The sequence below is a fragment of the Phocoena phocoena genome, chromosome 2 (genome assembly GCF_963924675.1).
Source record: "Phocoena phocoena chromosome 2, mPhoPho1.1, whole genome shotgun sequence".
NCBI classification, from domain to species: Eukaryota; Metazoa; Chordata; class Mammalia; order Artiodactyla; family Phocoenidae; genus Phocoena; species Phocoena phocoena.
In genome coordinates, this window is record NC_089220.1 from 138,171,954 (window position 1) to 138,244,042 (window position 72,089).

Sequence of the window (72,089 nt, forward strand, 5' to 3'; positions counted from 1 at the left end):
TGAGAATGAAAAAGACACAGGCTGGCAATCCTGCACTCCAGCTATATTTACCATAGCCAACATTTGGAAGCAATGAAAATGTCCATCGGAAGGGGAATGCACAAACAAGAAGTGGTCCATGTACACAATGGCATATGGCTCCAATAAGAACTATAAATTCAAATTAGAAAACCAAAATAGGTAAAGAGACATCAGCATTTGGGGGATTATCCGGGCACATTTCACTCTAATTTATAACTGAGGAACACGACTGGCAGGAAGGTCTCTTTCCCTAGTTACCAGAGTGGGGAAAGCAGAAATGCTGCCACCCTCTGGCCGTTACCTGTAACAGCAGCCTTAAAACCTGTGCTAAGTGCCATTTCATGTGCACAAGTACTGGAGGGCTGTAAATGAACCTGCCCTCAAAATGTCTTGAGGGAGGTAATGGCCAAAATATTACAAAATGTGGCACATACTTCAGGAAAACAATATGAAGAGGTAAGCTGCACTCACAGTTTGAAGAAAAAACGGACATGCCTGAAAGCTCAGTTTCAAGGGATTATAAGACCCATGCAAATCCAACCACAAAGAGGTATCAGCTCACACCAGTCAGAATAAACAATCAGAAAAAACCTACAAACAATAAATGCTGAAGGGATTGTGGAGAAGTGCATACCCTCAACTTTAAGTGAGACATAACCTGGTAAGAGCCACGAATGAGAACAGAATGGACGTGCCTCTACAAGGTGAACATTGAGCTATCATATGATCCAGCAGGCCTACTCCTGGGCCTATAACCTAAGAAGACAGTATTGGAAAGACACAGGCAGGCAAATCTGCATTGCAACAGTATTACAATAGCCAAGCCATGAAAGCAACCAAGAAGTCCATCAACAGATGAGTGGACAAAGAAGAACTGGTAAATGTACACACGGAATATTAGCCAAGGAAGAAAATGACACAATTCCATTTGCAGCACCATAGATGAGTCTAGAGGTAATCACACAACTTGTAGTAAGTCAGAAAGAGAAAGACTCATGTCCTAGGATATCACTTATAGGTGTTACCTAAAAATTGATACCCATGAAATTAGTTCCAAGAGAAGGACACGCATGGATTCCGAAAACAAAAATATGTTTAACCACATGGAAAGGCGTAAGGAACATATGAATTAGGGTATGGGGGTTAACAGACATGTACTAATACTTATGAAATATATAATCACAAAATACCTATGGAATCCCAAGACAGGTCTACTCAAAACTCTGTAATAACCGACACGGGAAAGGATCCAAAGATGAATAGATCGATGCATAGGTATAATGAACCAGATTCTGTACACCTAGAACACACACAATATTTTTATCAAATTTGCTCTGATAATAAATAAAAATTAAATTTAAAAAACAAACAAGAAGTAAGGAGGTTTAAGCTCTTGGGGGTTTGCCCTGGCACATTTCAGTGTAATTTGCAGCCTGCTGACATGATTACCAGGAAGGCTCTGTTGCCCAAAAACCCAGATTTGGAAATATAGAAGTGCTGCCGCCTTGTGGCCGTTTCCCGCAAAAGCGGCTTTAAACCCACGGCTAACGGTCACTCAACATACACAAGGACTCAGGGCAGTAAAGGACACGTGACCTCAAAAAATGTCCTGAGCTGGGAATGGCCAAAAACAATTAAAAACAGGCAAATGTTTCAGGGAGATAGTATGCAGAGGTAAGTTTCACTCACTCTTTTTCCAAAAAGAAAAATGGATACCAGCTCAACATCAGGAATTATTAGACTCATGCAACTCTAATCTACATAAAGGATTCAACTCACACTAGTCAACTACCATCAGCAAAAAGTCAACAAACAATAAATGCCAAAGGGGTTTTAGAGAACTCTGTACCCTCTAACTGCTGGTGAGATGTAAAGTGGTAAGAGCCAGTAATGAGAACAGAAAGGAGCTGCATTTAAAAGTAAAAATTGAGCCACCATTCCATCCAGCAGGGCCTCCGCTGAGCCTCACACCTGAGAAGGCCAGAGCCGAGAAGACACAGGCTGCAAGAGCTGCACTGCAGCCATTTTCACAATAGCCATGGCACAGAAGCAACCAAAATGTCCATCAACAAATGAATGGATAAAGAAGCGGTCCATGTACACAACGGCATACTAACGAAGGAAAACAACGAAACACTGCCCTTTGAGGCACCATAGATGAGCCTAGATATAATCACAGGACATGAGGTAGTCGGAAAGCAAAAGACACATATCCTATGATATCACTTATAGGCGTTATCTAACAGCTGACAGAAATGAACGTATTTCCACAGGGAAAGACACTCAGAGACTTCAAAAACAAACCACGCTTATCTAAAAGGAAAGGTGGGGGGAATGGATAAATTAAGATTAGGTTTACCATAGGTATACAAATACATATTAAATATATATATCAAAAAGACCGACCATATAGCAACGGAGGTCTACGGAACACTCTGTAATAATTTACATTGGAAGAGGATCTGTATTTGAATATATATATATATATATATATATATATATATACACACATATGTATTACAAATGAATCAGATTGTGTACACCTAAGACAAAAAATATTCTAATCGTTACCCCGATTAAAAAAATTAAAATATCAAACAAGAAGTAATGTGACATAATCTTATGAAGGGTTTTCCTGGCACATTCCATTCTAATTTACAGCCTGGGAACACGAGTTCCAGAAAGGCTCTGCTGCCCTAGTAATCAGGTGTGGGAATGGAGAAATGCTGCCGCCTTGTGGCCATTTCCCACAACAGCAGATTTAAACCTAGGGCGAATGGTCACTATATATTCACACTCATTGCAGGCCTGTAAATGACACCTGCCCTCAAAAAAAATCCTGGGGTCCAAAATCGACCCAAAAATTCAAAAGAGGGCAACCTTCCAAGAAGACAATTTCAAGAGGTTTCTTGTACTCACAGTTGTTTTTCTGTTTCTGTTTAACAGATATAAAAAAGGCGTGGAAAAATGCTGAACATTAGGAATTATGAAAGACATGCAAATCCAAATTACAAAAACCTATCAGCTCACACCAGTCAGAATGGCCATGAGCAACATTTATGTAAAAAATAAATGCTGTAGGGGTTGTGGAGAAATGCATACCCTTGGTTCAAAGTGGGACATGGTAAGAGCCAGTAATGAAAACACAAACAAGGTGCCTTGAAAAGGTAAATATTCAGCTACCATTCAATCAGGCATACCCACTGCAGGGCCTATCGCCTCAGAGGATGAGAATGAAAAAGACACAGGCCGGCAATCCTGCACTCCAGCTATATTTACCATAGCCAACATTTGGAAGCAACGAAAATGTCCATCAACAGGGGAATGCACAACCAAGAAGTGGTCCATGTACACAATGGCATATGGCTCCAATAAGAACTATAAATTCAAATTAGAAAACCAAAATAGGTAAGGAGACATCAGCATTTAGGGGAATATCCGGGCACATTTCACTCTAATTTATAACTGAGGAACACGACTGGCAGGAAGGTCTCTTTCCCTAGTTACCAGAGTGGGGAAAACAGAAATGCTGCCACCCTCTGGCCTTTACCTGCAACAGCAGCCTTAAAACCTGTGCTAAGTGCCACTTCATATGCACAAGTACTGGAGGGCTGTAAATGAACCTGCCCTCAAAATGTCTTGAGGGAGGTAATGGCCAAAATATTACAAAATGTGGCACATACTTCAGGAAAACAATATGAAGAGGTAAGCTGCACTCACAGTTTGAAGAAAAAACGGACATGCCTGAAAGCTCAGTTTCAAGGGATTATAAGACCCATGCAAATCCAACCACAAAGAGGTATCAGCTCACACCAGTCAGAATAAACAATCAGAAAAAACCTACAAACAATAAATGCTGAAGGGATTGTGGAGAAGTGCATACCCTCAACTTTAAGTGAGACGTAACCTGGTAAGAGCCACGAATGAGAACAGAATGGACGTGCCTCTACAAGGTGAACATTGAGCTACCATATGATCCAGCAGGCCTACTCCTGGGCCTATAACCTAAGAAGACAGAATTGGAAAGACACAGGCAGGCAAATCTGCATTGCAACAGTATTACAATAGCCAAGCCATGAAAGCAACCAAGAAGTCCATCAACAGATGAGTGGACAAAGAAGAACTGGTAAATGTACACACGGAATATTAGCCAAGGAAGAAAATGACACAATTCCATTTGCAGCACCATAGATGAGTCTAGAGGTAATCACACAACTTGTAGTAAGTCAGAAAGAGAAAGACTCATGTCCTAGGATATCACTTATAGGTGTTACCTAAAAATTGATACCCGTGAAATTAGTTCCAAGAGAAGGACACGCACGGATTCCGAAAACAAAAATATGTTTAACCACATGGAAAGGCGTAAGGAACATATGAATTAGGGTATGGGGGTTAACAGACATGTACTAATACTTATGAAATATATAATCACAAAATACCTATGGAATCCCAAGACAGGTCTACTCAAAACTCTGTAATAACCGACACGGGAAAGGATCCAAAGATGAATAGATCGATGCATAGATATAATGAACCAGATTCTGTACACCTAGAACACACACAATATTTTTATCAAATTTGCTCTGATAATAAATAAAAATTAAATTTAAAAAACAAACAAGAAGTAAGGAGGTTTAAGCTCTTGGGGGTTTGCCCTGGCACATTTCAGTGTAATTTGCAGCCTGCTGACATGATTACCAGGAAGGCTCTGTTGCCCAAAAACCCAGATTTGGAAATATAGAAGTGCTGCCGCCTTGTGGCCGTTTCCCGCAAAAGCGGCTTTAAACCCACGGCTAACGGTCACTCAACATACACAAGGACTCAGGGCAGTAAAGGACACGTGACCTCAAAAAATGTCCTGAGCTGGGAATGGCCAAAAACAATTAAAAACAGGCAAATGTTTCAGGGAGATAGTATGCAGAGGTAAGTTTCACTCACTCTTTTTCCAAAAAGAAAAATGGATACCAGCTCAACATCAGGAATTATTAGACTCATGCAACTCTAATCTACATAAAGGATTCAACTCACACTAGTCAACTACCATCAGCAAAAAGTCAACAAACAATAAATGCCAAAGGGGTTTTAGAGAACTCTGTACCCTCTAACTGCTGGTGAGATGTAAAGTGGTAAGAGCCAGTAATGAGAACAGAAAGGAGCTGCATTTAAAAGTAAAAATTGAGCCACCATTCCATCCAGCAGGGCCTCCGCTGAGCCTCACACCTGAGAAGGCCAGAGCCGAGAAGAGACAGGCTGCAAGAGCTGCACTGCAGCCATTTTCACAATAGCCATGGCACAGAAGCAACCAAAATGTCCATCAACAAATGAATGGATAAAGAAGCGGTCCATGTACACAACGGCATACTAACGAAGGAAAACAACGAAACACTGCCCTTTGAGGCACCATAGATGAGCCTAGATATAATCACAGGACATGAGGTAGTCGGAAAGCAAAAGACACATATCCTATGATATCACTTATAGGCGTTATCTAACAGCTGACAGAAATGAACGTATTTCCGCAGGGAAAGACACTCAGAGACTTCAAAAACAAACCACGCTTATCTAAAAGGAATGGTGGGGGGAATGGATAAATTAAGATTAGGTTTACCATAGGTATACAAATACATATTAAATATATATATCAAAAAGACCGACCATATAGCAACGGAGGTCTACGGAACACTCTGTAATAATTTACATTGGAAGAGGATCTGTATTTGAATATATATATATATATATATATATACACACATATGTAGTACAAATGAATCAGATTGTGTACACCTAAGACAAAAAATATTCTAATCGTTACCCCGATTAAAAAAATTAAAATATCAAACAAGAAGTAATGTGACATAATATTATGAAGGGTTTTCCTGGCACATTCCATTCTAATTTACAACCTGGGAACACGAGTTCCAGAAAGGCTCTGCTGCCCTAGTAATCAGGTGTGGGAATGGAGAAATGCTGCCGCCTTGTGGCCATTTCCCACAACAGCTGATTTAAACCTAGGGCGAATGGTCACTATATATTCACACTCATTGCAGGCCTGTAAATGACACCTGCCCTCAAAAAAAATCCTGGGGTCCAAAATCGACCCAAAAATTCAAAAGAGGGCAATCTTCCAAGAAGACAATTTCAAGAGGTTTCTTGTACTCACAGTTGTTTTTCTGTTTCTGTTTAACAGATATAAAAAAGGCGTGGAAAAATGCTGAACATTAGGAATTATGAAAGACATGCAAATCCAAATTACAAAAACCTATCAGCTCACACCAGTCAGAATGGCCATGAGCAACATTTATGTAAAAAATAAATGCTGTAGGGGTTGTGGAGAAATGCATACCCTTGGTTCAAAGTGGGACATGGTAAGAGCCAGTAATGAAAACACAAACAAGGTGCCTTGAAAAGGTAAATATTCAGCTACCATTCAATCAGGCATACCCACTGCAGGGCCTATCGCCTCAGAGGATGAGAATGAAAAAGACACAGGCTGGCAATCCTGCACTCCAGCTATATTTACCATAGCCAACATTTGGAAGCAACGAAAATGTCCATCAACAGGGGAATGCACAACCAAGAAGTGGTCCATGTACACAATGGCATATGGCTCCAATAAAAACTATAAATTCAAATTAAAAAACCAAAATAGGTAAGGAGACATCAGCATTTAGGGGAATATCCGGGCACATTTCACTCTAATTTATAACTGAGGAACACGACTGGCAGGAAGGTCTCTTTCCCTAGTTACCAGAGTGGGGAAAGCAGAAATGCTGCCACCCTCTGGCCGTTACCTGCAACAGCAGCCTTAAAACCTGTGCTAAGTGCCACTTCATATGCACAAGTACTGGAGGGCTGTAAATGAACCTGCCCTCAAAATGTCTTGAGGGAGGTAATGGCCAAAATATTACAAAATGTGGCACATACTTCAGGAAAACAATATGAAGAGGTAAGCTGCACTCACAGTTTGAAGAAAAAACGGACATGCCTGAAAGCTCAGTTTCAAGGGATTATAAGACCCATGCAAATCCAACCACAAAGAGGTATCAGCTCACACCAGTCAGAATAAACAATCAGAAAAAACCTACAAACAATAAATGCTGAAGGGATTGTGGAGAAGTGCATACCCTCAACTTTAAGTGAGACGTAACCTGGTAAGAGCCACGAATGAGAACAGAATGGACGTGCCTCTACAAGGTGAACATTGAGCTACCATATGATCCAGCAGGCCTACTCCTGGGCCTATAACCTAAGAAGACAGAATTGGAAAGACACAGGCAGGCAAATCTGCATTGCAACAGTATTACAATAGCCAAGCCATGAAAGCAACCAAGAAGTCCATCAACAGATGAGTGGACAAAGAAGAACTGGTAAATGTACACACGGAATATTAGCCAAGGAAGAAAATGACACAATTCCATTTGCAGCACCATAGATGAGTCTAGAGGTAATCACACAACTTGTAGTAAGTCAGAAAGAGAAAGACTCATGTCCTAGGATATCACTTATAGGTGTTACCTAAAAATTGATACCCGTGAAATTAGTTCCAAGAGAAGGACACGCACGGATTCCGAAAACAAAAATATGTTTAACCACATGGAAAGGCGTAAGGAACATATGAATTAGGGTATGGGGGTTAACAGACATGTACTAATACTTATGAAATATATAATCACAAAATACCTATGGAATCCCAAGAGAGGTCTACTCAAAACTCTGTAATAACCGACACGGGAAAGGATCCAAAGATGAATAGATCGATGCACAGGTATAATGAACCAGATTCTGTACACCTAGAACACACACAATATTTTTATCAAATTTGCTCTGATAATAAATAAAAATTAAATTTAAAAAACAAACAAGAAGTAAGGAGGTTTAAGCTCTTGGGGGTTTGCCCTGGCACATTTCAGTGTAATTTGCAGCCTGCTGACATGATTACCAGGAAGGCTCTGTTGCCCAAAAACCCAGATTTGGAAATATAGAAGTGCTGCCGCCTTGTGGCCGTTTCCCGCAAAAGCGGCTTTAAACCCACGGCTAACGGTCACTCAACATACACAAGGACTCAGGGCAGTAAAGGACACGTGACCTCAAAAAATGTCCTGAGCTGGGAATGGCCAAAAACAATTAAAAACAGGCAAATGTTTCAGGGAGATAGTATGCAGAGGTAAGTTTCACTCACTCTTTTTCCAAAAAGAAAAATGGATACCAGCTCAACATCAGGAATTATTAGACTCATGCAACTCTAATCTACATAAAGGATTCAACTCACACTAGTCAACTACCATCAGCAAAAAGTCAACAAACAATAAATGCCAAAGGGGTTTTAGAGAACTCTGTACCCTCTAACTGCTGGTGAGATGTAAAGTGGTAAGAGCCAGTAATGAGAACAGAAAGGAGCTGCATTTAAAAGTAAAAATTGAGCCACCATTCCATCCAGCAGGGCCTCCGCTGAGCCTCACACCTGAGAAGGCCAGAGCCGAGAAGACACAGGCTGCAAGAGCTGCACTGCAGCCATTTTCACAATAGTCATGGCACGGAAGCAACCAAAATGTCCATCAACAAATGAATGGATAAAGAAGCGGTCCATGTACACAACGGCATACTAACGAAGGAAAACAACGAAACACTGCCCTTTGAGGCACCATAGATGAGCCTAGATATAATCACAGGACATGAGGTAGTCGGAAAGCAAAAGACACATATCCTATGATATCACTTATAGGCGTTATCTAACAGCTGACAGAAATGAACGTATTTCCACAGGGAAAGACACTCAGAGACTTCAAAAACAAACCACGCTTATCTAAAAGGAAAGGTGGGGGGAATGGATAAATTAAGATTAGGTTTACCATAGGTATACAAATACATATTAAATATATATATCAAAAAGACCGACCATATAGCAACGGAGGTCTACGGAACACTCTGTAATAATTTACATTGGAAGAGGATCTGTATTTGAATATATATATATATATATATATATATATATATATACACACATATGTATTACAAATGAATCAGATTGTGTACACCTAAGACAAAAAATATTCTAATCGTTACCCCGATTAAAAAAATTAAAATATCAAACAAGAAGTAATGTGACATAATCTTATGAAGGGTTTTCCTGGCACATTCCATTCTAATTTACAGCCTGGGAACACGAGTTCCAGAAAGGCTCTGCTGCCCTAGTAATCAGGTGTGGGAATGGAGAAATGCTGCCGCCTTGTGGCCATTTCCCACAACAGCAGATTTAAACCTAGGGCGAATGGTCACTATATATTCACACTCATTGCAGGCCTGTAAATGACACCTGCCCTCAAAAAAAATCCTGGGGTCCAAAATCGACCCAAAAATTCAAAAGAGGGCAACCTTCCAAGAAGACAATTTCAAAAGGTTTCTTGTACTCACAGTTGTTTTTCTGTTTCTGTTTAACAGATATAAAAAAGGCGTGGAAAAATGCTGAACATTAGGAATTATGAAAGACATGCAAATCCAAATTACAAAAACCTATCAGCTCACACCAGTCAGAATGGCCATGAGCAACATTTATGTAAAAAATAAATGCTGTAGGGGTTGTGGAGAAATGCATACCCTTGGTTCAAAGTGGGACATGGTAAGAGCCAGTAATGAAAACACAAACAAGGTGCCTTGAAAAGGTAAATATTCAGCTACCATTCAATCAGGCATACCCACTGCAGGGCCTATCGCCTCAGAGGATGAGAATGAAAAAGACACAGGCTGGCAATCCTGCACTCCAGCTATATTTACCATAGCCAACATTTGGAAGCAACGAAAATGTCCATCAACAGGGGAATGCACAACCAAGAAGTGGTCCATGTACACAATGGCATATGGCTCCAATAAAAACTATAAATTCAAATTAAAAAACCAAAATAGGTAAGGAGACATCAGCATTTAGGGGAATATCCGGGCACATTTCACTCTAATTTATAACTGAGGAACACGACTGGCAGGAAGGTCTCTTTCCCTAGTTACCAGAGTGGGGAAAGCAGAAATGCTGCCACCCTCTGGCCGTTACCTGCAACAGCAGCCTTAAAACCTGTGCTAAGTGCCACTTCATATGCACAAGTACTGGAGGGCTGTAAATGAACCTGCCCTCAAAATGTCTTGAGGGAGGTAATGGCCAAAATATTACAAAATGTGGCACATACTTCAGGAAAACAATATGAAGAGGTAAGCTGCACTCACAGTTTGAAGAAAAAACGGACATGCCTGAAAGCTCAGTTTCAAGGGATTATAAGACCCATGCAAATCCAACCACAAAGAGGTATCAGCTCACACCAGTCAGAATAAACAATCAGAAAAAACCTACAAACAATAAATGCTGAAGGGATTGTGGAGAAGTGCATACCCTCAACTTTAAGTGAGACGTAACCTGGTAAGAGCCACGAATGAGAACAGAATGGACGTGCCTCTACAAGGTGAACATTGAGCTACCATATGATCCAGCAGGCCTACTCCTGGGCCTATAACCTAAGAAGACAGAATTGGAAAGACACAGGCAGGCAAATCTGCATTGCAACAGTATTACAATAGCCAAGCCATGAAAGCAACCAAGAAGTCCATCAACAGATGAGTGGACAAAGAAGAACTGGTAAATGTACACACGGAATATTAGCCAAGGAAGAAAATGACACAATTCCATTTGCAGCACCATAGATGAGTCTAGAGGTAATCACACAACTTGTAGTAAGTCAGAAAGAGAAAGACTCATGTCCTAGGATATCACTTATAGGTGTTACCTAAAAATTGATACCCGTGAAATTAGTTCCAAGAGAAGGACACGCACGGATTCCGAAAACAAAAATATGTTTAACCACATGGAAAGGCGTAAGGAACATATGAATTAGGGTATGGGGGTTAACAGACATGTACTAATACTTATGAAATATATAATCACAAAATACCTATGGAATCCCAAGAGAGGTCTACTCAAAACTCTGTAATAACCGACACGGGAAAGGATCCAAAGATGAATAGATCGATGCATAGATATAATGAACCAGATTCTGTACACCTAGAACACACACAATATTTTTATCAAATTTGCTCTGATAATAAATAAAAATTAAATTTAAAAAACAAACAAGAAGTAAGGAGGTTTAAGCTCTTGGGGGTTTGCCCTGGCACATTTCAGTGTAATTTGCAGCCTGCTGACATGATTACCAGGAAGGCTCTGTTGCCCAAAAACCCAGATTTGGAAATATAGAAGTGCTGCCGCCTTGTGGCCGTTTCCCGCAAAAGCGGCTTTAAACCCACGGCTAACGGTCACTCAACATACACAAGGACTCAGGGCAGTAAAGGACACGTGACCTCAAAAAATGTCCTGAGCTGGGAATGGCCAAAAACAATTAAAAACAGGCAAATGTTTCAGGGAGATAGTATGCAGAGGTAAGTTTCACTCACTCTTTTTCCAAAAAGAAAAATGGATACCAGCTCAACATCAGGAATTATTAGACTCATGCAACTCTAATCTACATAAAGGATTCAACTCACACTAGTCAACTACCATCAGCAAAAAGTCAACAAACAATAAATGCCAAAGGGGTTTTAGAGAACTCTGTACCCTCTAACTGCTGGTGAGATGTAAAGTGGTAAGAGCCAGTAATGAGAACAGAAAGGAGCTGCATTTAAAAGTAAAAATTGAGCCACCATTCCATCCAGCAGGGCCTCCGCTGAGCCTCACACCTGAGAAGGCCAGAGCCGAGAAGACACAGGCTGCAAGAGCTGCACTGCAGCCATTTTCACAATAGCCATGGCACAGAAGCAACCAAAATGTCCATCAACAAATGAATGGATAAAGAAGCGGTCCATGTACACAACGGCATACTAACGAAGGAAAACAACGAAACACTGCCCTTTGAGGCACCATAGATGAGCCTAGATATAATCACAGGACATGAGGTAGTCGGAAAGCAAAAGACACATATCCTATGATATCACTTATAGGCGTTATCTAACAGCTGACAGAAATGAACGTATTTCCGCAGGGAAAGACACTCAGAGACTTCAAAAACAAACCACGCTTATCTAAAAGGAATGGTGGGGGGAATGGATAAATTAAGATTAGGTTTACCATAGGTATACAAATACATATTAAATATATATATCAAAAAGACCGACCATATAGCAACGGAGGTCTACGGAACACTCTGTAATAATTTACATTGGAAGAGGATCTGTATTTGAATATATATATATATATATATATATACACACATATGTAGTACAAATGAATCAGATTGTGTACACCTAAGACAAAAAATATTCTAATCGTTACCCCGATTAAAAAAATTAAAATATCAAACAAGAAGTAATGTGACATAATATTATGAAGGGTTTTCCTGGCACATTCCATTCTAATTTACAACCTGGGAACACGAGTTCCAGAAAGGCTCTGCTGCCCTAGTAATCAGGTGTGGGAATGGAGAAATGCTGCCGCCTTGTGGCCATTTCCCACAACAGCTGATTTAAACCTAGGGCGAATGGTCACTATATATTCACACTCATTGCAGGCCTGTAAATGACACCTGCCCTCAAAAAAAATCCTGGGGTCCAAAATCGACCCAAAAATTCAAAAGAGGGCAATCTTCCAAGAAGACAATTTCAAGAGGTTTCTTGTACTCACAGTTGTTTTTCTGTTTCTGTTTGACAGATATAAAAAAGGCGTGGAAAAATGCTGAACATTAGGAATTATGAAAGACATGCAAATCCAAATTACAAAAACCTATCAGCTCACACCAGTCAGAATGGCCATGAGCAACATTTATGTAAAAAATAAATGCTGTAGGGGTTGTGGAGAAATGCATACCCTTGGTTCAAAGTGGGACATGGTAAGAGCCAGTAATGAAAACACAAACAAGGTGCCTTGAAAAGGTAAATATTCAGCTACCATTCAATCAGGCATACCCACTGCAGGGCCTATCGCCTCAGAGGATGAGAATGAAAAAGACACAGGCTGGCAATCCTGCACTCCAGCTATATTTACCATAGCCAACATTTGGAAGCAACGAAAATGTCCATCAACAGGGGAATGCACAACCAAGAAGTGGTCCATGTACACAATGGCATATGGCTCCAATAAAAACTATAAATTCAAATTAAAAATCCAAAATAGGTAAGGAGACATCAGCATTTAGGGGAATTTCCGGGCACATTTCACTCTAATTTATAACTGAGGAACACGACTGGCAGGAAGGTCTCTTTCCCTAGTTACCAGAGTGGGGAAAGCAGAAATGCTGCCACCCTCTGGCCGTTACCTGCAACAGCAGCCTTAAAACCTGTGCTAAGTGCCACTTCATATGCACAAGTACTGGAGGGCTGTAAATGAACCTGCCCTCAAAATGTCTTGAGGGAGGTAATGGCCAAAATATTACAAAATGTGGCACATACTTCAGGAAAACAATATGAAGAGGTAAGCTGCACTCACAGTTTGAAGAAAAAACGGACATGCCTGAAAGCTCAGTTTCAAGGGATTATAAGACCCATGCAAATCCAACCACAAAGAGGTATCAGCTCACACCAGTCAGAATAAACAATCAGAAAAAACCTACAAACAATAAATGCTGAAGGGATTGTGGAGAAGTGCATACCCTCAACTTTAAGTGAGACGTAACCTGGTAAGAGCCAGGAATGAGAACAGAATGGACGTGCCTCTACAAGGTGAACATTGAGCTACCATATGATCCAGCAGGCCTACTCCTGGGCCTATAACCTAAGAAGACAGAATTGGAAAGACACAGGCAGGCAAATCTGCATTGCAACAGTATTACAATAGCCAAGCCATGAAAGCAACCAAGAAGTCCATCAACAGATGAGTGGACAAAGAAGAACTGGTAAATGTACACACGGAATATTAGCCAAGGAAGAAAATGACACAATTCCATTTGCAGCACCATAGATGAGTCTAGAGGTAATCACACAACTTGTAGTAAGTCAGAAAGAGAAAGACTCATGTCCTAGGATATCACTTATAGGTGTTACCTAAAAATTGATACCCGTGAAATTAGTTCCAAGAGAAGGACACGCACGGAATCCGAAAACAAAAATATGTTTAACCACATGGAAAGGCGTAAGGAACATATGAATTAGGGTATGGGGGTTAACAGACATGTACTAATACTTATGAAATATATAATCACAAAATACCTATGGAATCCCAAGAGAGGTCTACTCAAAACTCTGTAATAACCGACACGGGAAAGGATCCAAAGATGAATAGATCGATGCACAGATATAATGAACCAGATTCTGTACACCTAGAACACACACAATATTTTTATCAAATTTGCTCTGATAATAAATAAAAATTAAATTTAAAAAACAAACAAGAAGTAAGGAGGTTTAAGCTCTTGGGGGTTTGCCCTGGCACATTTCAGTGTAATTTGCAGCCTGCTGACATGATTACCAGGAAGGCTCTGTTGCCCAAAAACCCAGATTTGGAAATATAGAAGTGCTGCCGCCTTGTGGCCGTTTCCCGCAAAAGCGGCTTTAAACCCACGGCTAACGGTCACTCAACATACACAAGGACTCAGGGCAGTAAAGGACACGTGACCTCAAAAAATGTCCTGAGCTGGGAATGGCCAAAAACAATTAAAAACAGGCAAATGTTTCAGGGAGATAGTATGCAGAGGTAAGTTTCACTCACTCTTTTTCCAAAAAGAAAAATGGATACCAGCTCAACATCAGGAATTATTAGACTCATGCAACTCTAATCTACATAAAGGATTCAACTCACACTAGTCAACTACCATCAGCAAAAAGTCAACAAACAATAAATGCCAAAGGGGTTTTAGAGAACTCTGTACCCTCTAACTGCTGGTGAGATGTAAAGTGGTAAGAGCCAGTAATGAGAACAGAAAGGAGCTGCATTTAAAAGTAAAAATTGAGCCACCATTCCATCCAGCAGGGCCTCCGCTGAGCCTCACACCTGAGAAGGCCAGAGCCGAGAAGACACAGGCTGCAAGAGCTGCACTGCAGCCATTTTCACAATAGCCATGGCACAGAAGCAACCAAAATGTCCATCAACAAATGAATGGATAAAGAAGCGGTCCATGTACACAACGGCATACTAACGAAGGAAAACAACGAAACACTGCCCTTTGAGGCACCATAGATGAGCCTAGATATAATCACAGGACATGAGGTAGTCGGAAAGCAAAAGACACATATCCTATGATATCACTTATAGGCGTTATCTAACAGCTGACAGAAATGAACGTATTTCCGCAGGGAAAGACACTCAGAGACTTCAAAAACAAACCACGCTTATCTAAAAGGAATGGTGGGGGGAATGGATAAATTAAGATTAGGTTTACCATAGGTATACAAATACATATTAAATATATATATCAAAAAGACCGACCATATAGCAACGGAGGTCTACGGAACACTCTGTAATAATTTACATTGGAAGAGGATCTGTATTTGAATATATATATATATATACACACACATATGTAGTACAAATGAATCAGATTGTGTACACCTAAGACAAAAAATATTCTAATCGTTACCCCGATTAAAAAAATTAAAATATCAAACAAGAAGTAATGTGACATAATCTTATGAAGGGTTTTCCTGGCACATTCCATTCTAATTTACAACCTGGGAACACGAGTTCCAGAAAGGCTCTGCTGCCCTAGTAATCAGGTGTGGGAATGGAGAAATGCTGCCGCCTTGTGGCCATTTCCCACAACAGCTGATTTAAACCTAGGGCGAATGGTCACTATATATTCACACTCATTGCAGGCCTGTAAATGACACCTGCCCTCAAAAAAAATCCTGGGGTCCAAAATCGACCCAAAAATTCAAAAGAGGGCAACCTTCCAAGAAGACAATTTCAAGAGGTTTCTTGTACTCACAGTTGTTTTTCTGTTTCTGTTTAACAGATATAAAAAAGGCGTGGAAAAATGCTGAACATTAGGAATTATGAAAGACATGCAAATCCAAATTACAAAAACCTATCAGCTCACACCAGTCAGAATGGCCATGAGCAACATTTATGTAAAAAATAAATGCTGTAGGGGTTGTGGAGAAATGCATACCCTTGGTTCAAAGTGGGACATGGTAAGAGCCAGTAATGAAAACACAAACAAGGTGCCTTGAAAAGGTAAATATTCAGCTACCATTCAATCAGGCATACCCATTGCAGGGCCTATCGCCTCAGAGGATGAGAATGAAAAAGACACAGGCCGGCAATCCTGCACTCCAGCTATATTTACCATAGCCAACATTTGGAAGCAACGAAAATGTCCATCAACAGGGGAATGCACAACCAAGAAGTGGTCCATGTACACAATGGCATATGGCTCCAATAAAAACTATAAATTCAAATTAAAAATCCAAAATAGGTAAGGAGACATCAGCATTTAGGGGAATTTCCGGGCACATTTCACTCTAATTTATAACTGAGGAACACGACTGGCAGGAAGGTCTCTTTCCCTAGTTACCAGAGTGGGGAAAGCAGAAATGCTGCCACCCTCTGGCCGTTACCTGCAACAGCAGCCTTAAAACCTGTGCTAAGTGCCACTTCATGTGCACAAGTACTGGAGGGCTGTAAATGAACCTGCCCTCAAAATGTCTTGAGGGAGGTAATGGCCAAAATATTACAAAATGTGGCACATACTTCAGGAAAACAATATGAAGAGGTAAGCTGCACTCACAGTTTGAAGAAAAAACGGACATGCCTGAAAGCTCAGTTTCAAGGGATTATAAGACCCATGCAAATCCAACCACAAAGAGGTATCAGCTCACACCAGTCAGAATAAACAATCAGAAAAAACCTACAAACAATAAATGCTGAAGGGATTGTGGAGAAGTGCATACCCTCAACTTTAAGTGAGACGTAACCTGGTAAGAGCCAGGAATGAGAACAGAATGGACGTGCCTCTACAAGGTGAACATTGAGCTACCATATGATCCAGCAGGCCTACTCCTGGGCCTATAACCTAAGAAGACAGAATTGGAAAGACACAGGCAGGCAAATCTGCATTGCAACAGTATTACAATAGCCAAGCCATGAAAGCAACCAAGAAGTCCATCAACAGATGAGTGGACAAAGAAGAACTGGTAAATGTACACACGGAATATTAGCCAAGGAAGAAAATGACACAATTCCATTTGCAGCACCATAGATGAGTCTAGAGGTAATCACACAACTTGTAGTAAGTCAGAAAGAGAAAGACTCATGTCCTAGGATATCACTTATAGGTGTTACCTAAAAATTGATACCCGTGAAATTAGTTCCAAGAGAAGGACACGCACGGATTCCGAAAACAAAAATATGTTTAACCACATGGAAAGGCGTAAGGAACATATGAATTAGGGTATGGGGGTTAACAGACATGTACTAATACTTATGAAATATATAATCACAAAATACCTATGGAATCCCAAGAGAGGTCTACTCAAAACTCTGTAATAACCGACACGGGAAAGGATCCAAAGATGAATAGATCGATGCATAGGTATAATGAACCAGATTCTGTACACCTAGAACACACACAATATTTTTATCAAATTTGCTCTGATAATAAATAAAAATTAAATTTAAAAAACAAACAAGAAGTAAGGAGGTTTAAGCTCTTGGGGGTTTGCCCTGGCACATTTCAGTGTAATTTGCAGCCTGCTGACATGATTACCAGGAAGGCTCTGTTGCCCAAAAACCCAGATTTGGAAATATAGAAGTGCTGCCGCCTTGTGGCCGTTTCCCGCAAAAGCGGCTTTAAACCCACGGCTAACGGTCACTCAACATACACAAGGACTCAGGGCAGTAAAGGACACGTGACCTCAAAAAATGTCCTGAGCTGGGAATGGCCAAAAACAATTAAAAACAGGCAAATGTTTCAGGGAGATAGTATGCAGAGGTAAGTTTCACTCACTCTTTTTCCAAAAAGAAAAATGGATACCAGCTCAACATCAGGAATTATTAGACTCATGCAACTCTAATCTACATAAAGGATTCAACTCACACTAGTCAACTACCATCAGCAAAAAGTCAACAAACAATAAATGCCAAAGGGGTTTTAGAGAACTCTGTACCCTCTAACTGCTGGTGAGATGTAAAGTGGTAAGAGCCAGTAATGAGAACAGAAAGGAGCTGCATTTAAAAGTAAAAATTGAGCCACCATTCCATCCAGCAGGGCCTCCGCTGAGCCTCACACCTGAGAAGGCCAGAGCCGAGAAGAGACAGGCTGCAAGAGCTGCACTGCAGCCATTTTCACAATAGCCATGGCACGGAAGCAACCAAAATGTCCATCAACAAATGAATGGATAAAGAAGCGGTCCATGTACACAACGGCATACTAACGAAGGAGAACAATGAAACACTGCCCTTTGAGGCACCATAGATGAGCCTAGATATAATCACAGGACATGAGGTAGTCGGAAAGCAAAAGACACATATCCTATGATATCACTTATAGGCGTTATCTAACAGCTGACAGAAATGAACGTATTTCCGCAGGGAAAGACACTCAGAGACTTCAAAAACAAACCACGCTTATCTAAAAGGAAAGGTGGGGGGAATGGATAAATTAAGATTAGGTTTACCATAGGTATACAAATACATATTAAATATATATATCAAAAAGACCGACCATATAGCAACGGAGGTCTACGGAACACTCTGTAATAATTTACATTGGAAGAGGATCTGTATTTGAATATATATATATATATATATATATATATACACACATATGTATTACAAATGAATCAGATTGTGTACACCTAAGACAAAAAATATTCTAATCGTTACCCCGATTAAAAAAATTAAAATATCAAACAAGAAGTAATGTGACATAATCTTATGAAGGGTTTTCCTGGCACATTCCATTCTAATTTACAGCCTGGGAACACGAGTTCCAGAAAGGCTCTGCTGCCCTAGTAATCAGGTGTGGGAATGGAGAAATGCTGCCGCCTTGTGGCCATTTCCCACAACAGCTGATTTAAACCTAGGGCGAATGGTCACTATATATTCACACTCATTGCAGGCCTGTAAATGACACCTGCCCTCAAAAAAAATCCTGGGGTCCAAAATCGACCCAAAAATTCAAAAGAGGGCAACCTTCCAAGAAGACAATTTCAAGAGGTTTCTTGTACTCACAGTTGTTTTTCTGTTTCTGTTTAACAGATATAAAAAAGGCGTGGAAAAATGCTGAACATTAGGAATTATGAAAGACATGCAAATCCAAATTACAAAAACCTATCAGCTCACACCAGTCAGAATGGCCATGAGCAACATTTATGTAAAAAATAAATGCTGTAGGGGTTGTGGAGAAATGCATACCCTTGGTTCAAAGTGGGACATGGTAAGAGCCAGTAATGAAAACACAAACAAGGTGCCTTGAAAAGGTAAATATTCAGCTACCATTCAATCAGGCATACCCACTGCAGGGCCTATCGCCTCAGAGGATGAGAATGAAAAAGACACAGGCTGGCAATCCTGCACTCCAGCTATATTTACCATAGCCAACATTTGGAAGCAACGAAAATGTCCATCAACAGGGGAATGCACAAACAAGAAGTGGTCCATGTACACAATGGCATATGGCTCCAATAAAAACTATAAATTCAAATTAAAAAACCAAAATAGGTAAGGAGACATCAGCATTTAGGGGAATATCCGGGCACATTTCACTCTAATTTATAACTGAGGAACACGACTGGCAGGAAGGTCTCTTTCCCTATTTACCAGAGTGGGGAAAGCAGAAATGCTGCCACCCTCTGGCCGTTACCTGCAACAGCAGCCTTAAAACCTGTGCTAAGTGCCACTTCATATGCACAAGTACTGGAGGGCTGTAAATGAACCTGCCCTCAAAATGTCTTGAGGGAGGTAATGGCCAAAATATTACAAAATGTGGCACATACTTCAGGAAAACAATATGAAGAGGTAAGCTGCACTCACAGTTTGAAGAAAAAACGGACATGCCTGAAAGCTCAGTTTCAAGGGATTATAAGACCCATGCAAATCCAACCACAAAGAGGTATCAGCTCACACCAGTCAGAATAAACAATCAGAAAAAACCTACAAACAATAAATGCTGAAGGGATTGTGGAGAAGTGCATACCCTCAACTTTAAGTGAGACGTAACCTGGTAAGAGCCACGAATGAGAACAGAATGGACGTGCCTCTACAAGGTGAACATTGAGCTACCATATGATCCAGCAGGCCTACTCCTGGGCCTATAACCTAAGAAGACAGAATTGGAAAGACACAGGCAGGCAAATCTGCATTGCAACAGTATTACAATAGCCAAGCCATGAAAGCAACCAAGAAGTCCATCAACAGATGAGTGGACAAAGAAGAACTGGTAAATGTACACACGGAATATTAGCCAAGGAAGAAAATGACACAATTCCATTTGCAGCACCATAGATGAGTCTAGAGGTAATCACACAACTTGTAGTAAGTCAGAAAGAGAAAGACTCATGTCCTAGGATATCACTTATAGGTGTTACCTAAAAATTGATACCCGTGAAATTAGTTCCAAGAGAAGGACACGCACGGATTCCGAAAACAAAAATATGTTTAACCACATGGAAAGGCGTAAGGAACATATGAATTAGGGTATGGGGGTTAACAGACATGTACTAATACTTATGAAATATATAATCACAAAATACCTATGGAATCCCAAGAGAGGTCTACTCAAAACTCTGTAATAACCGACACGGGAAAGGATCCAAAGATGAATAGATCGATGCATAGATATAATGAACCAGATTCTGTACACCTAGAACACACACAATATTTTTATCAAATTTGCTCTGATAATAAATAAAAATTAAATTTAAAAAACAAACAAGAAGTAAGGAGGTTTAAGCTCTTGGGGGTTTGCCCTGGCACATTTCAGTGTAATTTGCAGCCTGCTGACATGATTACCAGGAAGGCTCTGTTGCCCAAAAACCCAGATTTGGAAATATAGAAGTGCTGCCGCCTTGTGGCCGTTTCCCGCAAAAGCGGCTTTAAACCCACGGCTAACGGTCACTCAACATACACAAGGACTCAGGGCAGTAAAGGACACGTGACCTCAAAAAATGTCCTGAGCTGGGAATGGCCAAAAACAATTAAAAACAGGCAAATGTTTCAGGGAGATAGTATGCAGAGGTAAGTTTCACTCACTCTTTTTCCAAAAAGAAAAATGGATACCAGCTCAACATCAGGAATTATTAGACTCATGCAACTCTAATCTACATAAAGGATTCAACTCACACTAGTCAACTACCATCAGCAAAAAGTCAACAAACAATAAATGCCAACGGGGTTTTAGAGAACTCTGTACCCTCTAACTGCTGGTGAGATGTAAAGTGGTAAGAGCCAGTAATGAGAACAGAAAGGAGCTGCATTTAAAAGTAAAAATTGAGCCACCATTCCATCCAGCAGGGCCTCCGCTGAGCCTCACACCTGAGAAGGCCAGAGCCGAGAAGAGACAGGCTGCAAGAGCTGCACTGCAGCCATTTTCACAATAGCCATGGCACAGAAGCAACCAAAATGTCCATCAACAAATGAATGGATAAAGAAGCGGTCCATGTACACAACGGCATACTAACGAAGGAAAACAACGAAACACTGCCCTTTGAGGCACCATAGATGAGCCTAGATATAATCACAGGACATGAGGTAGTCGGAAAGCAAAAGACACATATCCTATGATATCACTTATAGGCGTTATCTAACAGCTGACAGAAATGAACGTATTTCCGCAGGGAAAGACACTCAGAGACTTCAAAAACAAACCACGCTTATCTAAAAGGAATGGTGGGGGGAATGGATAAATTAAGATTAGGTTTACCATAGGTATACAAATACATATTAAATATATATATCAAAAAGACCGACCATATAGCAACGGAGGTCTACGGAACACTCTGTAATAATTTACATTGGAAGAGGATCTGTATTTGAATATATATATATATATATATATATACACACATATGTAGTACAAATGAATCAGATTGTGTACACCTAAGACAAAAAATATTCTAATCGTTACCCCGATTAAAAAAATTAAAATATCAAACAAGAAGTAATGTGACATAATCTTATGAAGGGTTTTCCTGGCACATTCCATTCTAATTTACAACCTGGGAACACGAGTTCCAGAAAGGCTCTGCTGCCCTAGTAATCAGGTGTGGGAATGGAGAAATGCTGCCGCCTTGTGGCCATTTCCCACAACAGCTGATTTAAACCTAGGGCGAATGGTCACTATATATTCACACTCATTGCAGGCCTGTAAATGACACCTGCCCTCAAAAAAAATCCTGGGGTCCAAAATCGACCCAAAAATTCAAAAGAGGGCAATCTTCCAAGAAGACAATTTCAAGAGGTTTCTTGTACTCACAGTTGTTTTTCTGTTTCTGTTTAACAGATATAAAAAAGGCGTGGAAAAATGCTGAACATTAGGAATTATGAAAGACATGCAAATCCAAATTACAAAAACCTATCAGCTCACACCAGTCAGAATGGCCATGAGCAACATTTATGTAAAAAATAAATGCTGTAGGGGTTGTGGAGAAATGCATACCCTTGGTTCAAAGTGGGACATGGTAAGAGCCAGTAATGAAAACACAAACAAGGTGCCTTGAAAAGGTAAATATTCAGCTACCATTCAATCAGGCATACCCACTGCAGGGCCTATCGCCTCAGAGGATGAGAATGAAAAGGACACAGGCTGGCAATCCTGCACTCCAGCTATATTTACCATAGCCAACATTTGGAAGCAACGAAAATGTCCATCAACAGGGGAATGCACAAACAAGAAGTGGTCCATGTACACAATGGCATATGGCTCCAATAAAAACTATAAATTCAAATTAAAAAACCAAAATAGGTAAGGAGACATCAGCATTTAGGGGAATATCCGGGCACATTTCACTCTAATTTATAACTGAGGAACACGACTGGCAGGAAGGTCTCTTTCCCTAGTTACCAGAGTGGGGAAAGCAGAAATGCTGCCACCCTCTGGCCGTTACCTGCAACAGCAGCCTTAAAACCTGTGCTAAGTGCCACTTCATATGCACAAGTACTGGAGGGCTGTAAATGAACCTGCCCTCAAAATGTCTTGAGGGAGGTAATGGCCAAAATATTACAAAATGTGGCACATACTTCAGGAAAACAATATGAAGAGGTAAGCTGCACTCACAGTTTGAAGAAAAAACGGACATGCCTGAAAGCTCAGTTTCAAGGGATTATAAGACCCATGCAAATCCAACCACAAAGAGGTATCAGCTCACACCAGTCAGAATAAACAATCAGAAAAAACCTACAAACAATAAATGCTGAAGGGATTGTGGAGAAGTGCATACCCTCAACTTTAAGTGAGACGTAACCTGGTAAGAGCCACGAATGAGAACAGAATGGACGTGCCTCTACAAGGTGAACATTGAGCTACCATATGATCCAGCAGGCCTACTCCTGGGCCTATAACCTAAGAAGACAGAATTGGAAAGACACAGGCAGGCAAATCTGCATTGCAACAGTATTACAATAGCCAAGCCATGAAAGCAACCAAGAAGTCCATCAACAGATGAGTGGACAAAGAAGAACTGGTAAATGTACACACGGAATATTAGCCAAGGAAGAAAATGACACAATTCCATTTGCAGCACCATAGATGAGTCTAGAGGTAATCACACAACTTGTAGTAAGTCAGAAAGAGAAAGACTCATGTCCTAGGATATCACTTATAGGTGTTACCTAAAAATTGATACCCGTGAAATTAGTTCCAAGAGAAGGACACGCACGGATTCCGAAAACAAAAATATGTTTAACCACATGGAAAGGCGTAAGGAACATATGAATTAGGGTATGGGGGTTAACAGACATGTACTAATACTTATGAAATATATAATCACAAAATACCTATGGAATCCCAAGAGAGGTCTACTCAAAACTCTGTAATAACCGACACGGGAAAGGATCCAAAGATGAATAGATCGATGCACAGATATAATGAACCAGATTCTGTACACCTAGAACACACACAATATTTTTATCAAATTTGCTCTGATAATAAATAAAAATTAAATTTAAAAAACAAACAAGAAGTAAGGAGGTTTAAGCTCTTGGGGGTTTGCCCTGGCACATTTCAGTGTAATTTGCAGCCTGCTGACATGATTACCAGGAAGGCTCTGTTGCCCAAAAACCCAGATTTGGAAATATAGAAGTGCTGCCGCCTTGTGGCCGTTTCCCGCAAAAGCGGCTTTAAACCCACGGCTAACGGTCACTCAACATACACAAGGACTCAGGGCAGTAAAGGACACGTGACCTCAAAAAATGTCCTGAGCTGGGAATGGCCAAAAACAATTAAAAACAGGCAAATGTTTCAGGGAGATAGTATGCAGAGGTAAGTTTCACTCACTCTTTTTCCAAAAAGAAAAATGGATACCAGCTCAACATCAGGAATTATTAGACTCATGCAACTCTAATCTACATAAAGGATTCAACTCACACTAGTCAACTACCATCAGCAAAAAGTCAACAAACAATAAATGCCAAAGGGGTTTTAGAGAACTCTGTACCCTCTAACTGCTGGTGAGATGTAAAGTGGTAAGAGCCAGTAATGAGAACAGAAAGGAGCTGCATTTAAAAGTAAAAATTGAGCCACCATTCCATCCAGCAGGGCCTCCGCTGAGCCTCACACCTGAGAAGGCCAGAGCCGAGAAGACACAGGCTGCAAGAGCTGCACTGCAGCCATTTTCACAATAGCCATGGCACAGAAGCAACCAAAATGTCCATCAACAAATGAATGGATAAAGAAGCGGTCCATGTACACAACGGCATACTAACGAAGGAAAACAACGAAACACTGCCCTTTGAGGCACCATAGATGAGCCTAGATATAATCACAGGACATGAGGTAGTCGGAAAGCAAAAGACACATATCCTATGATATCACTTATAGGCGTTATCTAACAGCTGACAGAAATGAACGTATTTCCGCAGGGAAAGACACTCAGAGACTTCAAAAACAAACCACGCTTATCTAAAAGGAATGGTGGGGGGAATGGATAAATTAAGATTAGGTTTACCATAGGTATACAAATACATATTAAATATATATATCAAAAAGACCGACCATATAGCAACGGAGGTCTACGGAACACTCTGTAATAATTTACATTGGAAGAGGATCTGTATTTGAATATATATATATATATACACACACATATGTAGTACAAATGAATCAGATTGTGTACACCTAAGACAAAAAATATTCTAATCGTTACCCCGATTAAAAAAATTAAAATATCAAACAAGAAGTAATGTGACATAATCTTATGAAGGGTTTTCCTGGCACATTCCATTCTAATTTACAGCCTGGGAACACGAGTTCCAGAAAGGCTCTGCTGCCCTAGTAATCAGGTGTGGGAATGGAGAAATGCTGCCGCCTTGTGGCCATTTCCCACAACAGCAGATTTAAACCTAGGGTGAATGGTCACTATATATTCACACTCATTGCAGGCCTGTAAATGACACCTGCCCTCAAAAAAAATCCTGGGGTCCAAAATCGACCAAAAAATTCAAAAGAGGGCAACCTTCCAAGAAGACAATTTCAAAAGGTTTCTTGTACTCACAGTTGTTTTTCTGTTTCTGTTTAACAGATATAAAAAAGGCGTGGAAAAATGCTGAACATTAGGAATTATGAAAGACATGCAAATCCAAATTACAAAAACCTATCAGCTCACACCAGTCAGAATGGCCATGAGCAACATTTATGTAAAAAATAAATGCTGTAGGGGTTGTGGAGAAATGCATACCCTTGGTTCAAAGTGGGACATGGTAAGAGCCAGTAATGAAAACACAAACAAGGTGCCTTGAAAAGGTAAATATTCAGCTACCATTCAATCAGGCATACCCACTGCAGGGCCTATCGCCTCAGAGGATGAGAATGAAAAAGACACAGGCTGGCAATCCTGCACTCCAGCTATATTTACCATAGCCAACATTTGGAAGCAACGAAAATGTCCATCAACAGGGGAATGCACAAACAAGAAGTGGTCCATGTACACAATGGCATATGGCTCCAATAAAAACTATAAATTCAAATTAAAAAACCAAAATAGGTAAGGAGACATCAGCATTTAGGGGAATATCCGGGCACATTTCACTCTAATTTATAACTGAGGAACACGACTGGCAGGAAGGTCTCTTTCCCTATTTACCAGAGTGGGGAAAGCAGAAATGCTGCCACCCTCTGGCCGTTACCTGCAACAGCAGCCTTAAAACCTGTGCTAAGTGCCACTTCATATGCACAAGTACTGGAGGGCTGTAAATGAACCTGCCCTCAAAATGTCTTGAGGGAGGTAATGGCCAAAATATTACAAAATGTGGCACATACTTCAGGAAAACAATATGAAGAGGTAAGCTGCACTCACAGTTTGAAGAAAAAACGGACATGCCTGAAAGCTCAGTTTCAAGGGATTATAAGACCCATGCAAATCCAACCACAAAGAGGTATCAGCTCACACCAGTCAGAATAAACAATCAGAAAAAACCTACAAACAATAAATGCTGAAGGGATTGTGGAGAAGTGCATACCCTCAACTTTAAGTGAGACGTAACCTGGTAAGAGCCACGAATGAGAACAGAATGGACGTGCCTCTACAAGGTGAACATTGAGCTACCATATGATCCAGCAGGCCTACTCCTGGGCCTATAACCTAAGAAGACAGAATTGGAAAGACACAGGCAGGCAAATCTGCATTGCAACAGTATTACAATAGCCAAGCCATGAAAGCAACCAAGAAGTCCATCAACAGATGAGTGGACAAAGAAGAACTGGTAAATGTACACACGGAATATTAGCCAAGGAAGAAAATGACACAATTCCATTTGCAGCACCATAGATGAGTCTAGAGGTAATCACACAACTTGTAGTAAGTCAGAAAGAGAAAGACTCATGTCCTAGGATATCACTTATAGGTGTTACCTAAAAATTGATACCCGTGAAATTAGTTCCAAGAGAAGGACACGCACGGATTCCGAAAACAAAAATATGTTTAACCACATGGAAAGGCGTAAGGAACATATGAATTAGGGTATGGGGGTTAACAGACATGTACTAATACTTATGAAATATATAATCACAAAATACCTATGGAATCCCAAGAGAGGTCTACTCAAAACTCTGTAATAACCGACACGGGAAAGGATCCAAAGATGAATAGATCGATGCATAGATATAATGAACCAGATTCTGTACACCTAGAACACACACAATATTTTTATCAAATTTGCTCTGATAATAAATAAAAATTAAATTTAAAAAACAAACAAGAAGTAAGGAGGTTTAAGCTCTTGGGGGTTTGCCCTGGCACATTTCAGTGTAATTTGCAGCCTGCTGACATGATTACCAGGAAGGCTCTGTTGCCCAAAAACCCAGATTTGGAAATATAGAAGTGCTGCCGCCTTGTGGCCGTTTCCCGCAAAAGCGGCTTTAAACCCACGGCTAACGGTCACTCAACATACACAAGGACTCAGGGCAGTAAAGGACACGTGACCTCAAAAAATGTCCTGAGCTGGGAATGGCCAAAAACAATTAAAAACAGGCAAATGTTTCAGGGAGATAGTATGCAGAGGTAAGTTTCACTCACTCTTTTTCCAAAAAGAAAAATGGATACCAGCTCAACATCAGGAATTATTAGACTCATGCAACTCTAATCTACATAAAGGATTCAACTCACACTAGTCAACTACCATCAGCAAAAAGTCAACAAACAATAAATGCCAACGGGGTTTTAGAGAACTCTGTACCCTCTAACTGCTGGTGAGATGTAAAGTGGTAAGAGCCAGTAATGAGAACAGAAAGGAGCTGCATTTAAAAGTAAAAATTGAGCCACCATTCCATCCAGCAGGGCCTCCGCTGAGCCTCACACCTGAGAAGGCCAGAGCCGAGAAGAGACAGGCTGCAAGAGCTGCACTGCAGCCATTTTCACAATAGCCATGGCACAGAAGCAACCAAAATGTCCATCAACAAATGAATGGATAAAGAAGCGGTCCATGTACACAACGGCATACTAACGAAGGAAAACAACGAAACACTGCCCTTTGAGGCACCATAGATGAGCCTAGATATAATCACAGGACATGAGGTAGTCGGAAAGCAAAAGACACATATCCTATGATATCACTTATAGGCGTTATCTAACAGCTGACAGAAATGAACGTATTTCCGCAGGGAAAGACACTCAGAGACTTCAAAAACAAACCACGCTTATCTAAAAGGAATGGTGGGGGGAATGGATAAATTAAGATTAGGTTTACCATAGGTATACAAATACATATTAAATATATATATCAAAAAGACCGACCATATAGCAACGGAGGTCTACGGAACACTCTGTAATAATTTACATTGGAAGAGGATCTGTATTTGAATATATATATATATATATATATATATATATACACACATATGTAGTACAAATGAATCAGATTGTGTACACCTAAGACAAAAAATATTCTAATCGTTACCCCGATTAAAAAAATTAAAATATCAAACAAGAAGTAATGTGACATAATCTTATGAAGGGTTTTCCTGGCACATTCCATTCTAATTTACAACCTGGGAACACGAGTTCCAGAAAGGCTCTGCTGCCCTAGTAATCAGGTGTGGGAATGGAGAAATGCTGCCGCCTTGTGGCCATTTCCCACAACAGCTGATTTAAACCTAGGGCGAATGGTCACTATATATTCACACTCATTGCAGGCCTGTAAATGACACCTGCCCTCAAAAAAAATCCTGGGGTCCAAAATCGACCCAAAAATTCAAAAGAGGGCAATCTTCCAAGAAGACAATTTCAAGAGGTTTCTTGTACTCACAGTTGTTTTTCTGTTTCTGTTTAACAGATATAAAAAAGGCGTGGAAAAATGCTGAACATTAGGAATTATGAAAGACATGCAAATCCAAATTACAAAAACCTATCAGCTCACACCAGTCAGAATGGCCATGAGCAACATTTATGTAAAAAATAAATGCTGTAGGGGTTGTGGAGAAATGCATACCCTTGGTTCAAAGTGGGACATGGTAAGAGCCAGTAATGAAAACACAAACAAGGTGCCTTGAAAAGGTAAATATTCAGCTACCATTCAATCAGGCATACCCACTGCAGGGCCTATCGCCTCAGAGGATGAGAATGAAAAGGACACAGGCTGGCAATCCTGCACTCCAGCTATATTTACCATAGCCAACATTTGGAAGCAACGAAAATGTCCATCAACAGGGGAATGCACAAACAAGAAGTGGTCCATGTACACAATGGCATATGGCTCCAATAAAAACTATAAATTCAAATTAAAAAACCAAAATAGGTAAGGAGACATCAGCATTTAGGGGAATATCCGGGCACATTTCACTCTAATTTATAACTGAGGAACACGACTGGCAGGAAGGTCTCTTTCCCTAGTTACCAGAGTGGGGAAAGCAGAAATGCTGCCACCCTCTGGCCGTTACCTGCAACAGCAGCCTTAAAACCTGTGCTAAGTGCCACTTCATATGCACAAGTACTGGAGGGCTGTAAATGAACCTGCCCTCAAAATGTCTTGAGGGAGGTAATGGCCAAAATATTACAAAATGTGGCACATACTTCAGGAAAACAATATGAAGAGGTAAGCTGCACTCACAGTTTGAAGAAAAAACGGACATGCCTGAAAGCTCAGTTTCAAGGGATTATAAGACCCATGCAAATCCAACCACAAAGAGGTATCAGCTCACACCAGTCAGAATAAACAATCAGAAAAAACCTACAAACAATAAATGCTGAAGGGATTGTGGAGAAGTGCATACCCTCAACTTTAAGTGAGACGTAACCTGGTAAGAGCCACGAATGAGAACAGAATGGACGTGCCTCTACAAGGTGAACATTGAGCTACCATATGATCCAGCAGGCCTACTCCTGGGCCTATAACCTAAGAAGACAGAATTGGAAAGACACAGGCAGGCAAATCTGCATTGCAACAGTATTACAATAGCCAAGCCATGAAAGCAACCAAGAAGTCCATCAACAGATGAGTGGACAAAGAAGAACTGGTAAATGTACACACGGAATATTAGCCAAGGAAGAAAATGACACAATTCCATTTGCAGCACCATAGATGAGTCTAGAGGTAATCACACAACTTGTAGTAAGTCAGAAAGAGAAAGACTCATGTCCTAGGATATCACTTATAGGTGTTACCTAAAAATTGATACCCGTGAAATTAGTTCCAAGAGAAGGACACGCACGGATTCCGAAAACAAAAATATGTTTAACCACATGGAAAGGCGTAAGGAACATATGAATTAGGGTATGGGGGTTAACAGACATGTACTAATACTTATGATATATATAATCACAAAATACCTATGGAATCCCAAGAGAGGTCTACTCAAAACTCTGTAATAACCGACACGGGAAAGGATCCAAAGATGAATAGATCGATGCACAGATATAATGAACCAGATTCTGTACACCTAGAACACACACAATATTTTTATCAAATTTGCTCTGATAATAAATAAAAATTAAATTTAAAAAACAAACAAGAAGTAAGGAGGTTTAAGCTCTTGGGGGTTTGCCCTGGCACATTTCAGTGTAATTTGCAGCCTGCTGACATGATTACCAGGAAGGCTCTGTTGCCCAAAAACCCAGATTTGGAAATATAGAAGTGCTGCCGCCTTGTGGCCGTTTCCCGCAAAAGCGGCTTTAAACCCACGGCTAACGGTCACTCAACATACACAAGGACTCAGGGCAGTAAAGGACACGTGACCTCAAAAAATGTCCTGAGCTGGGAATGGCCAAAAACAATTAAAAACAGGCAAATGTTTCAGGGAGATAGTATGCAGAGGTAAGTTTCACTCACTCTTTTTCCAAAAAGAAAAATGGATACCAGCTCAACATCAGGAATTATTAGACTCATGCAACTCTAATCTACATAAAGGATTCAACTCACACTAGTCAACTACCATCAGCAAAAAGTCAACAAACAATAAATGCCAACGGGGTTTTAGAGAACTCTGTACCCTCTAACTGCTGGTGAGATGTAAAGTGGTAAGAGCCAGTAATGAGAACAGAAAGGAGCTGCATTTAAAAGTAAAAATTGAGCCACCATTCCATCCAGCAGGGCCTCCGCTGAGCCTCACACCTGAGAAGGCCAGAGCCGAGAAGAGACAGGCTGCAAGAGCTGCACTGCAGCCATTTTCACAATAGCCATGGCACAGAAGCAACCAAAATGTCCATCAACAAATGAATGGATAAAGAAGCGGTCCATGTACACAACGGCATACTAACGAAGGAAAACAACGAAACACTGCCCTTTGAGGCACCATAGATGAGCCTAGATATAATCACAGGACATGAGGTAGTCGGAAAGCAAAAGACACATATCCTATGATATCACTTATAGGCGTTATCTAACAGCTGACAGAAATGAACGTATTTCCGCAGGGAAAGACACTCAGAGACTTCAAAAACAAACCACGCTTATCTAAAAGGAAAGGTGGGGGGAATGGATAAATTAAGATTAGGTTTACCATAGGTATACAAATACATATTAAATATATATATCAAAAAGACCGACCATATAGCAACGGAGGTCTACGGAACACTCTGTAATAATTTACATTGGAAGAGGATCTGTATTTGAATATATATATATATATATATATATATATATATACACACATATGTAGTACAAATGAATCAGATTGTGTACACCTAAGACAAAAAATATTCTAATCGTTACCCCGATTAAAAAAATTAAAATATCAAACAAGAAGTAATGTGACATAATCTTATGAAGGGTTTTCCTGGCACATTCCATTCTAATTTACAACCTGGGAACACGAGTTCCAGAAAGGCTCTGCTGCCCTAGTAATCAGGTGTGGGAATGGAGAAATGCTGCCGCCTTGTGGCCATTTCCCACAACAGCTGATTTAAACCTAGGGCGAATGGTCACTATATATTCACACTCATTGCAGGCCTGTAAATGACACCTGCCCTCAAAAAAAATCCTGGGGTCCAAAATCGACCCAAAAATTCAAAAGAGGGCAATCTTCCAAGAAGACAATTTCAAGAGGTTTCTTGTACTCACAGTTGTTTTTCTGTTTCTGTTTAACAGATATAAAAAAGGCGTGGAAAAATGCTGAACATTAGGAATTATGAAAGACATGCAAATCCAAATTACAAAAACCTATCAGCTCACACCAGTCAGAATGGCCATGAGCAACATTTATGTAAAAAATAAATGCTGTAGGGGTTGTGGAGAAATGCATACCCTTGGTTCAAAGTGGGACATGGTAAGAGCCAGTAATGAAAACACAAACAAGGTGCCTTGAAAAGGTAAATATTCAGCTACCATTCAATCAGGCATACCCACTGCAGGGCCTATCGCCTCAGAGGATGAGAATGAAAAGGACACAGGCTGGCAATTCTGCACTCCAGCTATATTTACCATAGCCAACATTTGGAAGCAACGAAAATGTCCATCAACAGGGGAATGCACAAACAAGAAGTGGTCCATGTACACAATGGCATATGGCTCCAATAAAAACTATAAATTCAAATTAGAAAACCGAAATAGGTAAGGAGACATCAGCATTTAGGGGAATATCCGGGCACATTTCACTCTAATTTATAACTGAGGAACACGACTGGCAGGAAGGTCTCTTTCCCTAGTTACCAGAGTGGGGAAAGCAGAAATGCTGCCACCCTCTGGCCGTTACCTGCAACAGCAGCCTTAAAACCTGTGCTAAGTGCCACTTCATATGCACAAGTACTGGAGGGCTGTAAATGAACCTGCCCTCAAAATGTCTTGAGGGAGGTAATGGCCAAAATATTACAAAATGTGGCACATACTTCAGGAAAACAATATGAAGAGGTAAGCTGCTCTCACAGTTTGAAGAAAAAACGGACATGCCTGAAAGCTCAGTTTCAAGGGATTATAAGACCCATGCAAATCCAACCACAAAGAGGTATCAGCTCACACCAGTCAGAATAAACAATCAGAAAAAACCTACAAACAATAAATGCTGAAGGGATTGTGGAGAAGTGCATACCCTCAACTTTAAGTGAGACGTAACCTGGTAAGAGCCACGAATGAGAACAGAATGGACGTGCCTCTACAAGGTGAACATTGAGCTACCATATGATCCAGCAGGCCTACTCCTGGGCCTATAACCTAAGAAGACAGAATTGGAAAGACACAGGCAGGCAAATCTGCATTGCAACAGTATTACAATAGCCAAGCCATGAAAGCAACCAAGAAGTCCATCAACAGATGAGTGGACAAAGAAGAACTGGTAAATGTACACACGGAATATTAGCCAAGGAAGAAAATGACACAATTCCATTTGCAGCACCATAGATGAGTCTAGAGGTAATCACACAACTTGTAGTAAGTCAGAAAGAGAAAGACTCATGTCCTAGGATATCACTTATAGGTGTTACCTAAAAATTGATACCCGTGAAATTAGTTCCAAGAGAAGGACACGCACGGATTCCGAAAACAAAAATATGTTTAACCACATGGAAAGGCGTAAGGAACATATGAATTAGGGTATGGGGGTTAACAGACATGTACTAATACTTATGAAATATATAATCACAAAATACCTATGGAATCCCAAGAGAGGTCTACTCAAAACTCTGTAATAACCGACACGGGAAAGGATCCAAAGATGAATAGATCGATGCATAGATATAATGAACCAGATTCTGTACACCTAGAACACACACAATATTTTTATCAAATTTGCTCTGATAATAAATAAAAATTAAATTTAAAAAACAAACAAGAAGTAAGGAGGTTTAAGCTCTTGGGGGTTTGCCCTGGCACATTTCAGTGTAATTTGCAGCCTGCTGACATGATTACCAGGAAGGCTCTGTTGCCCAAAAACCCAGATTTGGAAATATAGAAGTGCTGCCGCCTTGTGGCCGTTTCCCGCAAAAGCGGCTTTAAACCCACGGCTAACGGTCACTCAACATACACAAGGACTCAGGGCAGTAAAGGACACGTGACCTCAAAAAATGTCCTGAGCTGGGAATGGCCAAAAACAATTAAAAACAGGCAAATGTTTCAGGGAGATAGTATGCAGAGGTAAGTTTCACTCACTCTTTTTCCAAAAAGAAAAATGGATACCAGCTCAACATCAGGAATTATTAGACTCATGCAACTCTAATCTACATAAAGGATTCAACTCACACTAGTCAACTACCATCAGCAAAAAGTCAACAAACAATAAATGCCAACGGGGTTTTAGAGAACTCTGTACCCTCTAACTGCTGGTGAGATGTAAAGTGGTAAGAGCCAGTAATGAGAACAGAAAGGAGCTGCATTTAAAAGTAAAAATTGAGCCACCATTCCATCCAGCAGGGCCTCCGCTGAGCCTCACACCTGAGAAGGCCAGAGCCGAGAAGAGACAGGCTGCAAGAGCTGCACTGCAGCCATTTTCACAATAGCCATGGCACAGAAGCAACCAAAATGTCCATCAACAAATGAATGGATAAAGAAGCGGTCCATGTACACAACGGCATACTAACGAAGGAAAACAACGAAACACTGCCCTTTGAGGCACCATAGATGAGCCTAGATATAATCACAGGACATGAGGTAGTCGGAAAGCAAAAGACACATATCCTATGATATCACTTATAGGCGTTATCTAACAGCTGACAGAAATGAACGTATTTCCGCAGCGAAAGACACTCAGAGACTTCAAAAACAAACCACGCTTATCTAAAAGGAAAGGTGGGGGGAATGGATAAATTAAGATTAGGTTTACCATAGGTATACAAATACATATTAAATATATATATCAAAAAGACCGACCATATAGCAACGGAGGTCTACGGAACACTCTGTAATAATTTACATTGGAAGAGGATCTGTATTTGAATATATATATATATATATATATATATATATACACACATATGTAGTACAAATGAATCAGATTGTGTACACCTAAGACAAAAAATATTCTAATCGTTACCCCGATTAAAAAAATTAAAATATCAAACAAGAAGTAATGTGACATAATCTTATGAAGGGTTTTCCTGGCACATTCCATTCTAATTTACAACCTGGGAACACGAGTTCCAGAAAGGCTCTGCTGCCCTAGTAATCAGGTGTGGGAATGGAGAAATGCTGCCGCCTTGTGGCCATTTCCCACAACAGCTGATTTAAACCTAGGGCGAATGGTCACTATATATTCACACTCATTGCAGGCCTGTAAATGACACCTGCCCTCAAAAAAAATCCTGGGGTCCAAAATCGACCCAAAAATTCAAAAGAGGGCAACCTTCCAAGAAGACAATTTCAAGAGGTTTCTTGTACTCACAGTTGTTTTCCTGTTTCTGTTTAACAGATATAAAAAAGGCGTGGAAAAATGCTGAACATTAGGAATTATGAAAGACATGCAAATCCAAATTACAAAAACCTATCAGCTCACACCAGTCAGAATGGCCATGAGCAACATTTATGTAAAAAATAAATGCTGTAGGGGTTGTGGAGAAATGCATACCCTTGGTTCAAAGTGGGACATGGTAAGAGCCAGTAATGAAAACACAAACAAGGTGCCTTGAAAAGGTAAATATTCAGCTACCATTCAATCAGGCATACCCACTGCAGGGCCTATCGCCTCAGAGGATGAGAATGAAAAAGACACAGGCTGGCAATCCTGCACTCCAGCTATATTTACCATAGCCAACATTTGGAAGCAACGAAAATGTCCATCAACAGGGGAATGCACAACCAAGAAGTGGTCCATGTACACAATGGCATATGGCTCCAATAAAAACTATAAATTCAAATTAAAAAACCAAAATAGGTAAGGAGACATCAGCATTTAGGGGAATATCCGGGCACATTTCACTCTAATTTATAACTGAGGAACACGACTGGCAGGAAGGTCTCTTTCCCTAGTTACCAGAGTGGGGAAAGCAGAAATGCTGCCACCCTCTGGCCGTTACCTGCAACAGCAGCCTTAAAACCTGTGCTAAGTGCCACTTCATATGCACAAGTACTGGAGGGCTGTAAATGAACCTGCCCTCAAAATGTCTTGAGGGAGGTAATGGCCAAAATATTACAAAATGTGGCACATACTTCAGGAAAACAATATGAAGAGGTAAGCTGCACTCACAGTTTGAAGAAAAAACGGACATGCCTGAAAGCTCAGTTTCAAGGGATTATAAGACCCATGCAAATCCAACCACAAAGAGGTATCAGCTCACACCAGTCAGAATAAACAATCAGAAAAAACCTACAAACAATAAATGCTGAAGGGATTGTGGAGAAGTGCATACCCTCAACTTTAAGTGAGACGTAACCTGGTAAGAGCCACGAATGAGAACAGAATGGACGTGCCTCTACAAGGTGAACATTGAGCTACCATATGATCCAGCAGGCCTACTCCTGGGCCTATAACCTAAGAAGACAGAATTGGAAAGACACAGGCAGGCAAATCTGCATTGCAACAGTATTACAATAGCCAAGCCATGAAAGCAACCAAGAAGTCCATCAACAGATGAGTGGACAAAGAAGAACTGGTAAATGTACACACGGACTATTAGCCAAGGAAGAAAATGACACAATTCCATTTGCAGCACCATAGATGAGTCTAGAGGTAATCACACAACTTGTAGTAAGTCAGAAAGAGAAAGACTCATGTCCTAGGATATCACTTATAGGTGTTACCTAAAAATTGATACCCATGAAATTAGTTCCAAGAGAAGGACACGCACGGATTCCGAAAACAAAAATATGTTTAACCACATGGAAAGGCGTAAGGAACATATGAATTAGGGTATGGGGGTTAACAGACATGTACTAATAAGTATGAAATATATAATCACAAAATACCTATGGAATCCCAAGAGAGGTCTACTCAAAACTCTGTAATAACCGACACGGGAAAGGATCCAAAGATGAATAGATCGATGCACAGATATAATGAACCAGATTCTGTACACCTAGAACACACACAATATTTTTATCAAATTTGCTCTGATAATAAATAAAAATTAAATTTAAAAAACAAACAAGAAGTAAGGAGGTTTAAGCTCTTGGGGGTTTGCCCTGGCACATTTCAGTGTAATTTGCAGCCTGCTGACATGATTACCAGGAAGGCTCTGTTGCCCAAAAACCCAGATTTGGAAATATAGAAATGCTGCCGCCTTGTGGCCGTTTCCCGCAAAAGCGGCTTTAAACCCACGGCTAACGGTCACTCAACATACACAAGGACTCAGGGCAGTAAAGGACACGTGACCTCAAAAAATGTCCTGAGCTGGGAATGGCCAAAAACAATTAAAAACAGGCAAATGTTTCAGGGAGATAGTATGCAGAGGTAAGTTTCACTCACTCTTTTTCCAAAAAGAAAAATGGATACCAGCTCAACATCAGGAATTATTAGACTCATGCAACTCTAATCTACATAAAGGATTCAACTCACACTAGTCAACTACCATCAGCAAAAAGTCAACAAACAATAAATGCCAAAGGGGTTTTAGAGAACTCTGTACCCTCTAACTGCTGGTGAGATGTAAAGTGGTAAGAGCCAGTAATGAGAACAGAAAGGAGCTGCATTTAAAAGTAAAAATTGAGCCACCATTCCATCCAGCAGGGCCTCCGCTGAGCCTCACACCTGAGAAGGCCAGAGCCGAGAAGAGACAGGCTGCAAGAGCTGCACTGCAGCCATTTTCACAATAGCCATGGCACGGAAGCAACCAAAATGTCCATCAACAAATGAATGGATAAAGAAGCGGTCCATGTACACAACGGCATACTAACGAAGGAAAACAACGAAACACTGCCCTTTGAGGCACCATAGATGAGCCTAGATATAATCACAGGACATGAGGTAGTCGGAAAGCAAAAGACACATATCCTATGATATCACTTATAGGCGTTATCTAACAGCTGACAGAAATGAACGTATTTCCACAGGGAAAGACACTCAGAGACTTCAAAAACAAACCACGCTTATCTAAAAGGAAAGGTGGGGGGAATGGATAAATTAAGATAAGGTTTACCATAGGTATACAAATACATATTAACTATATATATCAAAAAGACCGACCATATAGCAACGGAGGTCTACGGAACACTCTGTAATAATTTACATTGGAAGAGGATCTGTATTTGGATATATAAATATATATATATATACACACATATGTAGTACAAATGAATCAGATTGTGTACACCTAAGACAAAAAATATTCTAATCGTTACCCCGATTAAAAAAATTAAAATATCAAACAAGAAGTAATGTGACATAATCTTATGAAGGGTTTTCCTGGCACATTCCATTCTAATTTACAACCTGGGAACACGAGTTCCAGAAAGGCTCTGCTGCCCTAGTAATCAGGTGTGGGAATGGAGAAATGCTGCCGCCTTGTGGCCATTTCCCACAACAGCTGATTTAAACCTAGGGCGAATGGTCACTATATATTCACACTCATTGCAGGCCTGTAAATGACACCTGCCCTCAAAAAAAATCCTGGGGTCCAAAATCGACCCAAAAATTCAAAAGAGGGCAACCTTCCAAGAAGACAATTTCAAGAGGTTTCTTGTACTCACAGTTGTTTTTCTGTTTCTGTTTAACAGATATAAAAAAGGCGTGGAAAAATGCTGAACATTAGGAATTATGAAAGACATGCAAATCCAAATTACAAAAACCTATCAGCTCACACCAGTCAGAATGGCCATGAGCAACATTTATGTAAAAAATAAATGCTGTAGGGGTTGTGGAGAAATGCATACCCTTGGTTCAAAGTGGGACATGGTAAGAGCCAGTAATGAAAACACAAACAAGGTGCCTTGAAAAGGTAAATATTCAGCTACCATTCAATCAGGCATACCCACTGCAGGGCCTATCGCCTCAGAGGATGAGAATGAAAAAGACACAGGCTGGCAATCCTGCACTCCAGCTATATTTACCATAGCCAACATTTGGAAGCAACGAAAATGTCCATCAACAGGGGAATGCACAACCAAGAAGTGGTCCATGTACACAATGGCATATGGCTCCAATAAAAACTATAAATTCAAATTAAAAAACCAAAATAGGTAAGGAGACATCAGCATTTAGGGGAATATCCGGGCACATTTCACTCTAATTTATAACTGAGGAACACGACTGGCAGGAAGGTCTCTTTCCCTAGTTACCAGAGTGGGGAAAGCAGAAATGCTGCCACCCTCTGGCCGTTACCTGCAACAGCAGCCTTAAAACCTGTGCTAAGTGCCACTTCATATGCACAAGTACTGGAGGGCTGTAAATGAACCTGCCCTCAAAATGTCTTGAGGGAGGTAATGGCCAAAATATTACAAAATGTGGCACATACTTCAGGAAAACAATATGAAGAGGTAAGCTGCACTCACAGTTTGAAGAAAAAACGGACATGCCTGAAAGCTCAGTTTCAAGGGATTATAAGACCCATGCAAATCCAACCACAAAGAGGTATCAGCTCACACCAGTCAGAATAAACAATCAGAAAAAACCTACAAACAATAAATGCTGAAGGGATTGTGGAGAAGTGCATACCCTCAACTTTAAGTGAGACGTAACCTGGTAAGAGCCACGAATGAGAACAGAATGGACGTGCCTCTACAAGGTGAACATTGAGCTACCATATGATCCAGCAGGCCTACTCCTGGGCCTATAACCTAAGAAGACAGAATTGGAAAGACACAGGCAGGCAAATCTGCATTGCAACAGTATTACAATAGCCAAGCCATGAAAGCAACCAAGAAGTCCATCAACAGATGAGTGGACAAAGAAGAACTGGTAAATGTACACACGGAATATTAGCCAAGGAAGAAAATGACACAATTCCATTTGCAGCACCATAGATGAGTCTAGAGGTAATCACACAACTTGTAGTAAGTCAGAAAGAGAAAGACTCATGTCCTAGGATATCACTTATAGGTGTTACCTAAAAATTGATACCCATGAAATTAGTTCCAAGAGAAGGACACGCACGGATTCCGAAAACAAAAATATGTTTAACCACATGGAAAGGCGTAAGGAACATATGAATTAGGGTATGGGGGTTAACAGACATGTACTAATACTTATGAAATATATAATCACAAAATACCTATGGAATCCCAAGAGAGGTCTACTCAAAACTCTGTAATAACCGACACGGGAAAGGATCCAAAGATGAATAGATCGATGCATAGGTATAATGAACCAGATTCTGTACACCTAGAACACACACAATATTTTTATCAAATTTGCTCTGATAATAAATAAAAATTAAATTTAAAAAACAAACAAGAAGTAAGGAGGTTTAAGCTCTTGGGGGTTTGCCCTGGCACATTTCAGTGTAATTTGCAGCCTGCTGACATGATTACCAGGAAGGCTCTGTTGCCCAAAAACCCAGATTTGGAAATATAGAAGTGCTGCCGCCTTGTGGCCGTTTCCCGCAAAAGCGGCTTTAAACCCACGGCTAACGGTCACTCAACATACACAAGGACTCAGGGCAGTAAAGGACACGTGACCTCAAAAAATGTCCTGAGCTGGGAATGGCCAAAAACAATTAAAAACAGGCAAATGTTTCAGGGAGATAGTATGCAGAGGTAAGTTTCACTCACTCTTTTTCCAAAAAGAAAAATGGATACCAGCTCAACATCAGGAATTATTAGACTCATGCAACTCTAATCTACATAAAGGATTCAACTCACACTAGTCAACTACCATCAGCAAAAAGTCAACAAACAATAAATGCCAAAGGGGTTTTAGAGAACTCTGTACCCTCTAACTGCTGGTGAGATGTAAAGTGGTAAGAGCCAGGAATGAGAACAGAAAGGAGCTGCATTTAAAAGTAAATATTGAGCCACCATTCCATCCAGCAGGGCCTCCGCTGAGCCTCACACCTGAGAAGGCCAGAGCCGAGAAGAGACAGGCTGCAAGAGCTGCACTGCAGCCATTTTCACAATAGCCATGGCACGGAAGCAACCAAAATGTCCATCAACAAATGAATGGATAAAGAAGCGGTCCATGTACACAACGGCATACTAACGAAGGAAAACAACGAAACACTGCCCTTTGAGGCACCATAGATGAGCCTAGATATAATCACAGGACATGAGGTAGTCGGAAAGCAAAAGACACATATCCTATGATATCACTTATAGGCGTTATCTAACAGCTGACAGAAATGAACGTATTTCCACAGGGAAAGACACTCAGAGACTTCAAAAACAAACCACGCTTATCTAAAAGAAATGGTGGGGGGAATGGATAAATTAAGATTAGGTTTACCATAGGTATACAAATACATATTAAATATATATATCAAAAAGACCGACCATATAGCAACGGAGGTCTACGGAACACTCTGTAATAATTTACATTGGAAGAGGATCTGTATTTGGATATATAAATATATATATATATACACACATATGTAGTACAAATGAATCAGATTGTGTACACCTAAGACAAAAAATATTCTAATCGTTACCCCGATTAAAAAAATTAAAATATCAAACAAGAAGTAATGTGACATAATCTTATGAAGGGTTTTCCTGGCACATTCCATTCTAATTTACAACCTGGGAACACGAGTTCCAGAAAGGCTCTGCTGCCCTAGTAATCAGGTGTGGGAATGGAGAAATGCTGCCGCCTTGTGGCCATTTCCCACAACAGCTGATTTAAACCTAGGGCGAATGGTCACTATATATTCACACTCATTGCAGGCCTGTAAATGACACCTGCCCTCAAAAAAAATCCTGGGGTCCAAAATCGACCCAAAAATTCAAAAGAGGGCAACCTTCCAAGAAGACAATTTCAAGAGGTTTCTTGTACTCACAGTTGTTTTTCTGTTTCTGTTTAACAGATATAAAAAAGGCGTGGAAAAATGCTGAACATTAGGAATTATGAAAGACATGCAAATCCAAATTACAAAAACCTATCAGCTCACACCAGTCAGAATGGCCATGAGCAACATTTATGTAAAAAATAAATGCTGTAGGGGTTGTGGAGAAATGCATACCCTTGGTTCAAAGTGGGACATGGTAAGAGCCAGTAATGAAAACACAAACAAGGTGCCTTGAAAAGGTAAATATTCAGCTACCATTCAATCAGGCATACCCACTGCAGGGCCTATCGCCTCAGAGGATGAGAATGAAAAAGACACAGGCTGGCAATCCTGCACTCCAGCTATATTTACCATAGCCAACATTTGGAAGCAACGAAAATGTCCATCGGCAGGGGAATGCACAAACAAGAAGTGGTCCATGTACACAATGGCATATGGCTCCAATAAAAACTATAAATTCAAATTAGAAAACCGAAATAAGTAAGGAGACATCAGCATTTGGGGGAATATCCGGGCACATTTCACTCTAATTTATAACTGAGGAACACGACTGACTGGAAGGTCTCTTTCCCTAGTTACCAGAGTGGGGAAAGCAGAAATGCTGCCACCCTCTGGCCGTTACCTGCAACAGCAACCTTAAAACCTGTGCTAAGTGCCACTTCATATGCACAAGTACTGGAGGGCTGTAAATGAACCTGCCCTCAAAATGTCTTGAGGGAGGTAATGGCCAAAATATTACAAAATGTGGCATATACTTCAGGAAAACAATATGAAGAGGTAAGCTGCACTCACAGTTTGAAGAAAAAACGGATATGCCTGAAAGCTCAATTTCAAGGGATTATGAGACCCATGCAAATCCAACCACAAAGAGGTATCAGCTCACACCAGTCAGAATAAACAATCAGAAAAAACCTACAAACAATAAATGCTGAAGGGATTGTGGAGAAGTGCATACCCTCAACTTTAAGTGAGACGTAACCTGGTAAGAGCCACGAATGAGAACAGAATGGACGTGCCTCTACAAGGTGAACGTTGAGCTACCATATGATCCAGCAGGCCTACTCCTGGGCCTATAACCTAAGAAGACAGTATTGGAAAGACACAGGCAGGCAAATCTGCATTGCAACAGTATTACAATAGCCAAGCCATGAAAGCAACCAAGAAGTCCATCAACAGATGAGTGGACAAAGAAGAACTGGTAAATGTACACACGGAATATTAGCCAAGGAAGAAAATGACACAATTCCATTTGCAGCACCATAGATGAGTCTAGAGGTAATCACACAACTTGTAGTAAGTCAGAAAGAGAAAGACTCATGTCCTAGGATATCACTTATAGGTGTTACCTAAAAATTGATACCCATGAAATTAGTTCCAAGAGAAGGACACGCATGGATTCCGAAAACAAAAATATGTTTAACCACATGGAAAGGCATAAGGAACATATGAATTAGGGTATGGGGGTTAACAGACATGTACTAATACTTATGAAATATATAATCACAAAATACCTATGGAATCCCAAGAGAGGTCTACTCAAAACTCTGTAATAACCTACACGGGAAAGGATCCAAAGATGAATAGATCGATGCATAGGTATAATGAACCAGATTCTGTACACCTAGAACACACACAATATTTTTATCAAATTTGCTCTGATAATAAATAAAAATTAAATTTAAAAAACAAACAAGAAGTAAGGAGGTTTAAGCTCTTGGGGGTTTGCCCTGGCACATTTCAGTGTAATTTGCAGCCTGCTGACATGATTACCAGGAAGGCTCTGTTGCCCAAAAACCCAGATTTGGAAATATAGAAGTGCTGCCGCCTTGTAGCCGTTTCCCGCAAAAGCGGCTTTAAACCCACGGCTAACGGTCACTCAACATACACAAGGACTCAGGGCAGTAAAGGACACGTGACCTCAAAAAATGTCCTGAGCTGGGAATGGCCAAAAACAATTAAAAACAGGCAAATGTTTCAGGGAGATAGTATGCAGAGGTAAGTTTCACTCACTCTTTTTCCAAAAAGAAAAATGGATACCAGCTCAACATCAGGAATTATTAGACTCATGCAACTCTAATCTACATAAAGGATTCAACTCACACTAGTCAACTACCATCAGCAAAAAGTCAACAAACAATAAATGCCAAAGGGGTTTTAGAGAACTCTGTACCCTCTAACTGCTGGTGAGATGTAAAGTGGTAAGAGCCAGGAATGAGAACAGAAAGGAGCTGCATTTAAAAGTAAAAATTGAGCCACCATTCCATCCAGCAGGGCCTCCGCTGAGCCTCACACCTGAGAAGGCCAGAGCCGAGAAGACACAGGCTGCAAGAGCTGCACTGCAGCCATTTTCACAATAGCCATGGCACGGAAGCAACCAAAATGTCCATCAACAAATGAATGGATAAAGAAGCGGTCCATGTACACAACGGCATACTAACGAAGGAAAACAACGAAACACTGCCCTTTGAGGCACCATAGATGAGCCTAGATATAATCACAGGACATGAGGTAGTCGGAAAGCAAAAGACACATATCCTATGATATCACTTATAGGCGTTATCTAACAGCTGACAGAAATGAACGTATTTCCACAGGGAAAGACACTCAGAGACTTCAAAAACAAACCACGCTTATCTAAAAGGAAAGGTGGGGGGAATGGATAAATTAAGATTAGGTTTACCATAGGTATACAAATACATATTAAATATATATATCAAAAAGACCGACCATATAGCAACGGAGGTCTACGGAACACTCTGTAATAATTTACATTGGAAGAGGATCTGTATTTGAATATATATATATATATATATATATATATATATATACACACATATGTAGTACAAATGAATCAGATTGTGTACACCTAAGACAAAAAATATTCTAATCGTTACCCCGATTAAAATAATTAAAATATCAAACAAGAAGTAATGTGACATAATCTTATGAAGGGTTTTCCTGGCACATTCCATTCTAATTTACAACCTGGGAACACGAGTTCCAGAAAGGCTCTGCTGCCCTAGTAATCAGGTGTGGGAATGGAGAAATGCTGCCGCCTTGTGGCCATTTCCCACCACAGAAGATTTAAACCTAGGGCCAATGGTCACTATATATTCACACTCATTGCAGGCCTGTAAATGACACCTGCCCTCAAAAAAAATCCTGGGGTCCTAAATCGACCCAAAAATTCAAAAGAGGGCAACCTTCCAAGAAGACAATTTCAAGAGGTTTCTTGTACTCACAGTTGTTTTCCTGTTTCTGTTTAACAGATATAAAAAAGGCGTGGAAAAATGCTGAACATTAGGAATTATGAAAGACATGCAAATCCAAATTACAAAAACCTATCAGCTCACACCAGTCAGAATGGCCATGAGCAACATTTATGTAAAAAATAAATGCTGTAGGGGTTGTGGAGAAATGCATACCCTTGGTTCAAAGTGGGACATGGTAAGAGCCAGTAATGAAAACACAAACAAGGTGCCTTGAAAAGGTAAATATTCAGCTACCATTCAATCAGGCATACCCACTGCAGGGCCTATCGCCTCAGAGGATGAGAATGAAAAAGACACAGGCTGGCAATCCTGCACTCCAGCTATATTTACCATAGCCAACATTTGGAAGCAACGAAAATGTCCATCAACAGGGGAATGCACAACCAAGAAGTGGTCCATGTACACAATGGCATATGGCTCCAATAAAAACTATAAATTCAAATTAAAAAACCAAAATAGGTAAGGAGACATCAGCATTTAGGGGAATATCCGGGCACATTTCACTCTAATTTATAACTGAGGAACACGACTGGCAGGAAGGTCTCTTTCCCTAGTTACCAGAGTGGGGAAAGCAGAAATGCTGCCACCCTCTGGCCGTTACCTGCAACAGCAGCCTTAAAACCTGTGCTAAGTGCCACTTCATATGCACAAGTACTGGAGGGCTGTAAATGAACCTGCCCTCAAAATGTCTTGAGGGAGGTAATGGCCAAAATATTACAAAATGTGGCACATACTTCTGGAAAACAATATGAAGAGGTAAGCTGCACTCACAGTTTGAAGAAAAAACGGACATGCCTGAAAGCTCAGTTTCAAGGGATTATAAGACCCATGCAAATCCAACCACAAAGAGGTATCAGCTCACACCAGTCAGAATAAACAATCAGAAAAAACTTACAAACAATAAATGCCTAAGGGATTGTGGAGAAGTGCATACCCTCAACTTTAAGTGAGACGTAACCTGGTAAGAGCCACGAATGAGAACAGAATGGACGTGCCTCTACAAGGTGAATGTTGAGCTACCATATGATCCAGCAGGCCTACTCCTGGGCCTATAACCTAAGAAGACAGTATTGGAAAGACACAGGCAGGCAAATCTGCATTGCAACAGTATTACAATAGCCAAGCCATGAAAGCAACCAAGAAGTCCATCAACAGATGAGTGGACAAAGAAGAACTGGTAAATGTATACACGGAATATTAGCCAAGGAAGAAAATGACACAATTCCATTTGCAGCACCATAGATGAGTCTAGAGGTAATCACACAACTTGTAGTAAGTCAGAAAGAGAAAGACTCATGTCCTAGGATATCACTTATAGGTGTTACCTAAAAATTGATAGCAGTTAAGATATTTCCACAGAGAAAGGCAATCACAGCTTCATTATACAAACTTATGGTTCACCAATGGAAAGGTGTGAGGATTGGATACATTAGGATATTGGGCTTCACAGACATGTACAAACACAGATGAAGTATATAATCATCAAAGACCATGGGAAAAGGATCCCAGGAAGAATAGACACATGTATATGTGTAAAAGAACCACATCTTGCACACGTAGAACAAGCAAAACATTGTAATCAAACTTGCTGTGATAAAAAATAAAAATTAAATTAATAAAACGAACAAGAAGTAGTGAGACATAAACGTAAGGCGCTTTTTCCTGGCACATTCCATTCTAATTTACAACCTACAACATGCCTTCCATTGAGGCCCTGTTGCCCTAGTAAACAGATTTTATAAAGGAGAACTGCTGCCACATTGTGGCCGTTTCACACAACAGCAGCTCTAAACCCAGGGCTAATGGTCAGTTCATATTCAAAATAATTACAGGCCTTTAAATGACACCTGCCCTGAAAACAAATCCTGAGGTCGCATATCGACCAAAAAATTCAAAAGACATCCACAATTCAAAACGACTATTTCAAGAGGCCATTTTACGCACATTTGTCTTCTCTTACTTTTCCTTTCTTTTTCTTGGTTAAAAAAGTGGGAATGGAAAAATGCTTAACATCAGGAATTAATGAAGTCATGCAAATCCAATCTACAGAAACGTTCACCTCACTGCCGTCAGAATGATCATCAGCAAACACGTGGACTAAGAATAAATGCTGAAGGGGTTTTAGAGAACGGCGTACCCTCTTGCTGCTGTTGGGATGTAACCTGGGAACAGCCAGTATTGAGAACAGAATGGAGGTGCATTTCAAGGTAAAAATTGAGCTACCCTATGATCTGGTAGGCCCACTGATGGGCCTATCTCCTGAGTAGACTAGCATCAAAAACACACAGGCTGGCAATCCTGCACTCCAGCGACGTGTACCATAGTCAAGAATTGGAAGAACCAAAATGTCCATCAACAGAGAAATGCACCAAAAAGCAGTGGTCCATGTACACAATGGAATATTTGCCAAGGAAAAAGAAAGAAACATTGTCGTTGGCACCACCACGGAAGGATCTAGAAATAATCAGCCAACTTGAACTAAGAAAGAACCCAAAAGACAGATACCCTAGGACATCAGTTGTAGGTGTTACCTAAAAATTGATACCCATGAAATTAGTTCCAAGAGAAGGACACGCATGGATTCCGAAAACAAAAATATGTTTAACCACATGGAAAGGCGTAAGGAACATATGAATTAGGGTATGGGGGTTAACAGACATGTACTAATACTTATGAAATATATAATCACAAAATACCTATGGAATACCCAGAGAGGTCTACTCAAAACTCTGTAATAACCTACACGGAAAGGATCCAAAGATGAATAATGAACCAGATTCTGTACACCTAGAACACACACACTATTTTTATCAAATTTGCTCTGATAATAAATAAAAATTAAATTTAAAAAACAAACAAGAAGTAAGGAGGTTTAAGCTCTTGGGGGTTTGCCCTGGCACATTTCAGTGTAATTTGCAGCCTGCTGACATGATTACCAGGAAGGCTCTGTTGCCCAAAAACCCAGATTTGGAAATATAGAAATGCTGCCGCCTTGTGGCCGTTTCCCGCAAAAGCGGCTTTAAACCCACGGCTAACGGTCACTCAACATACACAAGGACTCAGGGCAGTAAAGGACACGTGACCTCAAAAAATGTCCTGAGCTGGGAATGGCCAAAAACAATTCAAAACAGGCAAATGTTTCAAGGAGATAGTATGCAGAGGTAAGTTTCACTCACTCTTTTTCCAAAAAAGAAAAATGGATACCAGCTCAACATCAGGAATTATTAGACTCAGGCAACTCTAATCTACATAAAGGATTCAACTCACACTAGTCAACTACCATCAGCAAAAAGTCAACAAACAATAAATGCCAAAGGGGTTTTAGAGAACTCTGTACCCTCTAACTGCTGGTGAGATGTAAAGTGGTAACAGCCAGTAATGAGAACCGAAAGGAGCTGCATTTAAAAGTAAAAATTGAGCCACCATTCCATCCAGCAGGGCCTCCACTGAGCCTCACACCTGCGAAGGCCAGAGCTGAGAAGAGACAGGCTGCAAGAGCTGCACTGCAGCCATTTTCACAATAGCCATGGCACGGAAGCAACCAAAATGTCCATCAACAAATGAATGGATAAAGAAGCGGTCCATGTACACAACGGCATACTAATGAAGGAAAACAATGAAACACTGCCCTTTGAGGCACCATAGATGAGCCTAGATATAATCACAGGACATGAGGTAGTCGGAAAGCAAAAGACACATATCCTATGATATCACTTATAGGCGTTATCTAACAGCTGACAGAAATGAACGTATTTCCACAGGGAAAGACACTCAGAGACTTCAAAAACAAACCACGCTTATCTAAAAGGAAAGGTGGGGGGAATGGATAAGTTAAGATTAGGGTTACCATAAGTATACAAATACATATTAAATATATATATATATATCAAAAAGGCCGACCATATAGCAAGGGAGGTCTACGGAGCACTCTGCAATAATTTACATGGGAAGAGGATCTGTACATGAATATATATATATATATGTATTTATATATACATATATACATATATACTCAAATGAACGAGAATGTGTACACCTAAGACAAAAAATATTCTAATTGTTACCCCAATTAAAAAGATTAAAACTTCGAACAAGAAGTAATGTGACATAATCTTATGCGGGGTTTTCCTGGAACATTCCATTCTAATTTACAACCTGGGAACATGACTTCCAGAAAGGCTCTGCTGCCCTAGTAATCAGGTTTGGGAATGGAGAAATGCTGCCGCCTTGTGGCCATTTCCCACAACAGCCGATTTAAACATAGGGCCAATGGTCACTATATATTCACACTCATGGCAGGCCTGTAAATGACACCTGCCCTCAAAAAAAATCCTGGGGTCCAAAATCAACCCAAAAATTCAAAAGAGGGCAACCTTCCAAGAAGACAATTTCAAGAGGTTTCTTGTACTCACAGTTGTTTTCCTGTTTCTGTTTAACAGATATAAAAAAGGCGTGGAAAAATGCTGAACATTAGGAATTATGAAAGACATGCAAATCCAAATTACAAAAACCTATCAGCTCACACCAGTCAGAATGGCCATGAGCAACATTTATGTAAAAAATAAATGCTGTAGGGGTTGTGGAGAAATGCATACCCTTGGTTCAAAGTGGGACATGGTAAGAGCCAGTAATGAAAACACAAACAAGGTGCCTTGAAAAGGTAAATATTCAGCTACCATTCAATCAGGCATACCCACTGCAGGGCCTATCGCCTCAGAGGATGAGAATGAAAAAGACACAGGCTGGCAATCCTGCACTCCAGCTATATTTACCATAGCCAACATTTGGAAGCAACGAAAATGTCCATCAACAGGGGAATGCACAAACAAGAAGTGATCCATGTACACAATGGCATATGGCTCCAATAAAAACTATAAATTCAAATTAATAAACCAAAATAGGTAAGGAGACATCAGCATTTGGGGGATTATCCGGGCACATTCCACTCTAATTTATAACTGAGGAACACCACTGGCAGGAAGGTCTCTTTCCCTAGTTATTAGGGAAAGCAGAAATGCTGCCACCCTCTGGCCGTTACCTGCAACAGCAGCCTTAAAACCTGTGCTAAGTGCCACTTCATATGCACAAGTACTGGAGGGCTGTAAATGAACCTGCCCTCAAAATGTCTTGAGGGAGGTAATGGCCAAAATATTACAAAATGTGGCACATACTTCAGGAAAACAATATGAAGAGGTAAGCTGCACTCACAGTTTGAAGAGAAAACGGACATGCCTGAAAGCTCAATTTCAAGGGATTATGAGACCCATGCAAATCCAACCACAAAGAGGTATCAGCTCACAGCAGTCAGAATAAACATCAGAAAAAAACCTACAAACAATAAATGCTGAAGGGATTGTGAAGAAGTGCATACCCTCAACTTTAAGTGGGACGTAACCTGGTCAGAGCCACGAATGAGAACAGAATGGATGTGCCTTTACAAGGTGAACATTGAGCTACCATATGATCCAGCAGGCCCACTCCTGGGCCTATAACCTAAGAAGACAGAATTGGAAAGACACAGGCAGGCAAATCTGCATTGCAACAGTATTACAATAGCCAAGACATGAATGCAACCAAAAAGTCCATCAGTAGATGAGTGGGCAAAGAAGAACTGGTAAATGTACACACGGAATATTCGCCAAGGAAGAAAATGACACAATTCCATTTACAGCACTGTAGATGAATCTAGAGGTAATCACGTAACTTGTAGTTAGTCAGAAAGAGAAAGACACATGTCCTAGGATATCACTTATAGGTGTTACCTAAAAATTGATACCAGCGAAGATATTTCCACAGAGAAAGGCAATCACAGATTCATTAAACAAAGTAATGGATCACCAATGGAAAGGTGTGAGGATTGGATACTTTAGGATATTGGGGTTAGCAGACATATACAAACAGAGGTGAAATATATAATCACCAAAGACCTATGGAATACCAAAAGAAGTCTCCTCAACATTTTGTCATAACCTACATGGGAAAAGGATCTGAAGAAGAATTGATATATGTGTATGTGTAAAAGAACTACATTTTGCACACTTAGAACAAGCAAATCATTGTAATCAAATTTGCTGTGATAAAAAATAAAAATTAAATTAAAAAAACGAATAAGCAGTAGTGAGACTTAAACTTATGGGGCTTTTCCCTAGCACATTCCATTCTAATTTGCATCCTAGCACACGACTTCCATTAAGGATGTGTTTCCCTAGTAACCAGATTTGTTAATGAGAAATCCTGCCGCCTTGTGGCAGTTACTCACAACGGCAGCTTTAAACCCATCGCTAATGGTCACTTAATATTCAAAACAATTGTAGGCCTGTAAATGACACCTGCCCTCAAAAGAAATGCTGGGGTTGTAAATGGGCCAAGAAATTCAAATGACCTCCATATTTCAAGAACACAATTTCAAGAGGCATATTTTATGCACAGTTTGTCTTTTCCTTCTTCTTTTTATTTTTTTAAAAAAAGAGGGTATGGAAAAATGCTGAACATCAGTAATTAATAAAGCCATGAAAATCCAATCTAAAGAAATGTTCACCTCACAGCCGTCAGAATGATCATCAGCAAAATCTCTACAAAGAATGAATGCTGAAGGGGTTTTAGAGAACTGCGTACCCTCTAGCTGCTGGTGGGATATAAACTGGTAACAGCCAGTAGTGAGAACATAATGGAGGTTCGTTTAAAGGTAAAATTTGAGCTACCATGTGATCTCATAGGCCCTTTGATGCGCCTATCACCTGAGGAGACCAGAATCAAAAAGACACAGGCTGGCAATCCTTCAGTGCAGCAACATTTAACATAGCCATGACTTGGAAGAAACCAAAATGTCCATCAACAGAAAAATGCACAATGAATAAGTGGTCCGTGTACTCATGGAATATTAGCCATGGAAAAGAATGAAACAATTCCGTTTGCACCACCATAGAAGGACCTACGGATAAACACGCAATTTGAAGTAAGGAAGAAACCGAAAAAGAGATATCCTATGATATCACTTATAGGTGTTACCTAAAAATTGATAATCATGAAATTATTTCCAAGGGAAGAACATGCATAGATTAAGAAAACAAAATTATGTTTAACCCAATGGAAAAGTGTAAGGAATGGATGAATTAGGATATGGGGGTTAACAGACATGTACTAACACATATGAAATATATATCACAAAATATATATCACAAAATACCAAGAGGTGTACTCAACACTCTGTAATAAGCTACAAGGGAACGGATCCAAAGATGGATAGTTAGATAGATATAATGAATCAGATTCTGTACACCTAAAACAAACAACATTTTTATCAAATTTGCTCTGATAATAAATAAAAATTAAATTTAAAAACAAACAGGAAGTAAGGAGATTTAAGCTCTTGGGGGTTTGCCCTGGCACATTTCACTCTAATTTGCAGCCTACTAACACAATTTCCAGGAAGGCTCTGTTGCCCAAAAACCCAGAGTTGGAAATGTAGAAATGCTGCCGCCTTGTGGCCATTTCCCGCAAGAGCGGCTTTTAACCCACAGCTAACGGTCACTTAACATTCACAAGAACTCAGGGCTGTAAAGCACACGTGCCCTCAAAAAATGTCCTGAGGTAGGGAATGGCCAAAAAAATTTCACAACTGGCAAATTTTTCAAAAAGATAGTATGAAGAGGTAAGTTTTACACACTCGTTTTTTTAAAAAAGGAAGTTGGATAAAAGCTCAACCTCAGGAATTATTAGACTCATGCAAATCTAATCTACGAAAAGGTTTCAACTCACATCAGTCGAATGACCATCAGCAAAATGTCTACAAACAATAAATGCTGAAGGGGTTTTAGAGAACTGTGTTCCCTCTAGCTGCTGGTGAGATGTAAAGCAGTAAGATCCAGTAATGAGAACAGAAAGAAGCTGCGTTTAAAAGTAAAAATTGAGATGCCATTCGATCCAGCACGCCCACCACTGGGCCTATCACCTAAGAGCCGAATCAAGAAGACACAAGCTGACAAAGCTGTACTGAAGCAATATTCAAAATAGCCAAGAGATGGAAGCAGCCAAAATGTCAATCAACCAATGAATGGACAGAGAAGAAGTGGTACATGTACCAAATGGAAGATTAGCTTTCAAAAAAAAAGAACAATGCCATTTTCATGACTACAGGTGAGTCTAGAAATAATCATATTACGTTAAGTCAAAAGTGTGTGATATATATCCTATGATATAATTTATAGATGTTATCTTAAGATTCCTAACAATGAACATATTTCCAAAGGAAAAGACACTCAGAGACGTATAAAACAAACTAATGGTTAACCAAAATGAAAGGTGGGAGGATGGATAAGTTAGGATTATGGGGTTAACATACATACACTAATGTATGTTATATGTATATAAACTTATATAAAATATATCACTTATATAATCACTAATACATATAAATTATATAATCACCAAACACCTACCAAATACCAAGGGAGGTCTACTCAACACTCTGTAATAACCTACATGGTAACAGGATCCAAAGATTAACAGATATATGTATGAAAATCTGATCAAAATCGGTACATCCAGAGAATCACAACACTCTAATAAAATTTACTCCGATAGGGGCTTCCCTGGTGGCACAGTGGTTGAGAATCTGCCTGCCAAACCAGGGGACACGGGTTCGAGCCCTGGTCTGGGAGGATCCCACATGCCATGGAGCAACTAGGCCCGTGAGCCACAACTACTGAGCCTGTGCGTCTGGAGCCTGTGCTCCACAACAAGAGAGGCCGCGATAGTGAGAGGCCCACACACCGCGATGAAGAGTGGCCCCCGCTTGCCGCAACTAGAGAAAGCCCTCACACAGAAACGGAGACCCAACACAGCCAAAAATAAATAAATAAATATTAAAGGCAAAGAAGAAAGGGGAAATTGTAGATAAAGGATCTAGTTAAAAAAAATTTACTCTGATAAAAAACATAAAGTAAATTTAAAAAACAAACATAAGTAGGAGACATAAGCTTTGGGGAGCTTGTCCTGGAACATTTCACTACAATTTGCAACCTAGGAACACAACTTCCAGGAAGGCTCTCCTGCCCTTGTAACCAAATTTGGGAATGTAGAAATCTGCCGCCTTGTGGCCAATTCCCGCAACAGCAGCTTTAATCTCAGTGCTATTGGTAACTTAATATTCACAAGGACTGCAGGGCTTTAAATGACACCTGCCCTCAAAGAATATCCTGCGGTCAGGAATGGACATTAATATGCAAAACAGTAGAAAATCCGGAGAAGACAATTTCAAGAGGTAAATTTCCTCACAGAGTTTTTTTTTTAAGGACATGAAAAAATGTTCAACATCAAGAATTATTAGGGACATGCAAATTTAAACTACAAAAAGGTATCGCCTCACAATAGTCTGAATGGCCATCAGAGAAAAATGTCTGCAAACAATAAATGCTGAATGGGTTTCCGAGAATGGATACACTCCTATGCTGTTGCTGGGATGTAAACTGGTAACAGCCACTAATCAGAACAGAATGAAGGTGCCTTTAAAATGTAACAATTGAGCTACTATGTGATCCTGCCAAACCACTAATGGGCTTGTAACCCGAGAACACCAGAATTCAGAAAGACACAGGTACCCAAAAGTGCTCTTCAGCAATACTTACAATAGCCAGACATGGATGCAAGCAAAATGTACAGATGAATGGACAAAGAAGTGGTTCATGTACACAATCAAATATTAGCCATGGAAAAGATGAAACAATGCCTTTTGCAGCCCACTGATGAACCTAGGGGTGATCATACTACGTAAAGTAAGTCACAAAAAGAAAGACAAATATCCGATGATATCACTTACTAGTGTTATCTAAAAATTGATACCCATGAATATATTTCCACTAAGAAAGACCCATACAGACTTTGAAAAAGGTGAAAGGAATGGAAAAATTAGGGTGTTGGGGTTAACATGCATTTAATAATTCATATAAAATATATAATCAAGAAGGACCTACTGGATGCCAAGGGAGGTCTACTCAGCTCTCTCTAATGACCAACATGGGAAAGAATCTAAACCTGATTAGATATATGTATATGTATGAATGAACCAGATTCTGTACACCTAGAACAAACACAACATTGTAATCAAATTTACTCTGATAAGAAATAAAAATTAAATTAAACAAGAAGTAATGTGACACAAGATTTTGGGTATTTTTCCTGGCACTTTCCACTCCAATTTACAACCTATAAAGAGGAATTCCACTAAGCCTCTGTTTTCCCTAGCAATCAAGTTAAGTATGAATAAATTCCACTGCCTTGTTGCCCTTTCCTGCAACTGCAACTTAAAAAACAATGCTTATGGGTACTTAATATTCACAAGGACTGTTGGGCTGTAAATGACACCCACAATCTGGAAATGTCCAGGGATAGGTAAGCAAAATAAATTCCAAAGGAACAGACATTCAAGATCCTATTTCAATAGGTAAATTTTACACTGTTTAAAAGAAAAGCACTTAAAAAGATGCTCTAATTCCTGTATTATTAGCATCATGGGAATCAAAACTACAATGAGGGATCACTTCACATGAGTAAGAATAGCCATCATCAAAAAGTCTACAAACAATAAGTGCTCGAGAGGTTGTAGAAAAAAGGGAACCCTCCTATGCTGCTGTTGGGATCTAACGTGGTAACAGCCACTATAAATAACAGTATGGAGGTGCCTTTACAAGGTACCATATGATCCAGCAGTCCCACTCCCAGGCGTATAACAGGAGAAAACCAGAATTGGAAAACACACATGCACCCATATGTGTACCGCAGCACAATTTACAATGTCTAAGACATGGAAGCAACCCAAATATCCATCAGCAGATGGATGGATAAAGAAGTGGTACATGTTCACAGTGAAATATTACTCAGAAATGAAAAAAATGAAGGAATGCCATTTGCAGCATCATGGATAGAATTAGAGATAATCATACTAAGTGAAGTAAGTCAGAAAGAGAAAGTCAAATATCATATGATACTACTTATAGCTGAAATTTAAAAACTGATACAAATGAACTAATCTACAAGAGAGAAACAGGGACTTTCCAGGTGGTCCAATGGTTAAGAATCCGAGCTTCCAATTCAGGGGGCATGTGTTCAATCCCTGGTGTTAGGAGAACTAATATCACACATGCCTCGCAGTACAGTCAAAAAATAAAATAAAAGAGAGAGAAACAGACTCAGGCTTAGAAAACTAACTTATGGCTACCCAATGAGAAAGGTGGGTGGAAGGAATAAATCAGGAGGCTGGGAAAAATATCTACACACTAATACATATAAAATAGATTATCAACAAGGACATACTGTATAACAAAGGGAAGTCTACTCAACACTCTCTAATAATCTATATGGGAAAAGAATCTGAAGATGAATAGACATATGAATATATATAACTGAACAAGATTCTGTACGCCTACCATAAACAGAATATTTTAAATCAACTTTACTCCAATAAAAAAGAAAAATTAAATTAAAACAAAAACAAGAAGTAACAAAAGAGAAGATTTTGGGTGTATGTTCTGCCACAGTCCACACTAATTTACAATCCAGGATCCCGTCTTCCACAGTGGGTCTGGTTACCCAAGTAACCAGAGAGGGGCATGAAGGAAATCCTACCACCTGTGCCCATTTCCACAACAGCAACTTTAAAACATGTGCTTATGGGCACTTACTATTCACAAGGACTGCCAGGGTGTAAATGACAACTGCCCTTAACAAATGTCCTGTGGTAGTTATTGAACAAAAATTCAAAATAGTCAGACTTTCAAAAAGACAATTTCAACTGTAACTTTTTCTCATAGTGTTTAAAAAAACCACATGCAAAGATGCTCAAAATCTCAAATTATTAGGCACACGCAAATCAAAACTACTACAAGGTATCACCTCGCACAGTCAGAATGGCCATCATCAAAAAGTTTACAAACCATAAATGCAGGAGAGGACATGGAGAAAAGGGAACCCTCCTGTGCTGTTGGTGAGATGTAAGCTGGTAACAGCCACTATAAACATGGAGATGCCTTTAAAAAGTAAAAATAGAGCTACCATATCATCCAGCAGTCCTACTTCTGGGCCTACATCTGCAGAAAGCCAGAATTCATAAAGACAAATGCACCCAAACCCAAACGTGCACTGCAGCACTATTTACAATAGCCAAGACACGGAGGCAACCAAAATGTCCATCAACAGATGAATGGATAATGAAGAAGTCGTACATGTACACAATCAAATATTACTCAGAAATGAAAAAGCATGATCATCTCTAGACCCATTCCTGTTGCTGCAAATGACATTATTTCATTCTAAGTGAAGTAAGTCAGATAGAAAAAGACAAATATCATATGATATCACTTATAGTGGAGTCTAAAAAATGATAGAAATGAACAAATTTATAAAACAGAAACCAACAGGCTTCAGATATCCTTCAAGGAGAAAAAATTTTAAATCTGTTACCAATCATTAAATGTCAACCTGAAAAATGTAAGCAATAAATAACATTGTAAAGGTATTAATTCTCCCCAAATTAACCTATACCAGGCATTAGCAAACTAAACCTGGAGATCACATCCAGCCTATCACCTTCTTCTGTAAATTAAATTTAATGAATGACCCACAAGAAAACCCATAATGAGACATCAGGTCACACCTCTCAATGTGGCTATTATTCCAAAGTCTACAAATATGAAATGTTGTTCATGACATGGAGAAGGGAATCCTAGTACACTGTTGGTGGGATTGTAAATTGGTACACCCACTATGAAAAGAATATGGAGGTCCTGAGAAAAGCTAAAAGTAGAACTATCATATTAGCCAACAATTCCACTGCTTGTTATATGTCCAAAGAAAATGAAGACACCAATTTGAATAGATACATGCATACCAATGTTCATAGCAGCATTATTTACAATTACCAACATATGGAAGCAAACTAAATATCCATCAACAGATGAGTGGATAAAGAAGATGTGGTATTTATACACAATAGACTATTACTCAGCCATTAAAAAGGATCAAATTTCTGCCATTTGCAACAACATGGATAGGCCTAGAATATTTATACCTACTTAAATAAGTTAGAGAAAGACAAATATTCTATGTTCTCACTTCTCTGTAGAATCTAAAAATGCAAGAAAGGAATGTATATAACAAAACAGAAAGAGACTCAGAGAGAACAAATTAGTGGTTACTGGTGGGGCGAGTGAAGGGGGGAGGGAAAGACAGTAGTTTGTTTCTCTAAATCCAATACCCCTATGTATGAAATACACAAACAAGGATATATAGTACAACACAGGGAAATATAGCCATTATTTTGTAATCACTTTAGTGGAGCATGATCTATAAAAATATTCAATCCATATGTTGTACCCCTGAGACTAATGTAATATTGTAAATCAACTATACTTCAATTTAAATAATCCATAGGGTGGCTGAATGGATTAAAGAAAGTCCAATTATACTGTGTACAAGAGATTCATGTTAACTTCTAATCCATATATAGCATAAAATTGAATGATTGGAAAAAAATACTCCATGAAAATGATACTTGCCTGACTAGTCTATTATGAGGTAAAAAAGACTTGAAGTCAAACCTCTCAAAGGAAAGAAGGTTATCATATAATGATAAATGGATTACTTCATCAAGAAATCATGACAATTATAAATATGTATGTATCCAGCTTTGGATCCTCTCAACATATAAAAATATATTAACCCACGTGAAGGGGAAAATATGCAGAAATAAAATAATGGTAAGAAACATCGATACCCAACTTTCAACACTCTATAGATCATTCAGACAGAATATCAATCAAGAAACACTGAACTTGAACACACACTTGATATCAAATGAACCTAACATACATCTACATTATATTCCACTCAACAGCAGCAAACTTTCTATTGTTCTTAAGTACACATAGAACATTGCCTAGGGTAGATCCTATGTTAAGCCACAAAACAAGTCTTCAAAAATCCAAGAATATTGAAATCATATCAAGGATCATTTCCAACCACAATGGTATGAAACTGAAATTCAATATTAAAAAGAATAATTGAAAATTCAAGAACACTTAGAAATTGAATAATAAGCTCCTGAATAGCCAATGCATACAGGAATAAATCAAAGGAGAAATTTAAAAGAATCTTAAAGCAAACAAAATTGGAAACACAAAGTACCTAAATTTATGGAATATAGGAACAAGACTGCAATTCAAAGAGTTATATTTACAGTAATAAATACATATATTTTCAAAGAATTCTTGAGAGGGGATCAAGAAGATAGAGTAGGAAGATACTGAGCTCCCCTCCTGCCACGGACACACCTAAATTACAACAACTTACACGGAAATTATCTCTGAAGACTAGCAGGGAACATTTTCCACAACTAAAGATATAAGGAAGGAGAAACCACAAGGCAGGTAGGAGGACTGGAAACACAGTCTAATTGGAACCCACACATGGAGCAGTGACCCACAGCTGGAAGATATCACAATTGCATACGTCCTCCACATGGAGGGAAGGGTCTGAGCCCTGCATCAGGCTGCTCAGCCCAGGGTTCCTGCACTGGAAGAAAAGAACACAGCAGGTCTGACTTTGAAATCCTGCAGGGCTTATTTTCAGGAAATCTGGAGGCTAAAGAAAACTGAGACTTTGCTCTCATAGGGCACACACAAATCTCACATGTTCTCAGTCCCTGTGCAGAGCCAACAGTGTGAAAGACATGTGTGTCAGACCCACTTGCTAATCTCGGAGAGCTTATTGGAAAGGCAAGAGGCAGCTGGGACTCCCACTAGGAACTGAGACATTGGCAAGCAACATTTTAGAGTCTTCCCTGGAACTGATTAGAATCAGGGGCCTGCCCCATTTACCACCATGCACATAGCACTCCTGCACCAGAAGGTCTCACAACCAGACCCACTGGGGGCCTACCCTGTTCGCCTGTGCACCTGGAGTACCACACAGTCACCCATAATGGAGGGCTGCCTTGGCTATCAGCACACCCATGGCAATCACATACTGCAGGAGCTCACAGCCATTTAGGCCAGGGTCCAACACCGCCTACCAGCTTGTCTAGAGCAGTTGGCCCCGCCGTAAAAGAAAGGTATGTGCAGCCCATACAGGGGACACCCCTGCAGCATGCGGCTCTGCTGGCCAGAGGACAATGTGCTGCTGGGCCCTCTCAGTCATCTCCTATATAAGGCCACTTCTCTGAGACCCGGGAATGTAACAACCTGAATCTAATGAATAGAAACGCACGGAGAATTAGGAAGCATAAGGAAATAGAGGAATATGTTACAAATGAAGTAACAAGACACGACATCAGAAAAAGAACTGAATAAAACAGGGATAAACATTCTACCCGATAAAAAAAGTGTTCACATTAATGATTATAAAGATGCTCACCCAAGTCAGAAGAATAGACGGACACAGTGAGAATTTCAACGAAGAGTAATAACATGTCAAAAAGAACCAAACAGTGAACAATACAATAAAAGAGATTAACACACACACACACACACACACACACGAGAGAGAGAGAAACCACATTATATTATATGATACAGAAGAACAGATCAGTGAAATGGAAAACAGAGTAGTGAAAATCACCCAAACTGAATAGCACAAAGAAAAAGCAATGAAGACTATAGGTAAAGGGACCTCTGAGACAACATCAAGAATATTAACATGAGCATTACAGGGGTCCCAGAACGAGGAGAAGAGAGAAACGGGCAGATAAATTATTAGAGGATATAGTAACTGATAACTTTCCTAACCTGGGGAAGGAAACACACAACTATGTCCAGGAAACACAGAGTTCCAAACAAGATGAAGACAAACAGTCCACACCAAGACATATTATAAACTGCCAAAAATTTAAAGAGGGATCACAGAAGCAGTGAAATAAAAGGGTCTGGTTATGTTCAAGGTATTCCCATAAGACTGTCAGATGACTTCTCAGCAGAATTTGCAGACTAGGAAGGAATGATAGGATATATTCAATGGGCTAAAAAGAAAAAGTCTACAACAGGAATACTCTACCAGCAAGATTATGATTCAGAACTGATGGAGAGGGCTTTCCTGATGGCACAGTGGTTGAGAATCTGCCTGCCAATGCAGGGGACATGGGTTCAATCCCTGATCCAGGAAGATCCCACATGCCACAGAGCAACTAAGCCTGTGTGCCACAACTACTGTGCCTGTCCTCTAGAGCCCATGAGCCACAACTACTGAAGCCTGAGCACCTAGAGCCCATGTTCTGCAACAAGAAAAGCCACTGCAATGAGAATCCCGTGCACCACAAGAGTAGCTTCCACTTGCCACAACTAGAGAAGAGCCCACGCACTGCAATGAAGACCTAACGCAGCCAAAAATAAATAAATAAATTTGTGGAAAAAATAAAAGAATTGAAGGAGAGATCAAGAGTTTCCCAGACTAGCAAAAGCTAAAAGAGTTCATTGCTAATAAACCAGCCTTATACGCAATGTTGAAGGAATTTACTTAAGCTTAAAAGAAGTCTCACTAATTATTGATAGTAACAAGAAAACAAACAAAAGTTCCACTGAAAAAAGTATACATACAGTAAGGGTAGTAGATCAAACATTTATTAAGCTTCTGTAAAGAATAAAAGACAATAGTAGTATGTGTTTTTAAAAAGAGAGGGCCCAAATAAATCAGAAATGAAAGTGATGATGTTACAACAGACACCACAGAAATACAAAGTATCCAAAGATACACACAGGGTAACTCAGGGCTCAGACTGGACACAGCCCACTCTCCATTCCCCTGTACATGAGTTACAGGAGCCTCAGAAACTGAGGAGGGGGTCCCTGAGGAGAGGTACAAGATAGAAGATGTTAGGCATTATCCTGACTGTATTTATGTTAAACGTGCCTGAACTACATTCACATGAGATGGTTTTGTCCTGTATGTATATCAGCACCTTTAGTCTGAACTGCAGATCTTTGGCTTCACCACCTCCACTGACAGCATTAGCTTCACCGGCTGTGGACTGTCTCCTAAAGGATTTCCACAACCACAAAGCATCGAAGCTTCACAGGACCCAGAGTCTGTGAGACTCCACTCAGAGTCTCAACTCCACTCAGAGACGTAGAGTCACAACAGAGACTCCATTCTTGGAGGGCACACAACAGTAGTGTGCACCTCAGGACACAAGGGAAGGAGCAGTGACCCCATAGGAGACTGAGCAGACCTACCTGCTAGTTTTAGAGGGTCTCCTGCATAGGTAGGGGGTGACTGTGGCTCACCGTGGGGACAAGGACACTGGCAGCAGAAGTCCTGGGAAGTCCTCCTTGGCATGAGCCCTCCCAGAGTCCGCCATTAGCCCCACCAAAGAGCCAGGTAGGCTCCAATGCTGGGTCGCCTCAGGCCAAACAACCAACGGACAGGGAGCTCAGCTCCATGCATCAGCAGACAAGTGGATTAAAGTTTTATTGAGCTCTACCCACCACCAGTCCCTCACATCAGGAAGGTTGCACAAGCCTCTAAGATAGACTCATCCACCAGAGGGCAGACAGCAGAAGCAAGAAGAACTACAGTTCTGCAGCCTATGGAAGGAAAACCACATTCACAGAAAGATAGACAAAATGAAAAGACAGAGGACTATGTACCAGATGAAGGAACAAGATAAAACCCCAGAACAACAACTAAATGAGGTGGAGATAGGCAACCTTCCAGAAAAAGAATTCAGAATAATGATAGTGAAGATGATACAAGACCTTGGAAAAAGAATGGAGGCAAAGATCAAGAAGATGCAAGAAATGCTTAACATAGACCCAGAAGCATTAAAGAACAAAAAAACAGAGATGAACAATACAATAACTGAAATGAAAAATACACTAGAAGGAGTCAATAGCAGAATAACTGAGGCAGAAGAACGGATAGGTGACCTGGAAGACAGAAAGGTGGAATTCACTGCTGCAGAACAGAATAAAGAAAAAAAATGAAAAGAAATGAAGACAGCCTAAGAGACCTCTAGGATAACATTAAACACAACAACATTCACATTATAGGGGTCCCAGAAGGAGAAGAGAGAGAGAAAGGACCTAAGAAAATATCTGAAGACACTGTAGTCGAAAACTTCCCTAGCATGGAAAAGGAAATAGCCACCGAAGTCCAGGAAGCAGAGAGAGTCCCAGGTAGGATAAACCCAAGGAGGAAAATGCTGAGACATATAGGAATCAAATTGACAAAAATTAAAGACAAAGAAAGATTACTGAAAGCAACAAGGGAAAAATGACAAATAACATACAACGGAACTCCCATAAGGTTAACAGGTGATTTCTCAGCAGAAACTCTACAAACCAGAAGGGAGTGGCATGATATATTTAAAGTGATGAGAGGGAAGAACCTACAACCAAGAGAACTCTACCCAGCAAGGACCTCATTCAGATTCAATGGAGAAATCAAAAGCTTTACAGACAAGCAAAAGCTAAGAAAACTCAGCACCACCAAACCAGCTCTACAACAAATGCTAAAGGAAACTCTCTAAGTGGGAAACACAAGAGAAGAAAAGGATCTACAAAAACAAACCCATAAGAATTAAGAAAATAGTAATAGGAACATACATATCAATATTTACCTTAAATGTGAATGGATTAAATGCTCCAACCAAAAGACACAGGCTTGCTGAATGGATACAAAAACAAGATCCATATATATGCTGTCTATAAGAGACCCACTTCAGACCTAGGGACACATACAGACTGAAAGTGAGGGGATGGAAAGGGATATTCCATGCAAATGAAAATCAAAAGAAAGCTGGAGTAGTAATACTCATATCAGATAAAATAGACTTTAAAATAAAGAATGTTACAAGAGACAAGGAAGGACACTATATAATGATCAAGGGATCAATCAAAGAAGAAGATATAACAATTATAAATATATATGTACCCAACATAGGAGCACCTCAATACATAAGGCAACTGCTAACAGCTGTAAAAGAGGAAATCGACAGTAACACAATAATAGTGGGGGACTTTAACACCTCACTTACACCAATGGACAGATCATCCAAACAGAAAATCAATAAGGAAACACAAGCTTTAAATGACACAATAGACCAAATAGATTTAATTGATATTTATAGGGCATTCCATCCAAAAACAGCAGATTACACGTTCTTATCAACTGCACACAGAACATTCTTCAGGATAGATCACATCTTGGGTCACAAATAAAGCCTCAGTAAATTTAAGAAAACTGAAATCATATCAAGCATCTGTTCCGACCACAAGGCTATGAGATTAGAAATCAATTACAGGGAAAAAAAACCAGTAAAAACAAACAAACACATGGAGGCTTAACAATACATTACTAAATAACCAAGAGATCACTGAAGAAATAAGAGAGGAAATCAAAAACTACCTAGAGGGCTTCCCTGGTGGCACAGTGGTTGAGAGTCTGCCTGCCGATGCAGGGGACACGGGTTCATGCCCCGGTCCGGGAGGATCCCGCATGCCACGGAGCTGCTGGGCCCGTGAGCCATGGCCACTGAGCTTGCGCGTCCAGAGCCTGTGCTCTGCAACGGGAGAGGCCACAACAGTGAGAGGCCCACATACCGCAAAAAAAAGGAAAAAAAAAACTACCTACAGACAAATGACAACAAAAACATGATGATCCAAAACCTATGGAGTTCAGCAAAAGCAGTTCTAAGAGGAAAGTTTATAGCAATACAAGCCTACCTCAAGAAACAAGAAAAATCTCAAATAAACAATCTAATCTTACACCTAAAGGAACTAGAGAAAGAAGAACAAAACCCAAAGTTAGTAGAAGGAAATAAATCATAAAGATCAGAGCAGAAATAAGTGAAATAGAAACAAAGTAAACAATAACAAAGATCAATAAAACTAAAAACTGGTTCTTTAGAAGATAAACAAAAATGATAAACCTTTAGCCAGTTTCAAGAAAAAGAGGGAGAGGACTCAAATCAATACAATTAGAAATGAAAAAGGAGAAGTTGCAACAGACACCACAGAAATACAAAGCATCCTAAGAGACTACTACAAGCAACTCTATGCCAATAAAATGGACAACCTGGAAGGAATGGACAAATTCTTAGAAATTCCTGAACCAGGAAGAATAGAAATAGAAAATATGAACAGACCAATCACAAATAATGAAATTGAAACTGTGATCAAAAAATCTTCCAACAAACAAAAGTCCAGAACCAGATGGCATCAGAGGTGAATTCTATCAAACATTTAGACAAGAGCTAACACCAAACCTTCTCAAATTCTTCAGAAATTTGCAGGGGAAGGAACACTCCCAAACTCATTCTATGAGGCCACCATCACCCTGATACCAAAACCAGACAATGATACTACAAAAAAAGAAAATTATAGACCAATATCGCTGATTAATATAGATGTAAAAATCCTTAACAGAATACTAGCAAACAGAATTGAACAACACATTAAAAGGATCATACACCATGATCAGGTGGTGTTTATCCCAGAGATGCACGGATTCTTCAATATACACAATCAATGTGATACACCATATTAACAAATTGTAGAATAAAAATATTATCATCTCAATAGATTCAGGAAAAGCTTTTGACAAAATTCAACACCCATTTATGATTAAAAGTCTCCAGAAAGTGGGCATAGAGGGAATCTACCTCAACATAATAAAGGCCATATATGACAAACCCACAGCAAACATCATTCTCAATGGTGAAAAACTAGAAGCATTTCCTCTAAGATCAGGAACAAGACAAGGATGTCCACTCTCACCACCATTGTTCAACATAGTTTTGCAAGTCCTAGACACAGCAATCAGAGAAGAAAAAGAAATAAAAGAAATACAAATTGGAAAAGAAGAAGTAAAATTGTCACTCTTTGCAAATGACATGATACTATACATAGTGACTCCTAAAGATGACACCAGAAAACTACTAGAGCTAATCAATGAATTTGGTAAAGTTGCAGGATACAAAATTAATGCGCAGAAATCTCTTGCATTCCTATACACTAACAATGAAAGATCTGAAAGAGAAATTAAGGAAACAATCCCATTCACCATTGCAAAAAAAAGAATAAAATACGTAGGAATGAACCTACCTAAGGAGGTAAAAGACCTGCACTCAGAAAACTATAAGACACTGCTGAAAGAAATCAAAGATGATATAAACAGATGGAGGTATAAACAATGTTCCTGCGTTGGAAGAATCAATATTGTGAAAATGACTATACTACCCAAAGCAATCTACAGATTCAATGCAATCCCTATCAAATTACCAGTGCCATTTTCTACAAAACTAGAACAAAAATATCTTAAAATTTGTATGGAGACACAAAAGACCCTGAATAGCCAAAGCAGTCTTGAGGGAAATTAAAAGAGCTGGAGGAATCAGACTTCCTGACTTCAGACTATACTATACAGTAATCAAGACTATATGGTACTGGCATAAAAACAGAAATATAGATCAATGGAACAGGATAGAAAGCCCAGAGATAAACCTACGTACCTATGGCTAACTCATCTATGACAAAGGAGGCAAGGATATACAATGGAGAAAAGACAGTCTCTTCAGTAAGTGGTGCTGGGAAAACTGGACAACTACACATAAAAGAATGAAATTAGAACACTCCATAACACCACACAAAAAAATAAACTCAAAATGGATTAGAGACCTAAATGTAAGACCAGACACTATCAAACTCTTAGAGGAAAACATAGGCAGAACACTCTATGACATAAATCACAGCAAGATCCTTTTTGACCCACCTCCTAGAGAAATGGAAATAAAAACAAAAATAAACAAATGGGACCTAATGAAACTTAAAAGCTTTTGCACAGCAAAGGAAAACATAAACAAGACAAAAAGACAGCCCTCAGAATGGGAGAAAATATTTTCAAATGAAGCAAATGACAAAGGATTAATCTCCAAAATTTACAAGCAGCTCATGTAGCTCAATATCACAAAAACTAACAACCCAATCCAAAAATGGGCAGAAGACCTAAATAGACATTTCTCCAAAGAATATATACCGGTTGCCAACAAACACATGAAAGGATGCTCAACATCACTAATCATTAGAGAAATGCAAATCAAATCTACAGTGAGGTATCACCTCACAGTAGTCAGAATGGCAATCATCAAAAAATCTACAACAATAAACGCTGGAAAGGCATTTATTGGAGAAAAGAGAACCCTCTTGCACTGTTGGTGGGAACGTAAATTGATATAGCCACTAGAGAGAACAGTATGGAGGTTCCTTAAAAAACTAAAAATAGAAATACCATACGACCCAGCAATCCAACTACTGGGCATTTACCCTGAGAAAAACATAATTCAAAAAAGAGTTATGTACAACAATGTTCATTGCAGCTCTATTTACAATAGCCAGGACATGGAAACAACCTAAGTGTCCAACGACAGATGAATGGATAAAGAAGATCTGGCACATATATACAATGGAATATTACTCAGCCATAAAAAGAAACAAAACTGAGTTATTTGTAGTGAGGTGGATGGACTTAGAGTCTGTCCTACATAGTGAAGTAAGTCAGAAAGAGAAAATCAAATACCATATGCTAACACAGATATATGGAATATAAAGAAAAAAAAGTTCATGAAGAAACTAGGGGCAGGACAGGATTAAGGACACAGATGTAGAGAAAGGACTTGAGGACACGGGGAGGGGGAAGGGTAAGCTGGGACAAAGTGAGAGAGTGGCATGGACATATATACATTACCAAATGTAACGTAGATAGCTGCTGGGAAGCAGCCACATAGCACAGGGAGATCAGCTCGGTGCTTTGTGACCACCTAAAGGGGTGGGATACGGAGGGTGGGAGGGAGATGCAAGAGGGAGGGGATATGGTGATATATGTATATGTATAGCTGATTCACTTTGTTATACAGCAGAAACTGTCACACCAGTGTAAAGCAATTATACTCTAATAAAGGTGTAAAAGGAAAAAAAAAAGCCCAGAGATAAACCTATACACCTATGGTCAACTAACCTATGACAAAGGAGGCAAGTCTATACAATGGAGAAAAGACAGTCTCTTCAATCAGTGGTGCTGGGAAAAATGGACAGCTACATGTAAAAGAATGAAATTAGAACACTCTCTAACACCATACACAAAAATAAATTCAAAATGGATTAGAGACCTTAATGTAAGACCGGACAGTATAAAACTCTTAGAGGAAAACATAGGAAGAATACTCTGACATAAATCACAGCAAGATCTTTTTTGATCCACCTCCTAGAGTAATACAATAAAAAAGAAAAATAAACAAATGGGACCTAATGAAACATAAAAGCTTTTGCAAAGCAAAGGAAACTACAAATAAGACGAAAACACAACCCTCAGAGTGGGAGAAAATATTTGCAAATGAATCAACAAAGGATTAATCTCCAATATATATAAACAGCTCATGCAGCTCAATATTAAAAAAGAACAAACAACCCAATACAAAAATGGTCAGAGGATCTAAATAGATATTTCTTCCAAGAAGACATAGAGAAGCACCACATGAAAAGCTGCTCAACATCATTAATTATTAGAGAAATACAAATCAAAACTACAATGAGGTATCACCTCACACCAGTTTGAATGGGCATCATCAGAAAATCTACAAACAACAAATGCTGGAGAGGGTGTGGAGAAAAGGAACCCTCTTCCACTATTGGTGGGAATGTAAACTGATACAGTCACTATGGAGAACAGTATGGAGGTTCCTTAAAAAACTAAAAATAGAATTACCATATGATACGGCAATCCCACTACTGGGCATATACCCAGAGAAAACCATAATTCAAAAAGACACATTCACCACAATGTTCATTGCAGCATTATTTACAATAGCCAGGTAATGGAAGCAACCTAAATGCCCACAGACAGATGAATGGATAAAGATGTAGTACATATATAAAATGGAATATTACTCAGCCATAAAAAGGAATGAAATTGGGTCATTTGTAGAGACATCAATGGATCTAGAGACTGTCATACAGAGTGAAGTAAGTCAGAAAGAGAAAAACAAATATTTTATATTAATGCATATATGTGGAACCAAGAAAAATGGTACAGATGAACTGGTTTGCAGGGCAGAAATAGAGACACAGATGTAGAGAACAAACGTATGGACACCAAGGAAGGAAAGCCGTTGGGGGGTGGTGGGATGAATTGGGAGATTGGGATTGACGTGTATACACTTATATGTATAAAATAGATAACCAATAAGAACCTGCTGTATAAAAAATAAATAAAATTAAATTAAAAAATTAAAAAAATAAAAGAGAAAAAATAGTTCTTCCCTTCCCATAGATGTATTTATATGAATTATTTCCATGCTTATATCTATAAATACAAAAAAGAGGAATAAAACCTACCTTGAACCAAAAAAGAAAAAAAAAAACAGAACTCACCAGTTTTACAGAGGAAAACCCTATCAGGGCACTTGCTCCAGTGGTAAACAATTCTGAAGTTGGTCAGAGGTGGGGAATCATCTCCCATGCAGCCAGCAGCCCCCTTGCAAGGAGCGTCCTCATTACAAAGCTGGGGGACTGTGCCGAGGCGTCTGTGAGTAAACGTGAGCTGAGCCCCAGGCCAGCTGCTACTGAACTGTTTCCACTCTTCCCAGGTAAAACACCTGAATGTGTGCAAGGACTTGAAAGCCTAGAAGAAGGGCCGTGGAGCCACACCAGCCACAGCACACAGGCCGACTTGGTGCTTGCAGGCCATCCAGGATGGTCCTGGCCCCAGGCGCTCTTCTGGAAGCTTTCCATTTCCCTGCCTGAGGTACCCCTCCTGTCCCGACCCCACTGCTTTTTTCCTCCTTCACCTCTGCCCGGGGAGAAATTCCAGTGGCAGGTATCCTCTTGTTTAGCAGGTGGCAGCCCGGCAACTCCTGCAGAAAGTCCAGCAGAGCCCCACTCACACCGGGCCACCCACAAAGCCGTGGCCCCTCACTCCCACCAGCCCAGCCCCGAGACTGCTGACGGGGCAGAGAATATGGCGTCAGGCACAGCTGCAGGGACTCTTGCTGCCTGGAGGGGTGTTTATATTGACCTCAACCCAGGCACACCTGGGGAGGGCTGGCCGGCAGGGCCAGGCTGCCCAGGCCAGACAATCCTCGCCCCTCAGGGGCTCACAGTTGCGGAAAATGGACCTTGCTGAACCGGCCAGGTCCAAGGAACAGGTGTAGGGTCCTGAGGGTCAGGATAGACAAGGGGTTGCAGCCCTGGCTTGCTTTCTAATCATTTTATCTGGCCCATGAGTGGGAGACAACTTCAAGAAGACCCTCTCCTAATGAGAGGAACCCAGGAGTCAGGGAGAGGAGGGGTGGGTGGTGGGTGGAGACAGAGGCCTGGTGCCCCGACTGCAGTGGAAGTCTCTGGAAGACCAGGCAGAGGGAGGCCGCACAGAGTGATGCCCAGGGTCACAGACCTGTTGGAGCTGCTGTTTGTTAGTTCAAGTCCTGCTCTGAGGTGCTGTGTGTCAGCTCTGACCGACAGGTGGGCTGGGGGTCCTCTGCACTGAGGGCTATGTGCACGGTTCCTGTGTGCCGAGGCTTGCTGGGTGCCTGCCCAGGTGAGCTCCATACCTGGGGAGGGGCCTGACCACGAGAACGCCATGGGCTGCTGGGTACCTTCACAGGTGAGCTCCATATCCTGGGAGGGGCCTGACCACGAGAGCCCCGTGGGCTGATGGGTACCTGCCCAGGTGAGCTCCATATCCTGGGAGGGACCTGACCACGAGAGCCCTGTGGGCTACTGGGTACCTGGTAAAGGATGTCAGGACAGTCAGTGAGGCCACCGAGGATAGACATCCAGTAGTTCCTAATTCCTACACCCTGCTGGTCATTCTACCACCCACCAGGACATGGTATCCTGTATTAGACTTAGATGATGCCTACTTCTGTATTCCATTAGTCCCAGAGTCACAAGAAATTTTGGCTTGTGATTGGCAGGACTCAACATACAATGAAGACAATACTGCTGGGGCCGTCCTGCCCCAAGGGTTCAAAAATTCCCACACCACCTTTGGGGAAACTTAACTAAAACCTAAACTATCTACCTCTGGGGAAGGGAACCCTCCTTCAATATGCAGACAACATTCTGATCACCAGCCCTACTAAGGAGGCCTCTGAACTACCCAGCCAATAAAGGATAGAAGGTGTCCAAGAAAAAGGCTCAAATATCAGACTAAGGTGACCTGCCTGGACTTCATTCTCACAGGATGTCGGAGAAGCCCATCCCAGGAAAGGGAAGAAGCCATTTGCAGCCTTACACCTTCTAAAACTAGAAGACAGTTTAGGGGTTCCTGGGGAGGCCGGGGTTTGCTGCATCTGGATCCCTAACTACAGTCTAATAGCTGAACCTCTATATGAAACACTGAAAGGAAAAGATGATGATCCTTTCGAATAGAATCCAGAAGCTGTCTTTCAAGAATGGAAAGAGCAGTTAATTCAGACCCTTGCTCTGGACCTCCCTAATTTAGCTAAACCCTTTGACCTTTACATTCCCGGTCGAAGGTGAATCACCCTTGGAGTATTAGTGCAAAAACTGGGACCACTTGAACTGGAACAACTCAAGTATGCTGTCCAGGTAGGAGAAGCTACGGTCACCAAGGGCTTGGCCAGCCGCCCCATCCGGCCAGGATACTTGGGGGTATCTAAAATCCTGGAAATCAGCAGCCCACAAGGCCAGCTCCCTCCTAAGGGAAAAGGACCCCACGTGGTGATCCTAACCACCCACGATGCCCTGAAGTTGCAGGAGTCGCCCCATGGGCACACTGACCTCGAGTGAGGAGGCCCTCCAACTCCAACCTCCAGAGAGACAACCGGGGGCAACGGGCCCCCATGACGACTCGTGTGACCATCACTTGACATGGAGCTTCTCTCAGAAAACAACAAGAGTGTGCCCCAAAAGAGCAGACTGCTGCTTGCAGGACTTACTGCGTCCAGAGGGGAGCTAA